We start from the raw sequence: 72,089 nt of genomic DNA on the forward strand, positions 1-72,089 counted from the left end.
AATTACAGAGATCCTTCACTGGATTGATGCTGTAAATAAGTCGTTCACTGGGTCGCCTTTATAACTCCATCTATTTCCTATTTTCCTAAAACACTACGGGGACGCATATGCCTCTATAAAAAAGATCTCTAGTGCCTAGTGAAGTAAGAAAAACGTGAATGCAGATAGTTATCAAGCTTCAGAGTGAGCCAAATTCAGATCTGAAACAGTAATGTACAGCATAAAGGAGATAATACTTTAAAAACTAAACGAGTGCAAACTGTTCTTAGTTAAACCAAGGAAATATGTGCATTAGCAAAAGGGTTGCTTTCTTCTTTGGGGAATTGTTATTTCTACTAGTACAAGTACTACTTATTATTATTTAATATTTGCTCCGGATGTTTGTGGTGACAGCAAAGACATGCTAAAACCATTTTAAGCAATTAGGAATATCGGCTATGGTGATCAGACCTTTGGTTAAACTGATGTCAACAGGCAAGAATGAAATAACGAGATAAAGGCGACGAGAGCAGCCTGTCGGAGAGGTAAGGGCACTGCACACGTCTCCGGTGCAACAGAGCCATTGATTGTATCAGGAGTCACATCTACAGCTTCAAAGAGGCAACACAGCGGACCTTGCACAGCGCTAACACGATTTCTTTCTGTACTTATCGATTGATTTTTTTTTTGACGAGCAAGCACGCTTAGCAACTAACTGTAGTTAGTTCTGGATAACTGTAACGTTTTTTTCTGTCGGGTATTATTATTATACCTGGGCACCTGTCACACATCAAAGCGCAAATAGTTTGTACTGCTGATTGTGAAGTCACGGGCTTCGTGAGAGTTGGGGGTCTTGCGCTTCATTTGTAAAAGAAAACTAGACATTCTTCGAGTTTGACATCAATATGGACTTCAAGTACAGCCTACGTGACATATTTATTTGTATATTATCATTTTAATTATACATACGATTTGAGTGCACAGTGATCGGTACTTCCCCGTCTGTTTAATGGATCCGAAGTATTTACCAAACCTACTTTGACAATAACAACGAAGAAAAAAAATCTGCACGAAGCAACGCTCTTCAGTTTTATAATGCGCCTTTTAAAAACTCCATAATTGAACAGCGGAATTTACATTTCATATACATTTTACACTTTTATGAAAGAATATTCTGTATTTCCACCAAAGAATATGGGAGGGGATATCCCAGGTCTGAACATAAGCTCGGATTCTGCTTCATCAGGAGATTCTGCTAAAATCAACGGGACTGACGCCGCTTTCTCCGGGTATATCATGGTGATACTGGCTGTGCTGATGGTCACCCTTGTGGTTGTAACGGTGCTGGGAAACGCACTGGTGATCCTTGCTTTTATTGTGGACAAAAGCCTGAGAAATCAAAGTAACTATTTCTTCCTAAACCTGGCGATATCAGATTTCCTAGTTGGTAAGTGTCAGAAATCTGAGTGGTTGTCTGCGCTTTATTCTTGTTTTGCGTCATTAACGTCGTCAAAAATGTGCAGGTACAGTATGTCATGATGTTACAAAAACTGTTCATTTCACAGGAGCAATAACTGTGTCAAAGTTCAAAAGATAGTCACCTGGGGCAATTACATCCACTTTTGACAATTTCATAACATTTGATATTTTATTTTTCATTGAAGAGCAATTTGTATATATCAAGTATTTCAATGCACAGACATAAGTTAAAGTTACAACATGTAGAGTGCAACAGTTGTTGTACAATAGTGAGATATGCACTATACTGTATATTCACTAAAATGACTCAAAAGCAACATTTTCTGAAACGTTTTCTTTCTTCTTAGCGGCTGAACCGGTGTTGCAGGTATAATTACTTTGCACGGCATAAAGAAACACGTTACTGAAAAACGCTTTATTTCCTGACATGTTAGCAAATGAAATTTGAATTTTTTGTTCTCGTCTTGTTGACTTTACTACAGTACTGTAGGTCGGAGTTAGAGGCGGACAGGCAATTACACCTGCACACAATTTGTTAAGAAGAGCAAAACCACATTCATTTACCTGAAAAAAAATGTCGGACTTCTCGAATCCAAATGCAACGGATAACTTATTTTTCCGCTATTTTACGAAATACTTTTCATACCAAAACTGCGATCGGAGTCGCACACGTATCGTCACAGGATTCTCCCAGAGTGTGTTGGAGCTAGTGGTTAACAATTCGACCGTTTTCTTGTCACGTCATGATTTCAGTCAGGCTACGGATCTGGGATTTTATTAGATGAGAGCATCAGTATAAAGAATATAGTTAATCCTTCAAAAGTAAATACTGTAGGTTTAAACCGGTAAGCATTTTTTGGCTTACAATGTTAAAAAAAACACGCCCTTCGTCCAAAAATCACCCTCCTGAGAGAAATGCACAACGCTTCATAACTGATATTAATAAAATTATATTAAGATATTTAACTTTTACTATACTGTACACTGAATGTATTGCTTGTTAAATCCCTTCAAGTTATTACTATAGGCACGACTTGAAATATTGATAATCAATGACCAATTTGAATTGGCACAAGACACACCATGGCTTCGCCGCCGGTGTTGGTCTGTTTTTGTTTGAGACAGATCTGTACGGCACTAGCCTTGCTTGCTTGTCAGATCAAAGAGAGCAAATTAAGTCCACGTATTGCATCTCCTCTCCTTTGCTCGTAACAGTCATTTCTGAAGTAAAAAGTAAACATAACTAAAATAGATGTTTTACTCAGTTGAAGACCTTATACTATGCTTCACCGACACGACTTGCACTTATTTGATTCAAATATTGTACGAAAGTACAGTATAAGCAAGCTTTGAAATGAATATGGTTCTGATAATCGTACTGTTAATTATATTTTGACAGTTGAGGGAGGCTGCCGATCAAACATGGTGAATCTTTCTGTACATGCAGAGTAATATTAAAGCAAACAAATTACTAGAAGAACAAATATTTTGTGATAGAGATTTCATTTTTTATTTGTCTTGCTTGTCTGATTTTTCTTCCTACTTAAGAATTCTTCAAGTTGAGTTTGATCCTTCAGGTGTAGTAGTCTGCTATTATTATTCTCCATATTTAGAATGAGAGGAGGATATTGAAAAGTACATTGAATATTGTCAGACGAAACTGCTAAACTTAGCTTTAATGTTTTTGGGGGTTTCTTTGGTTAAAAATAAAAAAAATATTCACCTTGAAAATATGCATAATTAATATACAATTGTAGAATCAATCAGTGAAGCTCTTTATTTTACCACGTAGTTAAAATCTCATTGAATTTTAATTTATTGTATAGGGCAAATCAGTTTACATACAGTAACCACACCTGCAGTAATGTGGTAATTTTCCATTTGCATCTATATTTGAAAAGCAGTATAATGCCATAAAGTGTAGATGAATGGTACCCTCAATTAATTTATCTGAGTTGTAGTGGAAAGGAGAGTCTAGATTACAAGTTTATAATTACCATGCATACTTTGAGATGTAAGCTCTCTGTGGTTGAAAATGTATTGATTTTACCATTTTGTGTTTTACCTCATAATTCATGTCTCCATAAGCCAATTGAGCCAAATGCACTTGACACAGAAAGCTGCCATGAGCAAGGGGAGGTGTATTCTGCTGTTTTATTTTTCCGTTAGTAATCCTTAGTTTCGGAACTCTACTACACTTCAGTCATTTACAAGCCATTTCATTCAGATTTCATCTCAAATGTCACCCTTTTTATTCTGTGCACATCATGCCTAGACAGGTGCAAGTCAGGTACAGAAGTCACATCAGGCAGTTGAGTTTGATCCCAATGGTTGTGTTAGTTACTGTAGCTTAATGCAGCTGAATGTTGGTGTGTCTGTGTAACAGGGTGCATGCTCTCAGCCAGTTACAGAAGTCTCTGAAGTCTGAAAGACAATGGTGAACTCTGCTGAAGAGTTGGCTTTCTGTTATTAATAACGTCTCATTTCCCAGGACAGGAACTGGGAGATGGAGTAGTGCAAGTCTGCTAGGTCTCTGTAGCGGAGCAGAGGGATCAGGATGGTATAAATGGGCTGAGCCACCAGAGGGCGGCAGTGCAGCAGTCAGAGAAATGCAGTCTTTGCCTTCTCACAGTGGAATCAGTGAACCTGCGGCACCTGGGGTTCCCAGCTCCCTATATAAGCACTGGCTGAAGAACCAGAGTTGGTCTAGTGAGACGCTCCTGGTTACTTGGAGTAGACAGCTTTAAACATCTTAGGGAGAGATAATTTAGGAGAGTTCTATTACCTAACGTAATACTTAATTGCAACAAGGTTATGACTTGACATCTTGTGTAGAAATCTTGATCGTTTTCCGTCGGGATGCCCGTCAACAGGCAGATGGTTAAAGAGCAAACAGAATCAAACTGGTGAGGGATTTTCCACTGCTATTGGTTAGAGATCGTATTAGAACATACAGTGAATTAGGACTGTAAGGACGAGAAGCAAGCATAACACTGAGCTGGTTCCCTAGGCTTTTTATTTTCACCTGATTTGGTTTGGATTTCATGAGCCGAACCCTGTGCTCCGCTACCATCTGGGGGGATCTGTCACAGACTCCTTCCAACCTATCATGGCTGGCCAATACAACAGCAACTTTAAGTGTAGATTTGTCACGTCCATCCTCAACAACTCCCAGGACAACAGAGGACAGCTTACAGCAGACAAGAGATATTGTAGGAATCCCAGTCTCTGGCTGTACAGGAAGAGACCATGAAGACACCATAAAGACACCATGCTTATCAGAGTTTTTTGAGACTGGTTGATTACATCTTGAAGGCCCGGCCTGCGTAGATGCTGCCATTTGAGGGACCAAAGCCAAACATGCGGAAGATCCAGGTACAGGGCATCCTGTTAGTTGATACCAGGGGTAACTAACCAGGAGACAGACCAGAACAGGAACCATGTCTCTCAGAGAACCAGAGCAAATAGTGGACTGCCGATATCATAGAGACAAATATGAGTCGATCATCTTCATGATCACTGGGTAGAGGCACAGTTTTCTGAATGTCAATGTCATGCTTGAAGGGCACTTGAATGTTCTTGTGTGCATGAGTTCACAGCAGGCGACCTGGTGGGTGTGTGAGCTGAGGTAATATTGTACAGTAGGTACCTTTACGTCTATGGACACACACCTGTTACCTGTTCAGTCTGAAGTAGCTGGCACTAGATAAGAATGAAGATCCTCAACATCTTCTGGTAGGTATTGAGCTTCCCGAGATCCAAGAATAGGTGGAAAGAAACATCCTTATTGTGAACCAGAAAATAAATGGAATAGAAACCCCTTTCAATGTCTACAGCATCTACTGGGAGAATCATTCTGCTCTTCATTCAGGATGCCAGTGTGGTGAAACAAGGCAAGATGCCAACAGGATGCCCAAGAACCAGGATGATCAACTGTAGAACTGCAGTTGATAGCCCTCTGTCATAGTGTGCAGGACCTAAGGATCATGATCAGTCATCACCTGACTGACTTAAATGTTCTAGCTAGAAGGGATGTTGGCTCAGCAGTCTTGTTCAGTCAGGTATGAGTGTGGGCAGGACTGGGATGGGAAGCATATTTAATTCCTTTGTCTTCTCTGAGGATACTTTGCATCCCGTTCTGTCATGAGAGCTGCAGTGGAGGTAAGTTTCACTGTAGAAGAAAAGCCACCAACTGCTATGAAAATTATTTTGCTTTGTGAGACCTCTTCAGGAGATGGTTCTGACGTTGGGCACTGCTTGTTGCAACAGACCAATAGCAGAGATGACAGCTGCTGGGACAAGAGCTGCCACAGAGTCTCCCAAGTGAAAACTTTCCCACTGTGTGAGCTGCTTGCATTTCTACCCATCCCCTACAAATATACCCATCAGGCAGCGAGAGTCACTGGGAGGCTCAGTTCCTCCAGGAAGACAGAATCTCTTCCAAGACATCTGGAGAACAGGGAGTAGATTGAGGCCTGCTGAGGCCACCGTGAAGAATAAGCAGTGCTGCTTAAGAAAGTGAATTGGATGTAGTGAAGCAGAGTCACGGCCCTTAGTGGGTGTGGTGTCCCAAGGATTTTCCATGATTAAATCTGTCACTGAGAAGGCAGAAATGCCCTCAAGTGGCCAAAGAAGAATAGGCAATGGTAGTGTAAGATGACCAGAGGAAGGGTCATCCAGGACAGGTATTTCAGGAACGATCTGCTCACTATACTTGACTTAGACCTGACCAAGATGGCCGCTAAGAGAAATCAGCTGACCCGCAGATGGATAGGGCTTAGTCCGAAAAACAACGAGACACAGGTGTGTCTCAGCAGGAAACAAAATATATATGCCCTGGAAACAGTGAACCAGGGTGAAAGCCAGTAGGTGAATGCGTTTGGAGGAGAGAGTGGAAGTCGGTTGATATTGGGACAGATTTAAGGATAACGGATTTACGGAAGAAATAAAGGTTTATGGTTTTCGGTTTGTGATTTGAATACGGCGCGGATTGGTGGAACTTTACGGACCTTGGAACTCGGACTGAATAAGGATTGAGAGAACGGATTGCGGACTGGCTTGGAAATAGAGAAAAACTCCATGAAAATTAAAGAAGAGAGTGTGGTGTGAGTACTTTTGTCACTATTACATAAACCTTTCCCCCAGAGGCACCACAGTAGGTTGAATGGGTCTACGTCCTGCAAGTGAAAGGTACCCAGGAGCTTTGAAATTACTGTGAGGGAGGCTATAGGATCATTTTCCCACACAAAGGACATTTTCCCAGGGATGACATTTTGCTCCTAACACCCTATCCAGAACCTTTCAAATAAAAATAAAGAGATAATAGCAAATAGCAAATATTGTTGCTCTAAAGGCCCCTTTAAGAAGTGACTCTATTAAGTAGGTAACAGTTCAATATCATTTTAAAAAGTGGACATTTGCTTGAGGTGGCATATACAGTACTGTTAATGAATTTTAATGCTTATGTGCATTACCCTCAATATGGTTGTTATTGCTTGATTTTAGAAAAAACTGTACTATTCTGTAATGACATTTCAAGCTGCCTTTTATTTAATAACTTCTATCTGTGCATTTCAGGTGCTTTTTGCATTCCTATCTACATCCCTTACATCCTGACAGGAAGATGGATGCTTGGGAGAGGCTTATGTAAGCTCTGGCTAATCATAGATTACCTGCTGTGTACTGCTTCCGTCTTCAATATTGTCCTGATAAGTTACGATCGCTTCCTCTCTGTAACCAGAGCTGTAAGTATTTTTGCCCTTTTTATTCTCCACCTTCACTTTAAGCATGTTTGTTATATTTCAATTACCTTGCTGAGAAGATAATTCAAATATTTGAGATTGTAATTCACAGGCAAGTCGCTGATTATGGCCCTAATGATTTTTACTATGGAGAAATATAATTTATATTCTAAACCAGTTTTTGAATCAAACTGTGACACTGCCAGATACTAATGGTTGCACATTCATTAGAACAATGTGAAAAAACACCATGTTTGTTTGTGAGTGCAAGGTACTGTAGATGGTGAAGGAGAATTTTGAACAAAAGTTTGTAGCTTGACTGTATGTGAGCTGTTGAAAAAGAAGGTGCTTGTAATTTGTTTCACAAAATTAGGCGTGTATAACAAATATGCTAAAGAAAAGTAGCTTTAAAGTACTGTACAAGTCAACATGACTTTGTAAAAACAAAACTAATCTAATTTCAGATCTGAGCTGCTTTTTACTTGTACTTTGTCCTGCTAGACTAAAGTTGCATAACTGCAATTCAACTATCAGTCTAAAGCCATTAATGTATACAATTTTGTTTGTTTTTCCTGAAAAAAAAAATCTGAGCTGTGGAACTATGGAGCAATCTTCAGGTATTAGGGCAACATCTACAAAACTTATTTTCCCTTATTTTTATTTTTCAGTGAGGAATTAATCTCTGCTTGTTCCTTTGCAGCTGAAAAGATGTTGAAGTTCTCCATTCTGTCCCCTGCATCATTGCTTAATTAATTTATAAAAAAGAATATCACTAGATATCTAGGTAATTCCGACATACAGCATTGACAGGTTATAAATATGCATCATTAATATGGAATTATAGAGCATATAATCACAACTTTTTCTAAGAAAATGGGCACTTAACTTTCATAATGGCATTTAACCCACACCTTGTAAAGAAACAATTTATTGTATATGTGTGACAGGCTCTCCCCTCCACCAGGGAGAAGTGAGGGTCACTCATGATGGTTGAGAGTAAAAGTCCAGGTGGATATCTTTGCCTTTTTAGGTCACAACAAGAAGCCCCAACTACCACAAGTGCCATACACACACTTTATCTACCACGTACAAAAGTGCTAGAGTAGTCTAATCTAATTTCCCACCTCACACCCAGTGTGGCTATTTGCAAGAATCAGAGGCTTTCATATAGTTGCTTCTGGTGGTAGTTTGGCTGTAAAATCAGCCCCATTTTAAGTCAACCTCCCACATATCATTAAATTAGGATGGGCTGCTGGTGCCTTTCAGTTTCTGCACCTTTTCTTCAGATGACCTGCCACACCACATGCAGTTAATCTAAATAAAACTTCAGGAATCAGGTCTATTTTAATTTATTTTTCCTTATGAAAAACATATTTTCTATACATGTACATGTTTGGTGCAATACATGCAACCTATACTTGTACTCTATCAGTGCAAATGTGCTGGTACAAGATAATGTTACTGTAGTTAAATTTTTTCATTAATTTCCAAACTGAAAAGGCCTGTTTGCCACGCTCTCTCAACATTTTCAATAGATTAATGTGTTGCCTGTGTTTCTAGCTGCTAAAGGGACCCAGACAGACCTTAGCTTGACCAGCTGTTATTTATGAAAGCTTTCTGCAATCTGTGTTTTTCCATATATGTGTGAAAGCATGGCATTAAATTGCCATTTGTGAAGATGACTCACATGTTTACTGTTCAGTGTGATATGAGTCCACTTCCAACAGTATAAAATCTTGTGACTTGTGATGGATCTTTTTGTCAGATTGCTTGGCAGGAACCTTGTTCGGTTATTTATGAGCTGCTGCTATGTTATAACAGATATGACTTGTCTGGGAAACATCAGTAAATGTATTTTAATGCTCGTAAGCCACATATGCTTTAATTTTCTTTAAATATCAGATTCTAGATATGACAGTCTTTTGTAATGGTTTCAACAACATGCTGTCTAGCTTTTCTTAATGTGGTGTTTGGTATTCTGAATGCAGCACATAACATTACAATGGATAGATAGTACAGTACTGTATGCTATACAACTTGAAAACTTGTGTATGTCTGAGCATATATATTTCAGCCTCTTCATGATAAATCACCTGTCTGTCATAGCTAAGCTTTCCCATCAGATGCATGGTTGTGAAACAGACTTCATTGTCCTTCACTGTGGGGAATATTTTATAATAGCCAGTGATTCGAGATGTGTTCATTACTTTAGATCAGATTTATTGTAGTGGCTTTATTGCCAACTTTTGGTTTTAGATTAACAAAACCTTCCGTGTCTGTTATTTAGACTGATCACAAGATTTCATAGGACTTCTTTGAAGAAGTAAATGGGAGGATGAAAATTAGGGAAAAGGGATTAACAATAAACAATGGTAGATTATGCCAAAATCCAGAGTGGCAATGTTGAGGCAACAGTAAAAAAAAACATAGTTCCATTAAGATGTCAAGGGGCGCAGAGAGTGTACATAGAAGGAAATAATAGAGGAGAGAGGTCTGAGATTCAACATATAGAAGTGTAAGATTATGGTGGCTGGAAATACAGGATTGTGGATGAAAATTAAAAGGGAAAAAAAGGTACTCGTATATCTTTGAAGTTCAATCAACTAAGATGGTTCTTTTTATGAAGACATAAGAATTAGAATTAGGTAAGCGGGGGCTTTTGGCAAATTCATAAATATTTTTAATTGAAAAATGGTGCTCTCAAAGCAAAGTTGAACATATTCACAGCCATGGAAGTGAAAATCAAAAGAGGTGATTTGGAAAATAATCTGCAAGAGCAGACATTAATGTATCTAGGGTGTATGTTACAGAACGATGAATGAGCCATTCAGTAATCATGTTTATCATTTCTTGCTAATTTGATGCCAAAAGTAAAATAAAAAATCTCTTTGAGTGTTACTACCACGTTGAATAATTCAGTTTCTTGTAAAGAAATTCCAAAACTGGACATTAAAGTTAGTTCAGTAGATCTCAAAGCTTATTTTTATTCAAATATCTAATAAAAAGCTTTCATGTTTCGTGGTCCTTCTGGAGATCAAAAGTTTTCATTCATCTAATTTAAGAGCTACCTAAATCAAAGAGAGCTGCCCTGCCTTTACCACCCTTTTCCATAAGACCTGTTGTGCTACTCCAAAGACACACAAGAAAAGTGGTTTTGAAATTGATTAAATGTGTTACCAAGGTGTGAAATGCTGTGCCTTGGAAGGAGGATTTCTTTTCCTCTTGCTTCCCTCTTTTTCTTCTTTTGCCCTTAGGGAAAATCTACAATTTGAATGCACCTTTAATGACAATATATAAGATTTATTATAGTACACTATAATATACTGTACATAGGGAAAACATGATTGGATTGATTCACGATGGCGCCGTTCCATGGGGACGTCTCAGGTGCTGGTCTCTCGTTATGTTATTTTCGTGTTACGTGTCGTTTTTTGTGCAAACAATACGCGTGCGACCATCACCTGCGACCCTCCTGGACTTTAGATTTACAGCTTTACAGGGACACGGACGCAGGGGTAAGAGGAGTAGCGTGTCGTGCTTGCAATTGCTGGGCAATAAGATCGACGAACTTCACCGTCGCTTCAACACTCAGCTGGACTTGAGAGACTGCTGTGTTTTCTGTTTCACTGAAACCTGGCTGAAACCCAACCTTCCCGATACCGCTGTGCGACCCGCTGGATTCACGATGTACAGAGGGAACCGCACAGCTGATCCTACCGGCAAGGAGAAAGGAGACGAAGTGTGTTTCATTATTAATAACGTTTGGTGCACTGACATAGAAATTATCTAGAGGTCTTGCTCATCTTACCTGGAATACCTCACTACCTTTTAGCTGCATGCTGTACAGCGTCTTTAGCAAATATGACAACATGCATCCGGAAGTTGTTTCTATCATGGCGGGCACTTTCAACAAGTCTCAGTTCCCATTAGAGGCAATAACACACTGGATCTCTGTTACACCACCATTAATTAAAGGAGCAAACCGCTCTATTTCACGACCACGACTTCGGGAAGTCTGACCACGCCTCCGTGCTCCTTCCTATTTACAAACAGGAAGAAGCTAAAAAGTGCTACCTGCAGTAATGACCGTGCAGCGCTGGTCAGATGCAGACACGCAATTACTAATTGGTGTGATTCAAAGATTCTTCCACTGATCTAAATAATTTTGCAGAAGTGGTCACATCCTACATAAGTTATTGTGTGGACAGATGTGTTCCTACCAGGACAATCCGGATAATATCCCAATCAGAAGCCCTGGATTAGCAAAGACATTCGCTGCAAACTTAAAGTGCAGCCTGCTGCCTTCCAATCAGGTGACAGAGAACTGTATAGAAAACCCTGGAGAAAGCTACTAAACTGGCAAAACAGGAACACAAGGACAAATTAGAAAAACAGCTTGGGGGCAACTCAAGGCACATGTGGCAGAGCTTTCAAGATATCATGAACTATAAAGACAACACGAGCGTTGTTTCCTCCACTGATGCATTTCAATCAGATGAGCTGAAAACCTTTTAGTCCTGCTTTGAAGCTTGGAACACCAAGCCTGCTACCAAGACAAAATCAAGTCAGCAAACTAGGGGACTTTGTGTCTCTCTAAACATGATGTGTGAGGAGCCTTTAAGAGAGTGAGAACCCGTAAAGCAGCCGGCACAGATGGTGTCTCCTTTCATGTCCTTAAAACCTGTGTTATCTCCTGTATACACTGACATTTTAAACCTCTCTCTGTCCCTGTCAGACGTACCAGAGTGCTTCAAGAAACAACAATTTTGCCACTGCCCAAGAAGACAAAGGTAACTTGTCATGAAGTGCCTTGAAAGCATAGTATTGTCATACTGTACAGTATATAAACTGCACTGTCCCAGACTCCCTCGACCTACTTCAGTTTGCTTACTGCTCAAACAAGTCAGTTGTTGATGCCATATCTCTAGCAATACATACAACCTTTGAACATTTAGACAATGTGTAAACTTCCTAGGGTCCTTGTATTCCTTTATACTGCATTTAGATCTAATGCATAATTAGATCTTCAAGGAGCTTTTCTTCTATGCTCAGAATAGAAGATGACGGGGTCCCATCCAGGACCTTCTGCTTCCCTTGAGGACAAATTGACTAAAAGGGAGGCTGTGTAGTGACCCTGCAGCAAAAAACTCTTATGCTGTTATTTGTTATGTTCAGTGTACATGTGTGAGCCTGCATGTGTGAAGTTTTAGAGTTGCTGGCTGTAGGTAGTTGTGTGCCACCAAAAAAGAAAATCAGTCAAACTTCAGCTCTATCCTGTGCCTCCTTGTTCATGATGTAAAGAAAAGGGCCAGGGTTACTATATATTTGGATTATTTAAATAACAAAATAATGCAACGATTTCCTGTAACTCTTTCCTGATGAGTTTTAGGAACTTTGGCTCATTGTTCCTTACAGAACTACTTCAAGAACTCAAAACTGAGGGTTTCCTTGCATTTAACAGTTCACAGTTCACTTATCAGTGGGGTTTAGATCCACACTTTGATTTGACTAATCCAAAATGACGGCAAGCTCTCTGGGTCTTACAACAGCGAAGCTGCCCTGAACCATATTATTCCTACTACCATGTTTGACAGCAGGGATGAGGTTCTTTTGTTGGAATGTTTCCAAAAGGTTGCAGCTTTTCACTTTCCAGAGGATATTCCTTCATTAGTCTTGTGAATCATTCAGGTGCTCTTTGGTAAACTTGAGATAGGGGGAGTGTTTTTTAGAGAGCAATGTTTTCTCCCTGCTTATCCTCCCATGAAAACTATTCCCATTCAGTCTTTTCCTGAGGCACAAGGCATGAACATTGATATTAGCTACAGAGAGAGAAAGAGGCCTGCAGATCCTCAGATGTTACTCTGGTGTTCTTTGTGATTTCCTGGTTGATTTTCTGGGTTGATCTCCTGGAGATCTTGGCATCATGGCCAGTCCTGCATAGAGTCACTGTTGTCTTGAATGTTTTCCTTTTCTTTCTGTCGACAGTTGATCAAGGAGCCACAAATGTTTAAAATGGTTTTACAACCCTCTGCAGATTGATGATGACCAACTACTCTTTTTCTACAGGCTCTTTTGATCATGGCATGACATGTTTCCACAAATGTCTGTGGTGAAGAACTCTCAGTCCATAATTTCAATGATTCCACTTATATCATAATTACACGATAACTCATTAGCTTTGATTTACAGTATGTTCCTAATACTCTTGACACTTACTGTAGGTACATTATAAGCATTAAAGGACATAGTGCTTTAATATTTTCTTTTTCCCTTCGGTTCTCCTTTGCCCCCTGTGTACTTCCCTTGTACTATTTCTTTGGATTCTCCCTGCTTCACTTCTTTTTTAAGTAACTTTCAGCTCCTCCAAGATGACTGGTCCCTAGTCCTTCTCATTAAGAAGTAATCGTCATGTCTGTTTAGACAGCCTTTTCCATATTAAGGTTTCCAGTGACCATGAAAGCTGATTGTTTTTTCAGCATATGGCATCCTGACACAAGTGCTGTATTTCCTGATGAGCATTTTCAGTTGTTCATATTTAAATTGATGTAGACAGAATTCCTGAGAAAACCACTGATGTGTGACTGCTCACACAGTTTGTTTCTAAGGTCTTTGAATTGGTTTCGTATGAGAAGTGTGTTGTTTATGCCAATACCACTTGTCCATAAATGAATGACAATCTTCATTAGCCTTTCCTTGGAACTGTCTACACTTTGCACAATGAGGCCAGATCCAGTGAGACAGCATACTGTTGTTGACCCAGGGTCCTTGACGCATATCTCAATTACAGTGTTTCTGACACTAGTCTCCAGTGACTACCTCTTCTCTTTTGCTTGTGCAGCCAGTGGCACTGGCACTGATTGAGATTATTCTTGCTGTGTCTGGATGTCATTATCTGCTGGTGGTGTCTTGGAAGTGGCTGCCTTGAGCTTCAAAGTCCTGACTTGTTCTGGGTCCTGAAGAGGAGCAACCTTGTTTGACGATGTGCATTTAGATGGCACTGTAGTTGTAAACTGCATATTCCTTTTCCATTGAGAACTGTAGCCGGTTCCTGAGAGTAGCGAGGGAGAAGCATACAGTATGTGTGGGAGTAAGAATAAACACACATTTGACAGATGAAAACAAAACCTTGTGTTTTCTTGGAGAAAATAATTATCTGTAGGATTAGTGATAAGGAAATGAGGAAATACGGGTGATGATTACGAACACACATTTTTACATGAGAAGCAAAATGAAACATTCACACGTGCAGACAGCCCAACTTCTTAATCACATTAAGGCATAGAAACAGCCGAAGAGAGAATGACATCGGAGAGCCTCGTGGGGAGAGCACTCGCAACTACACAAGCAGTCGTGGGAGCTGGTAGCCAGCTGTATAGTCGTATATGTATCTCAGTGTGAGAACAGTATGGGCTGACTATAGTGGTCCCAGAGGAGCTGGGAAACACAGAACATAAGAATATAAGAAAGTCAGGCAGGAGAGGAGCAAACGTGAGCTTTGCTGGGAAGAATCTGAGTCTGATACTTCTCTCAATATAAGCGTACAAGTCTTTGTAGACCATCTGAAACTGGATTTGATTTGAGGAAATTGAGGAAGGGAAACGGTTCACCTGAGTCCTGCTATAAGCGGGTGGTGAAGGGCTAGCGATGCAACAGTTTATAAGGCCATTGTTAGCGAGAGGCAGTTCCCCAATTCCCGATGGGTTAACTAATTTTCCGATCTGCTAATGAAGAAAAATAGTCTGGTTCCTTGGCAGATTGTTGAGAATTCTCAGAGGAGGTGAGTCAGAACATCAATACACATAGAGGAGAGTACTATAGTACAAATGGCAGGATCTCAAAGGTATATTCCCTAAGGTCAGGGGAAGCAGGGTGTCCGGTCCTGACCGGTGCTTTCTCTAGCGGAGGGTTGGTAACTTTAGGTGAAGTCTGCGAAGGGCCGCATAGCAACAGGACCCTCTGAATACAGGACACAGGAATGCCACGGTCCTAAAGCTCATATCATACCTTTGGACGGCACAAAAATCACGGTCTGGTTCAGAGGCAAGCAGGTGCTCCATTAAACTACCTAGGACCAGCTGTTTTCTGTGAGCTTCCTGTAGGTTCTTTGATGAAGAGAGGTGTGTATCTTCACGATGGATTTTAGCTGCGGTGGTTTCGGTGTTGCTTTCCTGTGTGCTGATTTCGTGATGTTGTTTTTACAAAGCCTTATTTGCATTATGTCTATTCTGTTTTTGAGAGTTTTTCATGGACGTTCCCTTTTAGTTTTGGAAAATAAGGTTGTACTAAGGTTGTAATGTTGTACTAAATACATACTGTATCTGTGTGTCAGGACTATCAATCACAGCACACTGACTGTCAGTTTGGCAAAAGAATCCTTTCTCTATTGGTTCTGAAAGTCATATGATGTTCATACATACTGCATGACCCATTATATCCAAGAGCTGTGTAAAATTTTGAAAGCCAAGCTTATACAGTGTGTAAATATTTATATATACGCAATTTCTTTGTGCAGTAGGGATCTTTTTACCATCTCCTGTAGGTGGGGAATTGGGTTACATGTCAATTTGTCACTTCACGGTGGTTCTCTGCACTGAACCCTTGTGAATGTCGAGACCTTACTGTACTTATTTAGAGACATTGTCCATTTTTTGTATAAGCTACCTGGTTTTTGCGTTTGTTTCTTTTGCTTGACACGTGGGGGTTTCAAATTTGATTTTTTGTTCTACTGTAGCCCTTCATCACAAGCACCCTTAAGCAAATTTATACTGCTGTTCCTTTGCATACAAATCTCCCCGAAGAGAGACGTTTGCAAAGTGTGCAGAAAGGGTATAAAAGAACAGTATCCACTGGTGAACTGGTCATCCTTAGACATTGGAACAAGTTAAAGGTTTATTCCATGCTGAAAAGAGAAGGAAGCAAACACAATGTTTCGGCTGTGTAGCCTTCTTCGGGTGTGAAGATGGTGTGGAGCTGTTAGCTGTAAAAAAATCCTTAGCTTCTTTGATGTTGTTGTCAGAAAGGGTAGAAGGGAGAAAATGGTAGAGAGCATTAGTTTCCACGAAAATTGTTGTAGTCTCTGAGTGTTAACGTTGTGTTTCCTTTCTTCTCTATTCACCATGGAATAAATCTTTAACTTGTTCCTTTGCGGACTACGCATGCTGACGCAGCTACCTACTTGAAATCCTTAGACGTTTGCCTGTAAAGTCCGAGACCACATTTTAATTGTATTCAGTAAAGTGAATGAAGTATGCTGAAGTCTTAAACAGCTCCAATTTGACCTTCATTTAATCAATGCTTATGCTTAATTTTTCCATGTTAATGCAATCAACATACTCAAACTCCATATAATGAAAGCAGATCACGTAGGGTGATCAGTTATTTAAGGCGAAAATGTCAGAAATAAAACATAACTTCTAGATTGTTAATATTATAATTTTTAATCCTACAACAAAAGGTCAAGCTATGCACTATCTTCACCTCAATTTGAAGAAAACTGTCCTAGAAACAAGCATAACAGAAAGTACCGTGGTTTTCATTTAGCTGCTGAAATATAGCCTTCAATATTTTATATCTCCATTATGACATTGAATCACAGGCTATAGTAGAGGTCAGCCTGCCAAAATGACATATACTGTATAAAGAATACATACACTATAGTCATTTGGAGAGATTTCTGCTTATTGATTGTGATTCTTTTTTTAATCTAAAAATGACGATTTGTTTTTCCAAATTAGCTTTTTATATCTGAAGATTAAAATGTTTCTGGTACTGTGTGAATATATGTTAAAAAATAATAACTGAAATTTCTATAAACTGTAACAAAATGTAAAATATACAGTAATATAGTTCATGTTGTAACATACTTTTTTGCTGTTTTTAATAATTTAATTTTTAAAGGGGGAGTTCTGTTTTGAAAAAATAATTTGAAAGTAAAAAATTCTAAGTAAACCAGACGGGATTCCAAATATGCACAAATCCAGAGATGTGCAATACACTGCTGGGCCCTATTGATGTAAGGGACCTCAGATGGTCAGTGAGCTCGTATGATTCTTCTGTATATCTGATATGGCTTCAATTACTAAAAAGAAATCAATCACTAAAAAGCAACTGTATCAATAGGGGTTTTATTATTGATAGAGCAGCATTCATTGCAATACAGTTGTACAAATAACTCAGCTATGTACAGCTGACAAAGTTTGCTCTTAGGTACTTTTAATTCTTGGCTTCATTCCTTTTCATACTGCACATGGCACCTTCTGTTGAACAATATCTTTCACTTAGAGAGGGTTTTATCATCTTAGTCATACAGGAGGCAGTTGATGTGGCTTCTAGTTGCTGAAGTACTTTCTTTTTTTAACCTGCTGCAAAATTCACGTCTGTGATATCATTGCAGATTGATAGTGAACAGTATCTATTCATCCTGCAACTTAAAAGGAAAAGATCTTTTGCCTGTTCCCTTCAGTGTGGCAGTAAAATGAAAGACTTTCAAACACCTGAGGTTCTATCTTTATATATCAGGTGCAGGTGGAATTTTCAATGTGTTTTTTTAATTCATTTTTGCATTCTGTTAAAACCAAGAGTTATGCCAATCGCCTTGAGCCATTGGCTCCAAGATTCATGTTTTTCTGGTGCATTTTGCTTTATTACTGAGGCATCATAAATTGAAACTGGTGAGAAACTTACTACATTTTGTGGGATGGCCTGCAGTGCAGAGAAACCTACACTGCTTAATTGTGAGATGCTTTCAAATTAGTCTTGTTATGGAGCACTGTTTTGTATGTATCTGATAATCCCTAGAATTACAGCATTTATCAAAAGTAAGTCCTGTCTGAAAATGTAATACCACAATATGGAACAAGTAAAGATTTATTCCATGCTGAAAAGGAACACAGTGTTTCAGCTGTGGAGCCTGCTAAGGCTGTGGAGTACACATACAGTATGTATCTGAGAAGTGAGAAAGTAGGAGTCCTCAGAGGATGAATGGAAGTCTGTAAGTCTGAAATATAATATGCAGTTTTGTTATATCACAATCAAAGATGCTCCCATCAAAGTGTATAAGAGGGGTGAAATGGCCTGATACTAAACTGTTATTATGATTTCTAATTTCAAAAGGATTAATCATCCTGTCAGCTGCATGATACAGTATGTACAAGAAGAAATTACTGACTTAAGGCTGAAGAAAATCAAAAGATAAAGAGGCTGAAGAGAAACGTAAAGGACTACTGAACAGAGGCTTGCAGTGTTTCATTGTCCACTCGGTTACTGATTTTATCTCTTAATATTTCACTGTTTCCTTAATGCTTCTTGCAGTTGGTATCTGCATAAAATGTAGGTTTTGGGAGGAAATACACTAAAGGTGATGCTTTTTCATTAGTCCAGTGATTCCCAACCGGGGACACTTGTACCCCAGGGGGTATGTGAGCAGTTACCAGGGGCTACTGTACATAGGAAGATTGTGGATTAAATTTAATTTACAAAATAGAAATTACTACTTGACATTTAAAAAAATATGTCAAATACCGTTTCACTGTCAATCAACATAATTATGATTAGGAACAAAATAAAAGTATAAATAGATTAAATCGGTGAGAAGTTGATGTCTAGCCTATTTATCACAATAATCATCCCTGCGTTATTGCACGGCACATGCCTCATCTAGTTTTCCACCTACCTATGTCAGTTGTGACACCACTTCTTATGATTGGGAGAGGCGCGAAAGCTAGCGAGCAAAAGCAGAAAGCTAATGGATAAGTGGTTGAAACATCCGGCTGCTGCCATTCCAAGTGGCAGTAACAGTAGGAATTCAAACTTAGGTGAACCTACCGAAAAAAAGAAAAAATGAGACAAAGCCCACACATCGCCAGTTCCAAGATCAGTATGTTTTGTATGGCTTTACATGTACGGCCGCGGACCACTGCAGCCACTGTGTTTTTTTCCATGGTGAAGTGCTAATGAACAGGCCTATGAAGCCAGCCCATCTACAGCGGCACCTGAGCACCAAACACCCCTCCTGCGTTGGTAAGACTGGTGCATTTTTCCAACATAAATTGTCTGAATTCTTCCTGAGCTACACTGCCTGAGGACCCAGAGTGGGTTGTGCATCTGGGTTATCTTGCTGAAATGTTCACCAAACTGAATGAACTCAACTTATCACTATAGGGTAAAGACACACATCCTGAACATGTATGACAAGGTGAATGGATTCATAAGGAAGATCAAACTGTGGGAGAGGAAATGTGAGAAGGGAGATGTGAGCTGTTTCCCACTGCTTGGTGCCCATCTTACCACCACTGACACAGACAGAGCTGCTGTAGTAAACATTGTGAAAGCACGTGTGTCCAAACTCAACAGCGAGTTGAACTCATACTTCAGTGACATTGAAACCAGGTCTGCTAAACTGGACCGGGTCAGGAACAGTGTCATTGTGACTGAGAGCAGCAGCAGCCTTCCTGCTAGACTGCAGGAACATCTGATGGAGGTGTCCTCAGACCGTGGGCTGAAGATGAAACATGCTGACACTCTCAGTTCTCTGAGTTTTAAATGAACTTCCTCTAAGTTTTGATTTGTGTCCTCTGCTTTCTGATTCACTTTTGATTCTGAAAATGTCCCCTGAGTTGACTTTCTCAATACCTTTGAGGATTTTAAATACTTGAATCAAGTGTGCACCTATGCTCATTAAGTGCAACCAGATACTTTGAGCTTTTAAATCATCTTTGTCAGGAAAAACATTAGTTAACTCAGAAAAATGAATCACCAACACAATGGACCAAACCTCTTTCCAAAAGGAGAAAACATTCAAGCTCCATTTTCCAGCAGTGCTCTTCTTAAAAAAATCCCAAGAAAAACTGTGGTGTCAAGAACGCAGCATCAGAAAAAAAAAGAAATTGACCAAATAGTAACCTTTAAACACAACAAAAGAATTGCATTATACAAAATGACTAAGTGTTTCTACAAGCCTGAAAAATGTTTATGACTCTTGTGCTTTTTGGGCAGAATTTATCCTCATTAGCTGGTCCAACTGGTTTACCTCGAGATGGTTCAGCGATTTGCTCTTGATCTCATTAAACTGAAAGTGTGCTCATAGTCTGCACTAGATGCATGGAAAGTGCCGCAAAAGTCCATTAGTTTTGCCAGTTTCAGTCAGCTATTCGACTCTTCTTAAAATATTATAGTTTATATTCTTTTATATATCTATAGTGAAAAGAATATTGATGAGGCATCATGTTTGATAACTGCTGAAAATAAGCAACTGTATATTTAATAGCTGTATGAACACTCAATTAATACACCATTTATAACTACAGCAAAGCTACCTCATTTGTGATCTCTCTTAGCTAGTATTTTTAAATGCTGAATGTCCTCACTATTTTTAACATCAAGTTGGCAAACCATGTTGCCAGTGCTTTAGGTTTTACAAAAGGTTTTCACGAGGAATGACAGCAGCCGAAAGCTTGAGAGAAATTAGAATCGTTTATTGTGATGTGGAGATTTGGCGTAACCCGCTTGGCTGAGGGCCAACCTCCCGGCCGTTGGACGGGGAGGATAGGACCCCCATGCGACCAATGGGGTAGCTGCAAAGGTGGAGAGGGGGTGGAGGAGGGATGCAGAAAACTAACGAGGAAGAGGAGAGAGAGTGACGTTTGATATTTATGGAGACCGGTTGCTTACGTCAGGATTAGTGAGAATTGCGGCAGCTGTGTCGAATGAGCGCGGCTGCCTTCATTCCTCCCAAACTTTCATTAAAAACTCCATTTCACGAGGAATGACAGCAGCCGAAAGCTTGGGAGAAATTAGAATTGTTTATTGTGATGTGGAGATTTGGCGTAACCCACTTGGCTGAGGGCCAACCTCCCGGCCGTTGGACGGGGAGGATAGGACCCCCCAAAAGAACCAAGCGGGACCCCCAGTCACCAGTGCAGAAAAACAAAAACAAAAGATTATTGGGCCAATTCAGCTGAGGAGAGAAAGTGCCTGCTTGAGGATACCGGGGTTAGTTTTAATGTATGCATGGTAAGCCTCAGAGGATCAACGGCCGAGTTGCTTGATGAGATACTCGGGTATGCCTTAGCGAGCGGCGGAGGATGCAGCCCCTGATCCGGAGAATTGTTTAGGAGGGTATCATGATACGGCCCGTCTCATTTGCGAACAGAGGGACAGTAGGCGAAGCTCCGGCAGAGGTGCGAAGATGTGCGTAATGGGATAGAGGCTCGTAAGGGCTTATGTAGGAACAGAGTTTGAAATAATAAATGAGAGTGGCAGATCTGAGTTGGTTGGTTTTGCTTTTCTTGAGATAGAAAGTCAGTGTCTCGGAAGATAAGATGGAGATGTTGGATAAGCAGGGTTGAGAAGAAGGATCGAAGGATGTGGAATTAACGGTAATTTCAGAGCACCTTAGGAAGATAAAGAAGGGTAACAAGAATAAAGATTCGAGAGGGCAGTCGACCCAGGGTGAGTAGTAACCTGACCTGACAACGTAGATGCAGGATTCAAGGATGTCTGAGGTAAGTGGTGCGCGTAGGTTCGGAAGTGGTTTTTCAAGCCAGTGAAAGCCTTTAAGGAGAGTAATTTGAGGGTGGATAAGGGATGGACAGATTGTGCCGAAAAGGAGTGGATGCCGCCCAGGTATACTTTGGTGGTGGATGCTCGTACCTTGAGTGAGTTTCTACTATAGCAAACGAAGGATGAAACGGTGAGAATGTCGAAAGAACGGAATTTAATGTTCGCGGAGAGGTGGAAGGATTGGAAGCCCTTCCAGGCAGTGCAGTAAGAATTGAGAGTTCGAGGGGCGATCCCTAGGAGGATAGTTTGCTGGGCCAGCTGGAGATTGCGATGGAAAGGATGATTCAGAGGAACGCGAGTTCCGAATAGGGAGGTACTGTGCACGGGTTCGGTCTTGCATCTGGTGCCAAGTTCCTGAATTGGAAGCAAGAGGGAGAGTTAGCTATCTCATTAAGGAGGCCTGGAATGGGAGCAGCTGCGCGGATGAATTGATGTGTGAGAGAAATCCATTTAAGGCGGCAGAGAAATTTCATGATGGATTGGGATGAAGACCTTCCTTTGTTGATTATATGAACTACTGCATGGATGGCCGAATGGATGAGGACGGTTTTTGTTTCCAATTGTGGCCCCAAAGAGAAGCAGCGACGACAATTGGAAATATTTCTAGCAAGGCCGATGACTGGTTGGCGAGAGGGATTGGAGAGAAATCAGGAGGCCAAGGGGCCGCAAACCCTTGGCCTTTGTAATAGCCTCCGAAACCGACTGAGGGGGCTGCGTCTGTGAAAAGCTGGATATCCTCAGTGTCAGAGAGGAGGTCATCGTAGAAGAGAGATATGCCATTCCAGTTGGCCAAGAGAAGCTGCCCAAGCCTGAGCTCAGATTTACAGTTGGCTGAAGGGCTTACGTGGTGGTAAAGAGAGGGCACGGAAGAGGCGAGGTCGAGAAGGTAGACCGTCCTTGAGGAATGATGTGCATGGCGTAATTGAGGTGGCCGAGCGGAGAGAGAAGTTCCCTCTTTGTGCGAAATTTGGCGGAAGAATAGATAGAGATATACATCTGGATCCTGTCGATTTTGTCGCGAGGCAGGGAAGCGGAGAAATTGATGGAATTGAGGGTGATCCTGAGGAATTGGATTATATGAGAGGGGCCAGTTGTTTTGTCCATGGCAAGGGGTACCCCTAGTTTCCTAAAAACGGAAATAAGTGTGGAGGAGGCTCTTGCAGGTGGGGTGTGAGGAAAGTCTATGGTAAGGAAATCGTTGAGGAGGTGGACGAGAAAAGGAAGCTTATAGTTATTCGACGGGATCCAGCCGAGAGCGTCGGCTAAGGTACCGAAAATGTTTTGGGCTACTCCTACGTCCGAAGGTAAGGCGGACTGCGAAGAACTTGTTCCGCCAATGAACTCCGAAGAGGTGCCAGAGGTCTGGGTCAGGAGGTATAACTTTAACGGCACTGGAGATGTTGGCCTTAGCGAGCCAGGCGCCCAGACGGACCGCTATACCAATGCGATTGATGTGGTATGCAGGGAATGGGGAAGAATCAAGTGGGCCGATCATGAAACCATTCTCGACTTTGGATGCTAGCAAGGAATCAATGGACTGGGGATCGGCGGTGGCAGATTGCAAATTTTTGCAAAAGACGAAGGAAGAAGGAAGTGTGCACGGGCCTGGTGAGAATCCGAAGGAAAGGCCGTCGAGTAAGATGTGGGTGGAAAAGGGGTCGGGGTGACGGAGCAGGCCGAAAGCAAGAGTGGGGATGTCGATTGGGGTAGACGGAAAAGCCAGTAGTCTTTTGGGAATGCTGAAGGTGGAGCGAGCATGGAAGGGCCGGCGGGGGCAGGCAGAGTGAGCATGAGCTTTGCCGCGGAAGCTGCAAAAGTGAAGGAAGCGACAAAGGGGAGAGGTACGTGTAGAGGAATTGAAGATGTTGGAAATTTGTTGGCCTCTGATCATCACGATGGGGCGACCGCGAACGTCTTTGGACCGGGAAGGTTTGAAGAAGACCTGGCGGGAGAATAGATGCTGTGGGGGAGAAGGGGCGGAGTTGGGGTTGGGCTTGCGGACGGTATCTGGGCAAAGATTTGATGAATGTGTCCAAGAGGAACATAAGTCGCAGGAAAGAGCTTGGACACCGGTGAAAGTGCGGCAGTAAAGCTCAATGTCGAGGGCTCCCCAGTAGGTGCGCTGGTTCCGTTGGAGTAGGCGGGCAGCGGCCTCGGCCAAGAACTGCTTATGGTAATCGTAGAACAGGGAGCCCTCGAAAAGGACAGATAGATCGGGGATGCTGTGCGTGTAATCGTCGAGTTCCTGACAACGTTGGGGAAAGGCGGAGCACGTGATGTCGCGGAAAATGCTGAAAGCCAAGCAGAAGTCGAAAATTCGAAGGACTGAAGCAGAGTGAGGGTCAGAAGATTTGAGAGTAACGGAAATCGAGCCGCAGTCGACTGTTCTAGAATCGGAGTTGTAAGTGGAGGAATAGAGAAGGTGAGCTAGATTGACGTCCGCCTCAGAATTTGCTGCCGGAGTGAAAAGGGAATGGGAGGAGGACTAAACTTTAGTGCGTTAGGAGGAGCTGGGAGAGGAACGGCTGTTCGGAGAGGAAAGTCCTTAGTAAAGGGGAGATTGGAATCCAGGGCCGAAGGCATGGGATGACGGATGCCGTGTTGGACACCGGGGAAGGGAGAAAATGAGGAGGGAAGAAGAGCGGAAATCAGATTGTGGTAGGAGGGGTTTGACGGATCTGGGGCCTGAAGCTCGGTGGCTTGGGATATGGAAGCCGAAGACTGTTGAGGAAATGAAGCAGGGGCGAAGGCTGCGTTAAGGACTGAGGAGGCTGCCGAGTCGTCTTGGACGCCAGGGGGTGGGGGAGGGTAAGGGCTGCCTGCTGGCTGAGCTGGGGGTCGTTTACTAGCTGGCCTTCGGGCCGTGGAGACAGCAGCGGGGGCCGAAAGAAAAGAAACCGGGGCCGAAGGCACCAAGCTGGCGGAGCTTGAGCTGTGTTGGACGCCGGAGGTAGAGACGGAGGACAGTGCAGAAATTAGATTAAGCGGAGAAGGGGGGGGGGGAGGGGCGTGAGCCTGGGGCCTTAGACTCGGCAGTAAGGAGATTAGGGCAGGAGGCTGGGTGGAAGAGGCTAGGTGCAGTTGTTCAGCAGAGGAATGGATTGCTTGGGGGAAGAGACAGACACGGATATATCAGGACAAGACAAGACAGAAGATGCGACAGGCAGAGGCGCATGCGGCCTCGGGGTCCTCATGTTGGGATGAGTGGCGGCAGCGCGGGTGATGTCATCAGAGGGCGCCGGGGGAAGCTGGGGAGTTGATGTTTCCTTGTGTAGACTGCGGTTAAGTACAGGGAAAACAAGCTTTTTTTTTTTGGAAGCGTTTCTTTTAAAATGGACGCCATGTTTTCGAAGTATCCTCTGGAGGCTTGCTACGGTCCGGTTGGAAGTCGCGAGGGATGATCCAGGAGAAGGGGGAGCCGATGTGCGTGAAGCGCGGCGGCAGGAACATCCTCGAGAGAAGCGGGGGTTATTTGGAGATTTTGCCGTGGAGGAACGGGGAGGCTGGGTTTGTAATGAGAGAGGGACTACGACGGCGGAACGCAGTCTTCGGCGAGGAGTTGGATTTTGTGAGGACTGGCTGGGAGATGAGCGGCGCTGATGTGGCACGGCGGCTGAAGGAGGCGATGAGACGGAGGTGAGGGGAGCTGTGGGGGGTGGACTGGACGAGAAGGGTAGGAGAGTCTCCTGCGCTGCAAAAAAGGTCTTCATCGGAGCGGCGGATTTGTAGATCCATGAGAAGGGAGCACGGATTCGAGCTAGGCGAAAACAAACCATGCAGAAAACGAACGAGGAAGAGGAGAGAGTGACGTTTGATATTTATGGAGACCGGTTGCTTACGTCAGGATTAGTGAGAATTGCGGCAGCTGTGTCGAATGAGCGCGGCTGCCTTCATTCCTCCCGAACTTTCATTAAAAACTCAATTTAAAAGCAACAAAAACAATGTTTAATATAAATCCAAAAAAACTAAGTATTTCCCTTGGCTGTAAAATGTGAAGTGCTGGAAGGAATCGGAAAAAGATGGGTAGTCAAAAGACAATTGCATTGCCTTAGGTGCACTGTTTGATGGTTTTAGAGTTGTTACATACAGTATTTTGTCTTGTTAACTGCTGAACTAAGTCAATTAAGTTAATTATCATAAACATGGAATCATGTTTTTATTTTGTTAATTCAGTACTCTTAAGGTGGTATCTAAGTGTAATATTAGGGGATTTTTTTAGACCTTATGAATGGATTGTAAGCTTTTAATTATTTTTTATACTTTTATGTGAAGTAATCCAAATTTAATTTTCATTATGTAAAATTTTGGATTAGTCTTTGAGAAATGAATTACATGCATTATACATTATTTACATGTCAAACCAATGGATGGGTTTAAATGTTTATGAATTGGTAAACAGCGGGACAGAAATACACCATTTATTTGCAAGATATCAGCAATATTAAAACAGAAACAAATTTACTTCTACAACTATGGCTATTGCTCTTTGGCAATGTCTGCCTCTTAAATCAAGCATGTCAGTCTTCCATTTTTATTAAGAAATCTAAACGTCTCCACTTCTCTTGAACCAAACAGGTTAGTTTTATTTTCTTTTTCTTTTGTTTTAACATAATTACAAGGAGCTTATGTACGTAAATCTTTTTGACAAATGAAAAACAGTTTACAGTACAGTTTTCGTGAGTTTGGAGGACGTGTGTACAGGTCTTGTGGTGTTACACTAGATCTGTGATGTCATGAAACTGGGGTAGTGCAGTGGGATAGAGGTGAAGCAGCACAGGGAATGCCATGCGTGTGAGACTGATACCCTAACGTCACCAAGGATGCCTGCTTCATGTGGGAGCTATTCAGGCTCAGACAAGGCATACTTCTGCAATAGCCACTCGTACAGGTAGTATAAGCAGTGGAATGTGAGTTAACATTTTCATGACTTCTGTTAAGTTATGAAGGCACATTTTCTAATACTGATAGATTATGATAAGTCATTGCTGAGATCATTGAACTGTAATTTAACTTATTAGTAATTATAGCCTTGCTTTCCCTCCAATGAGCCTTTTAAGTTAAAGATTTTTCTTAATATTTTGAAAAAAGTAACTCTATCTGTTATTAAAAACTCTATTTTAATGGAATGTAAAAGTATCTTCATTTCTGAGGAATGCATGAATCAAAGTATTTTTGTCTTCATTTAAGAACAAACCTTACATTGTTTCAGTCATAACACACTGTGTGTTTTACATCACTGAACACAAATTATCATAATTTACCCTTTTCTTTTACTCTAGAAGTTAGGACTTGTAGGCTTGTTTAAGATAACACCAGGGATTCTTTCTAAACAAAGAGTCTTTGATCTTCTAAGTCCCTCTCTTGTGACTAGAATATTGTGTATGATAATGATCGTTTCATCAAAGGCAACTCATCAGAATTTGTAAAATCATGTTCGCTTGAAAGCATTTTTTCAGGTATCTGTCCAAATAGACAAAGAACAATGACATCAAAGGTAGTTCATTTCCTTTCTAAAGAGACTTTTGTATGGATTCAAATATTCAAGGACAGATTTATTTTCTTAAAGGTTACATATATTTCAGTGCTAATAATCTATAAAAAATGTTCTGAGAGTTCTGAGGTCTGCCTGAGAGTTGGAGATTTTAGTTTGTTCAATATTGTTGTAATACCTCAGTTATATACTTCAAATATGATAAATCATATGCTAAATGTCAGTCATTGTTTCTCCTGACTTCGGAAATGTTTGATTCTAGCAATTCAGATAAAATTCCTTTTCAGACTAGTATGAACTCTTATTTACAGTATATGTAAAATAATTTAAATCTTGAAAGAGAATAATTTTCTGCAAATATATTACCATAAACTTTGAGCTCCGTGAAGTTTTCCCCCCTACAGACAGCACAAACGATGAAACCCACCTCTTTTGTTAGTGCTGCGTTTGTGCCGGTTTGTGCCGTTGAAAGTATTGTTTGTGCTGCTTTCGTTCTGGAAATACAGCGCCTTCTTTTTTGGGTGATCACATGACCATGCATGGCGACCTTGACCCTGTCTGCTGAGTTCAAGCTCTCTGTTACCGGTGCAAGAGTAACAATTCTGCAATTGTGTTTCTCTGTTTGTCTGGGTGGGGGGGCAGCGGTTGGTTTTGCATTTTATACCAGCATCTTCTATGTGTTTGTGTGAACAGGAAAATTAAATATCACTAATATCATACCCTTATCAGAGGAGTTGCAGATGTAGCCTTAAAAGGCGAGCATTAGCAAACACCTGCATGTTCTTACAAAGAGGCTTTAACTAGCATGTCTCAATATTTCGTAGTGTGTCCTTTTTTAAAAATCTGAAAAAATAATCGGTTTCTCATTGTGTCCTTTTTAAATTAATATGTAAATCAAGGGTCATTTAAAGATTCGACCCATCTTTCGAGCCATTTAAAAATTTAAGCCATTTTTTATTTAAAAAAAGTATTTAAAAAAGTTAGGATTAGCACTGCCTGTATCACAAGACCATTGTTTTTATATATTTCTTATGCAAAAAGAATCATAAATGTGAAACAGTGAAAGGGGGCAATATGCACTAAGTTGACCCAGGTAGTCCATAGGTCAACTGTAAAACAACATTGGAAACTCTACTGTCTCACTGCAACATGCAGTTGCTTGGTAATGTTCGTCTTTTAAGACTACATCCACAGCTTTTCTTATTAGGGTATGATATTGGTAAAATTTAATTTTTCTGTTCACACAAACACACAGAAGATGCTGGTATTAAATGCAAAATACACCGCTGCACCCCACCCGGGCAAACAGAAAAACACAATTGTAAAATTGTTACTCTTGCACCAGTAACAGAGCGCTTGAACTCAGCAGACGGGGTCACTGGAGGTCAAGGTGAGCGTGCATGGTCACGTGATCACACGAAAAATAAGGCGCTATATTTCGGGAATGAAAGCAGCACAAACACTACTTTCAATGGCACAAACGTCTGGCGTCTGTAGGGGCGCCAACTTCACAGATCTTAAACTTTGTAGCTCCATGCCAGAAAAATCAATCAAAAGACAAATCTTTTTCAGAGATGAAGTACTGTAGCTGTGTTGCTGTTTTCAAAACAATGTACTTTTTCCACAGTGGATATTATCCTATGCCTCTGTCAGTCTACACTGTTAAGTCATCCCACAAGTTCACCAGAGAGTAGAACGTACACTGGAATTTCAGCTGTGAACATATACAATTCCACTTCTTTTTAAATTGTTTTCTCATTATAAAAGAGTAAATACTCTTACAAAACTCTACTGTAATATTTTTTCTGGCAATTGTAAACATCTTTCTTCAGTCACCACCCTTTGTGTGGTTTCATGAAGCTTCTATAACATAATGTCTTATGTAAAGTGTTAAAGGTGTCTTTACGGTCTTCCGAAGTGTGAATTCTGTGAAAGGTGTGTTCCACTGTGTTGTTGGGTGGCGTAGAGGGCCCAACGCTTGTTTGTGCTGTACTAAGTGGGTGAAGAGCTGAGGAGGTTGCCTGAAACATCTGTTCACATCTGATGTTAAACCACGTCTTGCTTTTTAGTATGGTGTTCTGGGTTTATATCAGGTTTTGCTATGAGAACACAAGTCTATTAAAACTCTACTGAATATACTGCTCTGTGACAATACTGTGATACGCTGTGGTGACCCTCTATATGATTAATAGTGGACTATCTCTGCACATATACTTTGTCAGCGGCTTTGTTTTATAAATTAACCCTACACAAGGTGCCTGCGGTCTAGTGTGTGCCACCAGCTTAATCTTACAGCCATGCCCTAAAAAACACAAGGAGTGATGAAATATCTGACCACTTGTATATTTTCATAAGTACAACTCTAACACCACGCTAATGTATTCCTGGCTCTCAGAAGGCTGGCAGACTGTTTTCTTTTCAGTAAAGCCCTGAAGTTCTATGTTAACAGCAATATTGGGACTTTGGATTCCTGCTTAGAAAATCCTGCTTTGATCTGCCCCCTCCACCTACTGGAGAATAAACACTGATGGTATAAATATATAATACTGATGATACACAGGCTTACCATGAATACTCAGACCATTCTAGAAATCATGCTTATTTGCTAAAACATCCACAGAACAATAATGTCCCAATGTTTAGTCTTGCATAATGATTGGGCTTTTAGCAAAATGACTCGAATTAACTGAAAGACAAATGTGAGGAATAGGATTCTTAGCTGTATTTAATACAGAAAAGTGCTTTATCATATACTATGAATTACTATGAATACTATGAATTATTCTTGATGTCTTTAGTTATGGAAACTAAAGTGTAACCTGAGATGCACTCCTACATAGACCTGTAACTCTCGTAACTCTCTAACACAATCACTCTAAGCTGTGCACCTCATTCTTGTACATTTAAGTACACTTGGGTTCTTCTGAAAACATACTATTAATAACAATTTTCATTATTTCATTCTTATCACCTAGTTGACTGTTTCACACTGTCATTTTTCCATTATGTGTTGATTTTTTCATAATTCTTTGTTCATCCTTTTCATCTCAATGCTCATTAGTCTAAATAAAACACATTTTCCTTTTCTTTATCTTTTACTGTTGCAGCATTATTTCCTACCACCACTCCTCCAGCTCCTCTGCTCCAAAAAGCTTTGTAATTTATTTTTTTAAAAGGGCATGTATCTCCCATCTTTATTTGTGTATTTTAGACTGCAAGTCACAGAATGTGCTGTTAATAACTGATGTTCTTTGACACCATTCCTTTTTCATTTAACTTTTGTTCCCAACTGATAAGGTCTTGCAGATCTTAACTCCTGTATGGCATCATACAATTTCCTCCTGCTTTTAGAACCTGCGTCAAACTACCGATCCTATCTTCAGGGGGTTTTATGATTTTAGCCTTTACTTTGCCATTTTTCTGTAATAACTAATCTGTAATCTGCTTTTCAAAATTCTAGTTATTTTGGTAGATTTGTTCATATTTGTTTTAGTCTATCCTCAGATTATTTGACCCTTTACTTGCTGTTTTTATGTTATACTGTATTTCGTGATCTATTTGTTATTAGCAGCCAGAAAATGTGAAAATGACATGTTTGTCTTGAGTAACATCACCCAGACACGGGTTAACACCTCCCTCTTATTCCCTTTCATATTTGCCTATTTCAACCTTAGACAAGTCTTGTGTTGGGTCTGATCTCAGTGGGTCTTCTACTAAATTTACAGCCTGTCTACTGATATCCTATGTCTTGTGCTTGTACATTTAACCCTGAGATCCCAGCCTCTCCTAACCACATGGGCACCAAAAAATGAAACCATGAAGCATACTCAGCCTCTGTCTGATGTTTCATGGGATCCTCCTTCAGCGGATCCTCTGTCTGACTCCAAACTGCTGTGGGAAAACATCACTCAGAGAGACACAGAAATCCTTAGGAGAAAGGCTTTATTTACATGCATGCAGGAGAAGGCAGCTATTAAGAGAAATTCTTGAAGACAGACTCAACAGACAATAACTACATCAAGATTGCTGAGCAGTCCTAAACACTCGCTTTAACCATATATGGCAGTTACTTTTAGTGTACATTTTCACAGTGACCCTTTATTTTACCTGGTAACACGGCGATATGGGTACTGTTGCCTTGGCAACCTCGCCTCCTGCTTCCCATTATTCAAGAGCTGTGCAAACGTAGATAATTTCTAAGAACATTTGTTAAATAAACAACTTGAAATACTGATATGCACAGCTAGTGTATAACAAAAGGTGAAACTCAACTCACCATCTTTGTTTGCAGAAAATATTAATCCCAGTCAAACACACATAAAACTCTATAGAAAAATAAATATTTACAACTTGAGATGCATAGTCCTGAACTTCTTCCTCTTCTTTCCTACAGTAGCTCTTCAGAATGCTCTTTATTCACTAATGCTGTAATCTTTGCCATTGCTCTTTGTTAACTTTGTTTCTATGATTTCAAGTATATCATAACTGAGTACTTATGCAATTGCTTCTATTTCATGCATATTGTCACCATACGCCTTACATTTAGGTACTGCATAAGCACTTAAGTATATTTTCCTGAGAAATTTGTTTTTCCCCGTGAGTCTTCCTTTTGACTTTAGTCTCTGTGTTCCTCTGTTGTAGTTTTTCTCTGAATTCTCCCCCTTCCATTTTGGTTTAAGCGTTATTTTGGGATTTCTCCTGTAGACCCTTGCCCCAAGACAGTGTTACCACTGTGGACACCCCCCCCCCCACACACACACACACATTCTCACCCCCTCCCTTCCCTCTCTAAAACACATGGAGACTGACGAGTTCCTTGTATAGTGCTAGTAAATGCTATGTTTCAAAACAACCTCAGTGAGTAGTAATTTCTGCATGGATTAAGGGCAATAAAACTCTCTTTCATTAGAAACCTGCCTCCTTAGGTTTAGGTTTAGATCTAAACTTAGATCTGGTTAATCCAAACTGCAGTTTTTCCTTCTTCTTCAGCCATTCTATTGTAGATCTGTTGTAGATCTGCTTGTATATTTAGGATCATTGACTTGCTGCTGTTGTGGCCCATTTCTGGCTGAGCAGCAGCTCATGAATGAACGGCCTGACACTCTCCTCCTGAAGTTCCTGACACAACGCCAGATTCATGGTTCCCTCAGTGACGGCAAGCAAAGCAGCCCCAAACCATGATACCCCCCACCCCGTTGATCTTGGTAGGAAGACTGATCCTGGGTAGAGCCATCGTGGTCTCGAATAATTTTGTTTTGTTAATTTTCTGTCTGACAGTGCATGGCTAGAGCCCCAAATGTTTAAATATAGTCTGTTACCCTCTCTAAATAAAAAAAGTAAGATCATAAACCTCTCTTCTGTTTATTTGTACAGTTTATTGTCAGGTGTGGTGTGTAGCTGTTTGCTTCCAGTGAAACAGCTGCTTTTAAAAAAAACATATTTTATTTATCTCTAGACTCTCCCTGTAGAGTTCCTCTGAAAACTGTTTTGGTCATGATGTGACATGTTCTTACTAACCTTTATGGTGAAGACCAAATTTAACAAAATTTATATGGAACAGGGCTAGCCAAACACAGTCCTTGTTTATGAAATTGTTTTACTAGCTGATTCTAATTACCTCATTAATTGTAAAGCATGTGTTGACTTTAGTATTTCACATACATTTATTCTTAATTATTCATTTTTTTCTACTTTAAAGACCATTGAGTTTCAAAAAATGTACACATCATTTTGGTTATTTTAGAAAAAAAATCATTTAAACAAGGGTGTCATGGTAAAACATTGTTATTCCTATAATGATATTGGCCATTCAAATAATTTTCTCTATGCACTGTATTGTGGGGCACAGATGCTGGTGACACGGAAATTTTACAAGATGCTCTTTCTGAGAAATCAAGGGAAACAAAATTCATAATTCTTTGCTGATTATATTTTCTGATTTTATCAAAATTACTTTCAAAATAACACAGACAAAAGAAATGCTGATCTTTTTTTTGGGGGTTCATTTTTCTTTTTTAACTTTCAGGTTTCTTACAGAGCCCAGCAAAACATGACCAAGCACGCCATTGGCAAGATGATTGCAGTGTGGGTACTGGCATTCCTTTTGTATGGCCCAGCCATCATCTTCTGGGAGTTTGTGGTGGGGAACAGCATCGTTCCCGATGACGAGTGCTTTGCAGAGTTCTATTACACCTGGTATTTTCTACTCTGTGCTTCAACTTTCGAGTTCTTTTCTCCATTTATCTCTGTGGCCTATTTCAACTTGAGCATCTACCTAAATATACAAAAACGGAACAGGAGCAGAATCAACCAGATGAAGGAAAGGAACAGTCATCTGCCTGCCAGGAGAGCCGAAGAGCAGTTGACTTCGGTGTTCTTTGTGAAAACCCGCAAAACGTCTTCAGGTGATCGAGCGGTCAGGACGGAGGTGATCGAAGACGATGCATCACCTTCCTCCAGCTGCCCAAGCAATGCTTCCCTTGTGTTAAAAAAAAAGGCGACAACCAGCAACCTGACATGCATGAATGTCAATCCCTCCTCATCTGAGAGGAGACTGGACAACAAAATCACTCAGCATTCCCGGCTCTCCAGAGATAAGAAAATTGCCAAGTCACTGGCTATCATCGTGTGCATTTTTGGGATCTGCTGGGCGCCTTATACGCTGTTGATGATCATCAGAGCAGCCTGCAGTGGCAGCTGTGTTGAGCACCACTGGTATGAAATCACATTTTGGCTCCTGTGGTTAAATTCTGCTATTAACCCATTTTTGTATCCTCTCTGCCACAGCAGTTTTAGAAGAGCCTTTGCTAGGATACTGTGCCCAAAAAGAATGTCAATACAGCCTGAGACTGAGACTAATTCTTGCCAGTGATGGTAAACCATGTGGGATATCAAAGCAGTCTGGTAACAAAATGCTTGTCAAATATAGAAAATCTTTTTTCTATGGATGTTCCAAGTGAGAAATGTAGCTGATTTGGACCTTGGACCAACAGCATTGCATTTTTAGGAACTGAAGCAGAGAAAAAGATACTAGGTGAAAGGTTATTTATAGTTTTTTCACAGTTTGCATATGGCTTTGCAGTGCGTCTATATGTATTAAAATAATTGTACTGTATGTTGTCTGGTGTGTTTGGAAAATAAATGCTTTATCTTTTATCTAAAGGTTTACATAGAAAAGCTGTTGACTTTGGTGGAATCACTTGAAACAATGGCAGTATTTGTTTAAGTTTTCTTATCTTTTTGACCACATTGTATTTCAATGTACTGTATTTCAGATAAAAATGAAAGAAGAAAATACAGTGACTTTTATTATATTTGCATGCTTGATTGTGAAATGATGTAAATATACTGTATTTAATGTTTTTATGCATTGGTTTATTTTTTATTTGCATTTTATAAGAACAGTTAGCATGCAAGATAATAAGAACATTTAATCTGGATAACTTCATTTGCCGTGTTCTGTTTTTGTTTGTTTTTTAAATAACCACGTATGGTAAATAAATCTGCCTCTGTTCTCAGAGAAGGGTGTCTCAACTCACACAGCAGGAAGGCAACAGAAATGCAACTCATCCTGAAACTAAGTTCACACCTTCCCCCTTCTCTCAATGACAGACATGTTTTCGTGTAATCTTCTCTATTCTCGTGCAGGTTTTAACTTCACACCTTTCTCCACCTCTCTCCACTTTGCACTTCCTGAGTGGCCTCTGCCCTCTCCCCTCTCCCCTCCTCCTCCACTTTTCCAACTTCTCCTGTGCTATATAATCTTTGCTGTCTGCCCTGTCTTTCTCACACCCGAAGAAGGTTCTCTCTTCTCTTTTCATCATGGAATAAACCTATTACTTGTTCTTTTGCAGAGTACGTATGCTGATGCAGCTACCCACCTGAACCACTGCTAACTAAAGTGTACAACTTTAAATAAATCTGGGTCTGCAGGCAAAAGTGGCCTTCCCTTATGATAAACTGAGTACAAAGGTGTACAGAATAATAATAACCATCACAGTAATTTAGGAAAATGTGAAACAGCCAAAGTACAGAGTTAAAGGGTCAAGAGTGTGATCAATCAGCTTCATCTAGATACAGTACATTGCAGGCAGTGTAACTGTACATGTTAAACTGTGCCTCCCAAGTAGTGCCAGAGAGACAGTATCTGTAGCTCATGAGTTTGGACAATTAACGAAAACATATCTGGAAAAACCCTGCTTTAGTTACCACAATTGCAGTGTTCAATATGAACAATTACGCTATGGTTAATTTCATATTTCATACAAAGTATACAGGGAGCTTAGGTTGTGGGGTCACAGGGTTAGAGAAGATCTCATCTTGTTTGTTGCATTACATTTATGTTTAAATTTGCTGAAGTTTATTTTTTATTTCCCCTGCACCTGGAGAAGACAATCTTAGACTTAAAGCTCTCAGTTCTTGAAGGCTTTAGAGACATCTTTCAGTTACCACCTGATGAAGACCAGGACAAAAAAACTGATATGCTTCTTATTCATTTAATTCTTTCACAGTTAAAGGTCTAAGGTGGAATGAAAGCCAAAAAAAGAGCACCTGAGGACCAGAGTTGCCTAACCCTGCCTTACACTTAAACAAACAGTTCTATCTGAGTAATGAACAAGACCAGTAGGCATTAGCGCTCTTCGAGTGTCACATTACTTTCTGGTTTTCATTAATGACTTAATTGAGCCACTTAGGTGAATAAGAAGCCTATTCAGTTGCTTTCCAGGTCTCAGTCAGGTGCTGATTGAAAAGTTCCTCAATGCAGGACCCCAGCACTCAAGGTGCTGTCTAGCCCTGATCTGGACGGTTGTACTCAACCCCAGTCTTGGAGAGCAGCAGTGCCTGGCTGTTAATGACCTAACTGATCTAATCATTAGCCTAACTGGAACCGTGCAACTGTCTTCAAAGGTCTTTGGCTGTTCAGGAATTAAAGAATGGGTCTCAAACTCGGTCTCTCCTGGGCCTTGTGTTATTTTCTAAATTGAACATACAGTATAGAGGATTTTTCTTAAGACCCTTACAATTGATTGCGCAATACGTTCACTTCATTAAAAGAACATTTTCCTACACATTACCTTGGTATCTGATTAGAAGTATTATAATTATACAGCTTATTAAATAATTAGACCATGAATGTAACTGGCAACATGGCTGGAACAACAACGAGTAGACTGAGTTCCCTGATTTTAAGAGACCCAGAAACCTGCTGGCTGAACCTGCTGAACCTCTGTCAGGCTAGGGCTGGGGTTGTGCACCTACAGTATGATCTAATATGAGCCTGGTTAAGCAACAAAAGACACCATGGAGCCCTGATATAGGAAGCTCTATGCTGGATAAAAAAGCAAATACTCTGTAATTGTTATTAAACCTGGTGCCCATCATAGTGTTAGTGATTGAACAACATCTCAGTTCTTTACTTGTTTAAAAATTGCAGTGGGGTTATGGACGGCTACTGTAATGTGTATGTTTTTATTGTTAATGTATTTATTTTAACTCTAATTTACTATGTAAGTATTGTGATGTGTCCATCTCATACCGTGTAATATTACTCTGTAAAGCAATTCGAAAGCCTATCATGCAGAGGAATTACATTCAATAAATCTGATGATAGAATAACTGTAATTTTTAAATCTTGCTAGTGGTTCTTTTCAATAGCAAGTGCAAGATCTACACTTACATCAGATCAGTAAACCAGATCCACATGCATCCAAAGGTAAGAAGGAAGTTGCCGAAGGTCTTCTTTTTGCTGACTGCACAGAAGAAAGATTTTATATCTTCATTCATGAAGATTTCAGTTTGTGTCACTAGCTGAAAATAAGGCAATTCATAGCTATACACACGGAACAATGCCCATGAAAAATAGATAAGATTTTGAGATCAATAGTTTGGTACAGGGAGATCCATTAATTCCATTTATGTCACCAATTTATTTTTGTAGTTATGTTTAATTTCAAGGCCAATAAGTTTATTTTATTCTCTTTACTGCATGGATACTTAATAATTGAAAAGTCTACTTCCTGCAAACATTTAAATTGAGTATTTTCAGATTGAATAAAATTATCTCTTTTCATGAAAATAATTCTCAGGGGAACTGTTTTGAATCATCAACGATAAAGTGCAAAAGAAGTGTTAAAAAATTAAAACCCACTCTGAGAGGTGTTTAACAAAACAAAATCCAATTTACAGTACATCTGAATTTTCACAGGCTGCTTACACATCGTACAAGTACCAGGAATTGCATATTTTTTTAGGAAGAAAATACTCTCAAGAAAAGACTAAAGATTATTTTTATTGAAGCATACTATAACTAAAAAAAAGAATAGCTTTTTTTTGGTCTAATGTCCCATGATATGGAATTGCAAACTGTGAAATTTCTGAGAGCTGCAGAGTCAGGCTGTCCCTCTCCAGAGCAGGGGCAGGACACAGCCATAGGTGTAGGTAGGTGGCTCTTTGAATGAGCCAGAGATACCCTGGCCAGTTTCATCTAACTCATCTGTAAAATTAATATTTTTACTCTAAGGCAGTTTTCACCCATAAAGCATCTGCTTCATTTTGTTATCTCAAAATGAGTCGATACAGTGTTTGCTTCTTGCAGACATTGTGAAGCTTTTCCTTGTGACTATTTTAAGTCTGTAAGAGTTTTAACAGTTTACATGTTGTAATTAGAGAAATTTAACAATTTAAATTGATTCTTCATTTTTATTAACACAGTGATGGATATCACCCTTCAGTGGAATACAGTATATTGACATACTCTAGATCATTTCTAGGAAATGACATAGTTACTATAATTTAACTAGCATATGAAGGTTCTTTCAGGTGAGACAGTTGTTTGTGAAGATTTCGCTAGGTTTTCTTTGCAACTTATTTCTCTAGGAAGATTGCTCAGCATAACACCTCATCCCAATGTAAATTACTTTCACTATTAATGAGCTAATGCTCAAATAAAGGGAAGCTCTTTTGATATTACTTCCAACGTAATTCACATAGCTTCAAAGACAATCAACATTTTTAGATCTTACACATATTTTAAAGAAATCAGAACTATCTGGCACTATGGATTAAAGTATGAGAGGGTAAGAAAATATCAATGGTCAGAATTGTCAAAGAACTAAACATCATCTAACATTCAAATCAGCTGTTTTTCCCTAGCAATCACTTAACGAAAAGAAAGAAAGAAGACTGCTTAAATTAAATCTGATTTGCAAATCACAACATTTAGCCTTGAATTAAATAGTTTTCATTTTTTGTTATAATTACCCATAATTCATAATTTGGTCATAATTTTGTGACTCGGTTGAGAAACGTTGCTGCACTTTGATTTTTGTTTTTAATGTTCATAATGTAGTTAAGCAGTTCAAAAGGAAAGCTTATCTGCGGCGATCCAAAACATACTGACATTTAAAAGCCCCATGGAGAGAAGAAATTTTCTTAATTAGTATATAAGAAACAGCATGAACGTTAACAACAGAGCTTCGTTTCTACTGTTCAAAATTATTGGAATATTATTATTTCTCTTTTCAAAGTATTAGAACATTTTCAGCTTTACTTTTTTTTATAAATCTCCATTTACTGTATAATAATAATGGGAAGCTGGAGTAAGTATAAAAAGGAATAATTTCTCAACCAGTTCCATTTGAACCATACAGGAGTGATGGTTCATTACTCTGTATAAATAATCAATCTCTTCCCTGTGCTGAAAAAATACAACAGATATAAATATTAAAAGTTTAAAATATGGAAAAACAACTAAATTTCTTTGCATGCAGATGACAATCGACATTCTGTGATAGACCTTTCTACTTCATTAAAAGCTCTCCATTGTCTTATACAGAACTTTATTTAATTACGAAAACAAATTACAGTATTATTCTGAAGAAAATTTGGTATAAGAATAAAAACAATAAAACAATAGCAGAATACAAAACTGCTTCAACTGCAATATACTGTACACACACACATCCATAGAATGTACACCAAGCATATGCAATATTACTCTAACACAATAATTTAATGGCTCAACAGACGAATTTAAGTTTCATAAAATTCTATTGGGAAACAAATTACGGAAATCAGTTCAAGTCGTTGTCTAACAGGGAAGTTTAAAACACAGACCAAGTAAGGAAATACACTGGGGAAATCTGAAGGCCATAATCAAAAACAAAAGCAGGTTCAAAAAGAGATTCTTTGAGAGCACAAAAGAAACAGAGTCTTGAGACTCTGAGACACAGAGACTGTTTTTCTCTCTCTGGGGCCTGGATGGTGCGGTGCACAGCGTGGTAATTGTATTCCAAAACTGAGTTGGTTGAATCAAAAGTTGTAACCAAACGTTATTGAATCTCACTCACTTGCAAGAGCTTTGATCAACAGTCTTGATTGTTTCAAATTCATAGTTTTTGGTTTGGGGAACATGTCAAAATCTGAGAGGTTCAGATATAAATAGTGGAAATGCTCAGTTGAGTAGGGTTAGGGTTAGCATTCACACACTACTTAGACAATTTTTAAGCTCAGGGTTGGATTTTGGGGCCCAAGTCAGGTTTAGAATGAGTTGTTTCTTGAGACTATCTGAACATTTTTTTTCCGAAACTCTCTGGGGCCTGGGTGGCATGGTGCACCATGTGATAGTTGTACCCCGAAACTGAGTCCATGGGATCAAAATTTATCACCAAGCATTATTGAATCTCATTTAATTGCAAGAGATTTGTTCAGAGGTCTTGATTGTTTCCCTCTCCTATCTTTAGGTTTGGTGAACATGTTAAAATCCCATGCACAGGGAGGGTTAGTATTCATGCACTACTTAGACAATTTCTAAGCTCAGCACTGGATTTTGGGATCCAAGTCAGGTTAAGGACCAGTGTTTTTTTGATCCTATCTGAATGTTTTTTAAACAAATTCTCTCTCTCACTCCTGCCCTCCTGCCCCACACAGGCTCTGAATCAGGCCCACTGGTATTTGACAGGCAAACTGAGAGGAAAAAGAATCACGTGACTCTGATCATCTCTGTCCAACCAGCCACCGAACCATTTTAGCCTCAAGTAGCTGCCAGATTGAGTGAGACTACTGTATATAAACCAGAAGTCTGCCCAAGATGTCCTCTGCAACACAAGACGTTTTGTATGAGCTCCCTGATTAATGAAACAATACAGCTAGACTTCTGTTGACACCGCTGATATCAACAGATATTCAGCATAGCATCTACAGTACAACCATGGGTGTGCAGACTTCCAATTCTCCACCCATATAAGTACCAATCTTCAACTGTACCAGAGTTTTGAGACTCCTTGCATGTTCACTGAAAAGTGAAATTGAATTGTTTACAGAACATTTTTGGCATTGAGCCAGCTGACAAGTTTGTTTGGACAAGGTTGCAAACAGATACAGCATTCCACAATTCGTCTTATTGTCCGGCATCCACACACTCAATGTTCAGATTGTAACAGTTGAGAATTTAGCCATTATTCCAAATTAGTGTGTTTAATAAAGATTAATGTATGTAAAATGTAAAATGACAGAAATTAAATCTTTTAAAAAATTAATAAAATATGACCTGTTATATGAGAGTTATAGTCTATGCATGTTTATCCTGTTGTCCTATCTATATTATTATAATTATATATTCACCTTTTATTGGTTTATTTTGCACTTCTGTTATTGTATTAATAAAAATTGTGCAATGTGCAAACTGTACATGACAATGTATTTCTATTTGTTCTGATTGATTAGTAAACAATTTCTGTTACAGTAAATAAAAACCTTCATTATTATACCCATATAAAGGATCTACTTAAATCTACTTAAAGAATGCTTCTTTATAAGTATAGCATTTACACCACACCTAATGAATTGTATGCAATAATTGCCTTAGTATTGTAATATTAAATGTGTATCCTTTTGTCATCGGGTTATTTAAAAAAATAGTTTGACAGCAATAGCTCATCTTGTGAACAACTTCTTATTCAATTTTATTCCATTCATTAATGAATTTGCATTTTCTAAGTGCGCTTAGAAAGAATCCCTAAACACTTTGCATATACAGTAGGAGGGGCCCACTTCATCGACCACTAATGTGCATCATCCACCTGGGTGATATGTGACAATTACAACAGCCCCAGAACACAAAAGGTCAGGTACCTTTAGAGAATTCAGAAATTACTTTACCTATAGAATTAAGTGGAAAGCTAAGGGAGGTGAGATTGTTCAAGCTATATTGATATTTAACCAGGACATAAAAAAAGCCCATAGTGCAAAAGGATCTTCATTAACCAACTAGTCAAGATCTTGGACTAACATCTCTCCAAAGGACAGTACCTTCTTCAGCACAGTGTCCCTAGTCTCTGTACTAAGACATTGATTTACAATTGCTGGTCCAAAGGAAAGACTGATTATTAGTCCATCAACACCACTTACGGCAGCAATTAGGTCTCCCATTCCAGTACATGCCGGGCCCAGACTTGTTTAGCTTCTGAAATCTCATGAGATCAGGCTCATCCTGTATATTACCTGACATCACATAAATCTGAACACATTTAGCATTTAAAATATACCATTTTTATTTTAGTGCCAATTTCACTTTTATATAGTTTTTATTCACACAATGGCACCAGATCAAATATCATTACCTTTAGAGAGACCCTGGAGTTTTTGTTCCAATAAGCTCTAGTAATTCTGGTAATATGGTGATTCATTTCCTCAGATGTTCAGGAATTCAAGCACCATGGTTAATATAATATAAATCCAATCTTGTGCAATCACAAATGAGGATTTCTATATAATTTCCTTTGCAATAACAGTGTTTCTCTTTTTCAATAGTAGTTGCTCCAAATAGGATTGCAATATCGTATCTAGAAAGAAGATAACAGAAACAATGTTGCTAGGTTACCCAAAGCTTGAAAGTATTGTAATATCAATGCATAACAAACAGCACGCATTTTGCACAAATCATTTTTAAAGATTAAACAACAGAAGAAAAAGTATATTTCACTGAGACAATAGGTGGACTGCAGTTGTAGTGACAGCATAGCTTCTTTGGAAGAATAATATAAACAACAGAGCTGAATCCTGACTCTTTGGCATAATTATTTGCTTTAATAATAATAATAATAATAATAATAATAATAATAATACATTTCAGATGTTTGCCCTAGCCAGCAGCTATATCACCCTGCAGCTCTCAGCTAGCCCAGGCAGGGTTGAGCCTGGTCAGTAACTGGATGGGAGACCTCCTGGAAAGCTATGGCTGCTACTGGAAGTGGTGTTAGTGGGACCAGCAGGGGGCGCTCACCCTGCAGTCTGTGTGGGTCATAATGCCCTAGTACAGTGGCATTAACACTATACTGTTGTGGGCGCCATCTTTTGGAAGAGACATTAAACCGAGGTCCTGACTGTCAGTGGTCATTAAATATCCCCGGGCATTTCTCGATAAGACTAGGGAGTTATCCTGGTGTCTGGGACAAATTTCCCCCCTCGGCCTTTACCATGGCCTCCAAATTGTCCCCATGTATGATGGCTTACACTTGCCCTATGATGGACTGGCGCCTGCCTTGCGCTCGTTGCTTGCTGGATAGGCTCCAGCTTCCCGTGACACCGTGTGGTTTGGCAAATGACATGACATGATATTTCCTCCAATTCCTCTGACATTTCATAAGGATAAAAATGATCCTACAACATTTTATTTTAAAAGATTTAGAATGCATCTCACTTATTTCATTTCTTTTTGGATTATCCTAACAGGGAAATACATTCATTTTCAAGTTATATATAGATTAGTTATAAATATATATTTTAAACTAGTCCATAAATATACTGATGGAAAAAAAATGCAACATTTTCTGGTATGAGAATACTATAGTTATAGTATATGTACTTTCACAAAAAGTTGTCAATTTATTTAAAGCCCTCTGACCAGCAATACAGCTTGTGCAGTGAGACATTGCAACTTGCCCTTCACATGAAAGCTCGTGAGGTGCACTTTTACCCAACAAGGTCCAGGTGGAACAATGCCTGATCAGGTCACTTTTAAAAAGGCCTTAATTCAAAACTTAGGTCACTGCAAGAAGAAGACCACACTTTTCTGTGCATTCCTTAATGCTTCGAATGTCACCAGAAGCAAGGGAGAGGGCCATTGGCATGCTGCAGGCAGGCATGTCCTGTGCCTGAGGCTCCATGCTGCTGGCCTTAGAGCAAGGCGACCTGTCAGAGGCCCTCTGCTCACACCCGACTGGCTTGGGCCAGACAGAGGCTGTGATGGACTTGTCAGCAGTGGCATCAGGTCCTCTTCACGGATGAGTCACTCTTCAGCCTGTTCCACCCAGACAGGAGGGCCAGAGTGTGGAGGAAGGGGTGTTGTGGTTTTTTTTCCATCAGTATATTTAGAACAATTCTACTATATACAGTATTGTTTACATTAGACAAAAAAATGTAATTATATTTAATTTACATAATCATTGTCTGTTTTTGTTTTACTTTTTGTTTTGCCTGTGTGATACACACTTAAAAAATTCAGCTTTTAAAATATATTATGTTATAGTAGTTCAGGTGGGTAGCTGCGTCAGCATGCGTAGGCTGCAAAGGAACAAGTAATAGGTTTATTCCATGCTGAAAAAAAGAAGAAAGAGAACACAACGTTTCGGCCGTGGAGCCTTCTTCAGGTGTGAGAGAGACAGGGCAGTAGGCAAAGGTAAAGTAGCGGGAGAACAAAGGTTGGGAGGGAGGAGGAGTGAGAGGCGGGAGCAGGGGACAGAAAGAGAGGCCAATCAAGAGGTGTGAAGTCAGAATGGGTGCAGAGAGGTGTGAAATGAAACTTCCAATGAATGGAGAAAATTTAAAAGAACAGTAGTCTGTCGTTAAGGGAAGGGAGAAGGTGTGATCCTAGCTGCAGAATAATTTTAGTTTCGGTGGTCTTTCTGATGTATGAGTTTGGAAAACCGTCTTTGAGAACACAGACGGAGAGATTAGAGTGGTCGTGGCCGTCAGAGGTGAAATGAGAAACAATGGGCTTGGAGAGATCTTTAATCTTTACAGCCCTGACGTGTTCTCTGAAACGGTCTCCGAGTCTCCTTCCTGTTTCTCCAATGTAGATGGCTGGGCATTTACTGCAAGAGATACAGTAAACAAGGTTGCTGGAGGTACAAGATGCTGTCTGGGTGATCCGGAATTGTCCTGAGGGGCCTTGAATGAGTGTGGTGGTGGCTGTGTATTTGCAGGTGATACAGCGAGCTCTGTTGCAAGGGAAAGTGCCTGGTGTGGATGGTTGTTGAGGGCGGTCAAGGGAGCTGTGAACAAGGAGGTTACGCAGATTAGGTGGTCGGCGATATGAGATAATAGGGCGATCAGAAAAGAGGGCCCCAATGGAGGGATCATCCTGTAGGATGGAAAAGTTGTGGTTAATGGTCCTGGGGATAGGAAGTGTGTTAGGGTGGTAAGGAAGCACCAGAGGAATGCGGTTGTTACGGCGGGAGTTCCTGATCGGGTTGATGGTCCGGGGGGTGTTTTTGGCTCGGGCAAGGGCCCTGTCAATCACACTGCTGGGGTATCCTCTGTTGATGAAAAATGAGTACATTTCGAGGGCTTGGTTCTCGAAGTCGATGTCGTCGCTGCATAATCGTCGTAACCTAAGGAACTGTGAAAAAGGAAGAGAGTTTTTAGTGTGGTTGGGGTGAAATGAGCTGTACAGGAGGTAGCTGTGTGAATCCGTGGGTTTGTAATAAACCCACGGATTCACACAGCTACCTCCTGTACAGCTCATTTCACCCTCCTGTACAGCTCATTTCACCCCAACCACACTAAAAACTCTCTTCCTTTTTCACAGTTCCTTAGGTTACGACGATTATGCAGCGACGACATCGACTTCGAGAACCAAGCCCTCGAAATGTACTCATTTTTCATCAACAGAGGATACCCCAGCAGTGTGATTGACAGGGCCCTTGCCCGAGCCAAAAACACCCCCCGGACCATCAACCCGATCAGGAACTCCCGCCGTAACAACCGCATTCCTCTGGTGCTTCCTTACCACCCTAACACACTTCCTATCCCCAGGACCATTAACCACAACTTTTCCATCCTACAGGATGATCCCTCCATTGGGGCCCTCTTTTCTGATCGCCCTATTATCTCATATCGCCGACCACCTAATCTGCGTAACCTCCTTGTTCACAGCTCCCTTGACCGCCCTCAACAACCATCCACACCAGGCACTTTCCCTTGCAACAGAGCTCGCTGTATCACCTGCAAATACACAGCCACCACCACACTCATTCAAGGCCCCTCAGGACAATTCCGGATCACCCAGACAGCATCTTGTACCTCCAGCAACCTTGTTTACTGTATCTCTTGCAGTAAATGCCCAGCCATCTACATTGGAGAAACAGGAAGGAGACTCGGAGACCGTTTCAGAGAACACGTCAGGGCTGTAAAGATTAAAGATCTCTCCAAGCCCATTGTTTCTCATTTCACCTCTGACGGCCACGACCACTCTAATCTCTCCGTCTGTGTTCTCAAAGACGGTTTTCCAAACTCATACATCAGAAAGACCACCGAAACTAAAATTATTCTGCAGCTAGGATCACACCTTCTCCCTTCCCTTAACGACAGACTACTGTTCTTTTAAATTTTCTCCATTCATTGGAAGTTTCATTTCACACCTCTCTGCACCCATTCTGACTTCACACCTCTTGATTGGCCTCTCTTTCTGTCCCCTGCTCCCGCCTCTCACTCCTCCTCCCTCCCAACCTTTGTTCTCCCGCTACTTTACCTTTGCCTACTGCCCTGTCTCTCTCACACCTGAAGAAGGCTCCACGGCCGAAACGTTGTGTTCTCTTTCTTCTTTTTTTCAGCATGGAATAAACCTATTACTTGTTCCTATATTATGTTATGTCTCCATTCATCTCTTCAATATTTCTCCAGTAAAGTGACTGCTGTTATGGTTATCTGCCAGCAGGTGGCGAACTTAGTGCTGCTTTTCACCCAGGAGCTTAAGTATCAATTAGGAAAAAGACATGATGGTACAGTAAATGCTGTGGGCAGCACAGTGACACAGTGCTTAGCATTGCCACCTTGAAGCACCGGGGCCCTGACTTCAGTTCCAGACATGGTCTCCTTGTGTTCGGGTGGGTTTCCCCTGGGTGTTCAGGATTCCTCCCATTGTCTAAAGACATACTGGTAGGTGAATTGGCTTCTGGGTGAATTGTACCTGGGGAGAGTGTACTGTACTGTATGTGCATGTCTGTGTCTGTGATGGACTGGAGTCCTGTCCAGGGTGTCTCCTACACTACACAATTCTTTACTGGATACAGCTAAAAGAGCATAATAAAGATAAAGTTAAAAAATGGATGGACCCCCAAATCACTTAGGAAAAAGACATAAAAGTTCTATTGTGGTGAAGTATATCAGTGTACAGTAAGTAAAGAAAATCTTTGCACATTTACAGAAACCTAAATAAGTTGCAATTCTTTCAATGAGTCCAGCATTTGTACATGAAAATCTTTATGTCTTTCTATTTATCAATCCATAGTGATTATTTTGTACTCTTACTTTGTAGGACCTGTAGGACTGTGTTATAGACAAAAGTCTCAAACCAAGCAGAAGAAAGTTAAAACAGCCCTGCAGCCTGAGCACCAATACCTTGCTTAACTGTACTCACAGCTTAATTTAGATAAGTCCCCTCCTGATTTTAAACTCAGTTGCCATAGCAATGTTTTAAAAAACAAAGAAATAAGTGTTCAAGGGGAGTATCTACAGAGTTTAAGCATTTCATTAAAAACTCCTTGACCAGTTGTGGGTGTACAATGACTATTTATTGTCCAAAGAAATAAAATTATACAGTACATGAATCAAAGCAGCAATTTTGAGAATTATTCATGAAAATCTATTTAATCCCTTCCTCGATTTTAAATTACTTGCTCTACCCTCTACATACAGTATTATTATTCATATACAGAACTTGTACCATTCAAGTTTTTTTTTATTTACTGTACATTAAATTAACAATCTGACAAATTCCTTTGTGTTTCTTCCCCTTTTTCTGGTTTTAACGTCATTGCCCGTTCTTTATATCCACATCGCGATACATACTTCATAAGCTTACAGTATGTGTAAGGTGGGCAGGAAATGGAAAAAGGAGGTTGAACTTAAATATGAACGCTAAATGGAAGAAACGAAGAGACAAGCTCCCACTGAGGACACAGTACTTTTTGACACAGCCTTGGTAAGCAGCACAATATCCACAGGGTATGACTGAGAGTGATAGGGAGTCTGGGAGGAAGCAATGTGTGGGCACTGCGGGGAGGTGACCGGATTCAACAGTTTCACTGTCTCCAGCTTACAAGACATCCATGGGACAGGCTGCTCATACAGAGCGGCACAGTTCCATGGCTATAAAGGACTGTCATAGATGGTCTCTGGGTAATGCAGCACTCCTCGAAAGTATTTTGACACCATCCTCTTCTGGCAGTTCTAAGTCCAAATGAGCATGTCGCAGGGCTGGGCTATCTTCGTGGTCCTCAGTCTGTTTTTACTGCATGGATGAAGGTTCTCAAACCAGGCTACAGCAGTGAATGTCAGAAGAGATTCAATAAAATTTCTGTAGAATAAAGTATTTAGAGTCTTTAGAGTGTTCTTGTCACAAAACAAGATACTGTATCTGCCACAAAACTTCCTGCACTGCATAGTTATCACCATCATGTGCTTAGATTCATGGAGTCCCTTGTTTAAGGGACCTCTTTCACAGAATACGATTTAATTAAAAGATGGATAAATTAATATTTTTTCAGTGCGCAAGGGACGTGTGCTCATATTATCTGCTTTTGAAACTAACTGCAGCCCTTAGACAGGCCTGCACTGGCTGCTCTGACTGCCCATGAAGCCCCAGTAGTAGATTTAGTGAGTGACTCTAATTTGGTGCACAATTCCTACATCACTGTCAGTGGGGGAGTTCATGTATGCACGGGTGCAGCTTTTCAGTTGGGCTGCTGTCATGACTCTGGTCATTCTGTTCGGGAATCATGTTTGGTTTTTCTTTTCACTCAATAAAAGGGTGTGATTATTTTTAACACCATTTGACTCATTTTTATCAGAAAATCTGACTCTACTAGGGGCATTTGCCTTGTGAGACTGTCCTTTGAGGAACAGCTTTGTCACACTCACCCTTTCTTTGTTGAACATTGTTACCACAAAGTTTTTTTTCCAGTGGTTTGGATCGTTTTTGATCATTTGTGGTGAATTACAATTGATCGATTCTTAGTTGTAATCTGAGTTAGTTACAACACTAAGTTGTTGATTAATTGTTTTTGTCTCTTTTGATACTCTTTTTTACTTCTTTGTCTGTTTATAAGTATTCCTGTTGTGCTTTTGCTTTCGCTGCTCTGGTGCAACTGCTGTTGAGACTCTGTTTAGCTTGCTTTCTAGGATTTTTATTCACCTTTTTTGATTTGATTTTGATTTGATTTTGGAGTGATTCACCTGAGCTGGGAGGGATAATGACAAACAAAGCAATTTTATGCGGTTCTTCCAAATCAGCGTCATTACTGATGTTAGGTATATATGTATCATGCAAACACCTCTTTTTCACTTTTTGTCTCACTCGTCTATCTTCCATCCCAAATCCTCTCCTTGGTTAACAGCACCCTGTGACATGGGACCTCAATTAATCTGATTCCTTGATGTAATTATTCCTTATGAAATACAGTACTGGGCAAAATGTAACTGTGAAGAGCTAGGCAGCAACATAATTTGAAAACCACAAAACCTCTGACAAACAACAAGAACATACAGTACAGTATGGTGAGTGCACAACCAGTTCAGACAAAATGGCCACTCTGTCTGGACCACATTTCCCAGAAGCCTTTGCAGAATGAGCCTCTTCTGCCCTCAGCCACCTGATTAGTCAATAATAGGTGATAGGTCAGGTGAACATTTAAAAAGAAGGAAGGCTGAGGCTTTCCGAGTTAGTTGAATCTGCTAGCTGGAGGCCAGAAGGTAGATGCCTTGTTTGGACAAACAGAACAGAGGACAAAGAAACTGTGAGTGCCCAATTTTTAGATATCTTTGTGGCTTAAAAGTTTTGTTTTGAAGCCTGTAAGCAGCTTAGTTACCTGGCCTGTTAGTTGGGTACATGAACTACCTGTAATTAGCTCAAAGAAGAGCTAGGGTAGGGATTGATTTTGTTTCTCCTCACTTGAATAAAGAGCTCTGGTTTTTTAACCTTTTAGCTGTATGGTGGCATCTGTCTTTGACCTGCCTATTTTAAGAGCCCTCTTGTGAAATGTCCCATGGGTCATCACAATATCCTAAAAGCCAAACTCCCTGTCCCAAAAAGACACTCAAAAATTGTTACAGCTAATTGCTCCAGTGAAAGTATGTTCAGTACAGTGCTTTCTTAGATACTGGTGTAAAATTCAGTTTAAAGGAAGGATTGAAATGCACATTCATATCTGATGAAGTAAATCTCTTCCAGAGAATCAAAATGCCTGTTGTCTGTTGGCATTCAATAGTTTGTATTTAGCATTGAAACTGAAAATGAATGCAGTATCTAAGTTAGATTTTCATTGGTATTAAGGCTTTTAGACATTTCTGAACAAAACTAAGGATTATGAATGATGTTGAAAACTGTCTATATGTTATATGACCAGTGCAAAGTGTGTATTACCAGCCATTTTTACATTTGGAAGATTTTGAAAGTGAAGCACTGTGGTTAGTATTGTCTTGCAGTGCTGTGGTCCTGGGTTTAATTCTGGACCTGGGGTTCTCTCTGCATTTCTCATTCATGAGAGTTTCATGTGATTTCTGTGTTAAGTCTTCAAGTGAAACGGCTGCCATTGTATGTTCAAAACTGGTGCTATTAGTATATATCTAGAAGCTGTTCTTGCACAAGTGGGAAGAGGTTAACAGCATCTCATTGTATTTGCATCTTAACTGTTGAACTTGGCAAAGAGAAACTGTTCAGTATTAGATGAGCACTGCCTCTCAGTGAGTTGACCTTTGCTGGAGGGTCATAGATTTAAGGTTGTGATGGATCAATCTTAGTACGGGCCTTTAACAACCTACACTCAATTGCTTTTTGATTGCTTCTCATGTCAATAACAATCTTGCTATGTAGGTTCAGTGACTCACTAAATTTTGATTTGCCATCAATGAAAGCACAGGCTATTCCCCTGTAGAACTGACATTTAGCTACACATTAAAAGTCCATCAGAATGACTTGTACACAAGCCACCTAATCCAGATTAGGAAGTGCATACAGTAATAGAGCATTAGCAATGGTTGCCAAGTAAATAAAGTTGGGAAAGCAAGCTCGGGACAAAACTAGAGGGTAATACCAGAAATGGTATATGTAGCTGATAAAGTATGGATTCATAATTGTTCATTATCTAATGCTGCTAACAGATTTAACCTGTCATTAAAGAGGACAGTGAATTACAAAACCTGTTCACCAAATGTATTGTAACGCAACGGGGGCTCAGGCGGGCGCCCTTGCCGCATCAGGTCGGCCCCACACCGTCCGGGGCTCGAACCCGGGACTTCCGCGTCTCTCTGCAGCGACCTAGCCCCGTGAGCTAAACTCTTAGCTCATGGGGCTAGGTCGCTGCAGAGAGACGCGGAAGTCCCGGGTTCGAGCCCCGGACGGTGTGGGGCCGACCTGATGTGGCAAGGGCGCCCGCCTGAGCCCCCGTTGCGTTACATTGGTGTCAGAAGCGGGGTGGGATAGCCCTTCGCCGGGGACGGCGATTTAAGCGGGGGAGAGTGTAACGCTTATGGCCGACAGGTACTGTGTAAGAGCCGGCGTACCAGAGCAGGTGACGTCACCGCCCTTCCCTGTGATAGCAGGACTACAGCTACTGGGCTGTAGAGAGATCTCTCTTTAGCTCACGGGGCTAGGTCGCTGCAGAGAGACGTGGAAGTCCCGGGTTCGAGCCCCGGACAGTGTGGGGCCGACCTGATGCGGCAAGGGCGCCCGCCTGAGCCCCCGTTGCGTTACAGTATTATATTCTATATAGATAAATGCACATTGCTTGTACTTTTTCTCAGTGACTAGTTTTTGACTCGCACAGCCACAGCTTGGACTGACACAACATGCTCAGACAAGCTGCTGTTCCATTACAAAGACATATGAAGTTTTTTAGACACTGTAAAGTATCCATTTGTTTGGTCTTTTCATTCTTATTTTTAATGCAGTTAAGTAATATATAATAATGTTACTGATTCCGTATCCAGTAATGCATTCTGTAATTGTTTATGTGTGAACAATGGAATGTAAATCTTGTAATGGGCAAAAGCTTCTGGATCTGAACTCTGCTTACAAGATATAATAATAATAATTAATAATTGCTTACACTTATATAGCGCTTTTCTGGACACTCCACTCAAAGCGCTTTACAGGTAATGACAGGGACTCCCCTCCACCACCACCAATGTACAGCATCCACCTGGATGATGCGATGGCAGCCATAGTGCACCAGAACGCTCACCACACATCAGCTCTCAGTGGGGAGGAGAGCAGAGTAATGAAGCCAATTCATAGATGGGGATTATTAGGAGGCCATGATTGGTAAGGGCCAATGGGAAATTTGGCCAGGACGCCGGAGTTACACCCCTACTCTTTTTCAGAAACGCCCTGGGATTTTTAATGACCACAGAGAGTCAGGACCTCGGTTTTACGTCTCATCCGAAGGACGGCGCCAGTTTACGGTATAGGTCCCCATCACTATACTGGGGCATTAGGACCCACATGGACCGCAGGGTAAGTGCCCCCTGCTGGTATGTCAAAATTTGTTTTTAAATTAAACTAAACAAACTCTAAAGTTCTTTTAAGAAAGCAAACGTGAGTGTTCCACAGGGGGTTTCTGCTCATATTCAAAAGCTGTGTTTTAATTTCTCTCGTGTTGACTCATTTACCTCTCTATCTTAGTACACACTTAAAATGGACTACAGTGTTAAAGGGAATATGCAAACAATTCAAATAATTATCACATTAAAAATGGTTACTTTTTTTTACTATGGATCACAAAGATCTACAAGAGGACACTTTATGCCTTTTGAAAATCTTATACTAGTGAAATTTGCAAGGAACAGCTATTCCTCCTTCTAGTCCACTGTAAACGGGATTTTAGGACAGTACTAAAACAATTCGGTATTTCAGTCAATAAGTTATATTTAAGCTATAAAGTAAAAATTCCAATCAAATGCCTTGACAGATAACATTACACAGGTCATTTTTAAATCCGCATTGCTGAGGTGTGCCAGCGGACAAAGACGAGAAGAAAAGGGTTCATTTTGTTGCCCTAGATGCTGTGGACACAATTTATTCCTTGGGCAAAAAGGGAGACTAAAGGTCACGATAGTTATGTCAAGATGATACAGTAGTTGTATGGTGCCTGTCAACAGTCAGCCTCTGTCAGAAATACATTGGAACATGAGTCTCTGTGTGAGACAAAGACTCCCTGTGGACCTTAAAACAATCACAAGGGCATAATGAAAGCACTCAGTATATAAGTAGGTAAGAAATGTCTTCACAGCCAGTAAAGCACAGTGTAGGTAGATGGAAGAAATTAGGGTACTGCAGTTGAGGGAGAAACAGAGTAAGTTGTCACCAAGCAGGAAATTGAAAATTTTATGGGATATACCTTAAATTCTTTATTTAAAGGATGTAACATTTAAGGCAAACTATGCAGAAAAAAAGTCTTTATCTCCTTGACTGAAAAGAAAAGGAGTCGCTTCCCAGGACCAGTTCCTAAGGAGCAGTTGCCTCATTATCTCAGGCAACAGTCCCTGGCTAATCCACATCTGTGGAGAAGTGCTGTTCATGGTGCAGCTGCAGTCCAGGTCTTGAAGCTTAGACTTGAAGTTTGAACTAGTGAACAGGAAACTCTGGATTTGGTGTGTCAAGCTTAATGCTTAATGTTTGCACAACAACTATACAGTATCTGTTAAATCCAGGCACACCACCCCCCAGAGACGGTGTTGCGGACCCAGAGGGAGTGGCTGGCTCATTGCCCCTCGGGCACTCGACAGGCCGGCACAAAACCAGCCTGTGGCGAAACTGTCCAGGGAAATCTGTGGCCAGGCTCCAGGACCAGGGGCCAGCTAGGGCACTGGACTCCACGGGAGCCGTCCAGATTCCTAGCAGCTGTAAGGTGGCTCAGGAGTGAAGTGCTGTACACGTCCATGCCGGATCGCCAAAGGAGAGACTGAACAGGGTTTAAATCCCCCAGATCACTTGCTGCCTTCACCTGTGTGGCTTCTCACGGCAGTATCTGTTCTGCGTATCCCGTCTCCTCAGAGATCAGGGCGGAGAGGGGGCGTGGCCACTGGCCACTGTGGCTGGGGTGAGCGTAACACTATTCCTACACTTTTATTAAAGTGTTTTACTTTAGCTTCTGTAGCCTGAACAAATACCAAATGCAACAAACCATTCCATTGCTTATTGAGCTTGAAACTTTCCTCTCTATGTGAAGACATTGTAGACCTAGTCCTGACCTTATCACATGCCCTACCCAACAACCTCATGGCTTTCACCTTCTGAGAAAAGAGTGTTCCACTCAAAACCACTTCAGGACTGGTCATGGTCCTTGTCTTGCCAGCCTCGATAGATGGGGTTTACTGCAGCCCTCTGTGTTTCTGTAGGATAGAGGAAACTATACAGCGCATTCTTGGCTGCCAGCCCACTCCACAGATACAACATGACCTCCAGGCAGCTGGACAGTATTACACCATGGAAAACCAGGGACTGAGGTGGACAGATTTCACAGATGTCTGGTCTTTATTGTGCATAACTGACACAGAACAGCAAAAACCCGCCAAGGCACCTAAGTGCTGTAAACGGTAACCCCCAAACCAACAACAGCACAACAAATACAAATAGTTTTTAGTACTATATGGGTTTTGCTAGTTCTTTTCTGACGGAGTCCATGGTGTGTTATCTCGATATCCATTGTGGTCATTTTCAAACTCCAGTGTCCAGTGTCTGACAAGATGCAATCTGTTTGAAAGGTATACATATACTGTATATTGTCATAGAAGGAGGATTTTATGAAAACAGCCTTTCTGGATCTAGCACTTACATTACATACTGTTTGACACTGTGAAAAGTTTCTTTTTGGTAATCTGCAAAAAGAAAAAACAAAAACTGCGAGCACACAAACTTGTTTACTTAAGTATGTGTTTTATTGGATGTACTCAAGCGATTACCTGAACCAAAAGATTTCCAAGCACAAGGTAAAATTTAAGGGGAGTTTTGGAGCTGTACCCCTAACTTATAACTTAATCTCTGCTTTTAATTGTTATTAGCTGCTATTTAGAAACGGCAATGCAGCCCACTGAATGTTCAGGACAACCTGTATGTGATGGCAATAGAATATACTAGTCACTGATCACCACATTGATGATTCTGGACTATGTTCATAGATCTTGTAGAACATGATGAACTCTAACCGATGTCATTGTGCAGGACATTAAAAGTGACAACAAAAACTCTGAAAATACTTATTGGGTTATTTTGGTGCACAAGGATGAAAGCCAAGAGGAACAGCGGTTGCTTAATGGTGCCAGATTAATTCCATGCAGCTCATCTGAATACAAATGAGGATTTAGTCAGATGAGCCATTACACTATTGCATGCAACACTTCTGATTTAAGTAGTATCTGCTTTATTATTTCTGAAATTCCACGGACCATGCCTAGAAAGGTTTGCTTAACAAATTCAAAGAATTCTTCATAGAATTCCAAAGAACAAATGAAAGCAGGAATTAAGAGTATAAATTAATGACATTTAGAATATTGGAAAGCTTTTGATAAAAGACAGCCATACTTCACAAATAAAATCAATAAAGTTCTCATTAAAGAGTCAGGTGTGCAGGTGATAAAAACTAGGAGAATGAGCAAGCCCTATGCAAGCAGTAAGACATTGACCTAGCAGATGATACTGTATAGAATGTAGACAAGTGCTGGGTGTTCCATGCTCTAGCAAATCCATATACTTCAGGTATGAAATGGGGGGAAATTAAGTTTGTAGAGGCAACTTACAGTATGAAAAACCATAGTTTTTTTTATGCTGACACATTTCCATCTTCTAGATGCTGTGGAGAAGCAGTAAAAAGGCAAATAAAATGTTAAAGATACACATTTTGAACTGGAGAATTCAAAGTGAGAGATGTCATGGTAATAATGCGCAATACACTACTAAGATATCATTTGGAAAAGTGTGACTGATTTTCGTCACCAAGATACTGCTGCACCGGAATCGGTACGGAGCTGAGTAATGAGATGAAAGAAATATTAGGCTAAAAAAATAACTTTTGTTAACAGGACTAATTGAAGCTGATACCCTGGCTTCTTTAAAGAAAAGGTTGGATGAGTAGTTAAGTTACTGAGATGGTCTGAATGACCCCCCTCTGATCTGTAACAGTTCTTATGTTTTAGAATGGGATCAAACCAAACATCTCTACTTGCAGTCTCTCAGCCGCTGACACACAAATGATAGAGACAAACCCGAGGGAGACACTTTGAAAACACCCGTGGCACTGAGGTCCTGATACACTTTCAGTGAGTTAGTATAGTGTTTCTCCGATGATGCACCATGCCACAGTCACACGCCTTCAGACATCAAGAGGTGTGCCATGGAATTTTGGAAAGGTCGCATGTGAGAAAAATGATAAATGAAAAAAAAGATTTATATTTATTTTAGTATTGGGAGGCATGATGGAGCAGTGGTTAGCATTCATGCCTTGCAGGGCTGGGGCCTGGGCTCAGTCCCGGACCTGGGATTCTGTCTGTGTAGTTTGCGTGTCCCGTGTTCATGTGGGTTTCCTCTGGCTGCTGTAGTTTCCTCTCACGGTACAGGGACATGCTGGAGTGCAAAAAGTTTTTTCAAGTTTGACAAAATAATCTGAGAACATCCAAGAGTGGTGAAGAGCTCCATGTTTCACTGGCATCAGTTCCAGACAGGTTAAGTCACCGTGCGCACAGAGGATACTTCAGGTTTAACAGTAAAGTAAGTTTTTTATCATTTGTTAATAATATAATTATATTAATAATGTATTTGAACCTGCAATGCATATATGTGTATGGGGAGGCGATGTGCAGCATTTTTTAATTTATGTAAGTGTGCAGTGAGAGGGAAAAGGTTGAAAAATATTGAGTGAATTTAATGTACAGCATTTTTGTACATTTGCATTCAGTTTAAAATGCAGTTTTGACAATGTGCATATTAGTGTATAATGGAAATGGCATTGAAATGGGTATTTTAGATTTTATATAAACAACTATAAGTATAGTGTCATGAAAACTATATTAATAATACAATTTTGTTGATGAGTGCAGCTATAATACGTCAATTCCCCATTGTCTGAATTTGTACAATTAGCCCTTTCAAATGGACTGAGAGCACATTATAGCACTCACTTCTAAAAACAGCACTGTGCCACAGATTTGACTTTTAAATAATTATTGCTAATGATGAATTTACTAATTAATGTTGCAAATACTTAAGTTTCGTTAAAACTTTACTGAGCTTTTATACTGTTTACTATACTGTCCTTATTCAACAGCAAATCCTCCACTATGTAGACATTTAACAGCCTACAGAAAAAAAGACACTGGAAGCCTAGCATCAAACCAAACAACCCCTTGCAGAATGAAGTGGGATAAAAATGTAATGCATTGCATATACAGATGCAGGCAAAATACATAAAATGGTGTTAGACCAAAATGAAATGTTTACACATTGTAACTGTCCTAGAGGAGAGGGATAGAAAGAGATCTTAGGATGCTGTGAGGCAGAATTGTTGCTATAGTAAGACAATTCAGACTTGAATGAAATTGCTCATCTTCTCGCCTCTAAGGTGTTTTGGTAACAGGCACTTTCCTCTTGGTCAGATCCAGGTTTTAATAGGTTGCATGAACCCTTTCTTTAAAAAAGTGCAGATAAAGCCAGCGAACTTTGAACTCCATTGATTTTATTCCTGCCACGGATATCCAGTTCAATACCAGTGGAGACACTTGGTACGTAAACAATAAAAACTAAAAGCTTAATTTTCAAAGCTTTTCTTAGCAACACACTGAAAATGACATTTGAAACAGTGGAAACACAGCTGGTTGTGGCTAAAATAATAAAAACCTATCCTAACTTCTAAGGTTTCTAAATATTGATTTTTGTTGGTACATGAGATAGTGTGCTGTTTAAAAAGATCTCTCTCTCTCTTTATCCAGCCTCTTATCCTAGAATTGCACATCTCTGGAAGTGATGCACATGCATCCTGATCCAGAAAAGAAGCCTTTTACTGCACTGTGGGGAAATTGTCTGTCCTGTTCCTCAGGTTGCAACAGAAGATCACATACCAGACTGCCAGCTCTACTGAGTTTACTCTGCCATTCTCCAGTAGGATTGGAAGATATTCCGATTCTGGCAGGTTTGGGAATTCTGGGGTTTGATTTATTTTAGGCAAGAATGATTGTCTATTCCCAGAGTATTTCTCACACTTATTGCTGCGCTGTATCTTTGTTTCTGCTTGTCCCTGCTGGCAGTGGGTGTCACGCCCGACATCCCTCCCTAGAGGGCGCTCCACTGCTCCCATTATTGTCCTTGTGATTATGTTCCCCAGGTGTACCCTCTTAGCTTCATTATTTATAGACTAGCTCCTCCAGTCCTCAGGGCAGGATGTCGCGAGGCCCACCTAGCACCAGGAAACCCTACGTCCGTCTCCTGAGGGCATAAGCCTCATCCCCGACACCTCCCGCTTCCTGAGCCCGGGGTCTGGAGGATCTCGCCCCGTCACCCTTGGACCTCCATGTTTTGTCTTTCCGTGTGTTCCCCTCTCCCGGGGATTTTAACCTTGTCGCGTCCCAGGATGGATTTCTCGCTGATGGACTCTTGGACTGTGCCCTGACCTGCCTTTGGACCCATTTGGATTTGGATGCCGTTCTGTCTTCCCCGTTCACTGTCTCACGGATTGTCACTATTATTTTGTGCACTATTAAACCCCTGTGTGTTCCCTTTTACCATGCCTCCTGTTTTCTCCAGCTCTTACCGCATCGCATAGGGTCTTCTACAAGATCTGACATGAATTTCAGTCCTTGTTCGTAACAGTGGGAAAACAGCTTGTCCTCTCTGGACTGCCAGGTCTGCCTGTGTCGCCCAGTTTCTATGGCCAGATTGAGGTCACTGAGCCTGTACTTCATCAGAGTCTATTTCTCTTACTGGTCTATTGCTGTTTCTTACTGTGGTCAGACACTCAACCAATCTGTATTGTCTTTTTAGCGTCATATACTGTAGGTTGCATTGTGTTTGTGTGTGTTTTCAGCTTTTGCTGTGATTTGCAGACTTTGATTTGTGTTTTAGCAATGCTGTGCAGGGTCTTATGGTGGTAAGAGTTATGGTCACTGTTTTTTAGGTGTAACCAATTTATTGCTGTCTACAGTGTGTAGAGCCCTTTGGTGTTTTTCTCTGCACATGAGGAATGATTTTATAGAGCTCTGATTAGGACTTCTATGGGGTGTTTGTCCAATTTAGCGTAATCCTGAACCCCAAACTTCACTGTCATAAAGGGCATCGGGTTGGATCAAACTTTCACTTTCAAAAAGCCGTATGCAGTAAGTCAAAATTCACAGATTTACTGATTGTCAGATGAAGGTATGTGTAGCTTGGTGCGTGTTCCAACAAATTGTTGCTCAGTTTGAGGAGGTACCTGTTTGCCTGAGGTCTGACCAGTCCAGTAGTAGCGGGTGGTTTCCTAGGTGGTCTCCAGCAATCTGCTGCTTGGAAGCAGATTTTTACCTGCATGACACACTGAAGGGAAAGAGTGAGCAAAGGAGAGAGAGGACTGGACTGAGTTGAATGTACATGTATTTTATATTCTGAAGCCAATAAGCAGTTTAGCTGTCTGGATCTACTGCAAATAATTTTATGTATAAGTTTATGTATTTATTTGAAAATGAACAAGTAATAGGTTTATTCCATACTAAAAAAGAGAAGAGAGAAAACACATTTTTGCTATGAAGCCTTCTTCAGGTGTGAGAAAGACAGGGTAGAGAGCAAAGATTAAATAGCACAGAAGCTGGGAGAGGGGAGGAGGCAGGAGGGGCAGAGAGGCCACTCAGAAAGTGCAGAAGGGTGAAGAAAGGTGTGAAGTCAAAACCTGCGTGAGAATAGAGAAGATTACACGAAGTCGGTCATTGAGAGAAGGGGGAAGCTGTGAATCTAGTTCCAGGATAAGTTCCGTTTCTGTTTTCCTGCAATGGGAGTTGAGAAAATTATTTTAAAATGAGCTCAGAGCTAAGTTTTTGCTTCATGTTTTATTCCTATGCAATATATGAAGTCAGTTTTTGACTGTTTTGCTGCTTTTGTGCTTCTGTTTTTTTTTTGATGCCCTGCCTGCTTTAAAAGATCCCTGACTCCATGTCACACAGTGTCTTCTAAAAGCACTCAACCCAGTCTTGCTATATGATGAGTTGACTGAGCCCTCTAGTGTCAGATATCTGCCATTCTTCTACAGATTGCCCTGGGAAAAATAAAATACAATGTTCACCCCGAAGAGGACAATTGAATGAAAACTGTCAAGATTAACTGCATTAATTAAACCAACCCTGTAATTTAGCAATCTTGAATTCATGTTGATATAAATTTTCAACTCTTATCAATCAAAAGCTTGACAAGATAAGCTACTATATACATAAGTATATATTACCGAGTGTAGTTGATCCATCACATTTTATCAATCACATGTTCATGCAATAATTAATGGATATTTCAATATTTGACAAAAACTGTAGTGCAGGCACAATCCAATAACAGGTGCTTACCATGCAGTATGTGTGGGTCCTTATGCCTCTGTAAAGTTACGGGGAGACTATACTCTAAAATGGCCTTGTCCTTTGAATGAGACATAAAACTGAGGTCCTGAATCCCTGTGGTAATTATAAATCCCAGGAATTTTCTTGAAAAGAATAGGGGTGTAACCCTGGTGTCCTGGCCAAATTTCCCCCTGAATTTTACCAGTCATGGCCTCCTTATTATCCCCATCTCTGAGCTGGCTTCATCACTGCTGTCCTCTCCACTGATAGCTGGTGTGTGGGGAGTGTACTGGTGCTTTATGGCTGCCGTTGCATCATTGAGGTAGGGCTGCACACTGGTGGTGTTAGTGGGATTCCCCATTACCTGTAAAGTGCTTTGAGTGGAGTTTCCAGAAAAGGGCTGAATAAATGTAAGAATGATAATATTATAATAAGTTCTCATGACCCATTCAATGTTATTGTTTCATTATATGTTTGTCAAGGGTGTTATTTACTGTGAATAAAACAATAGCATATCATCTTTGAAAGTAAATATGTGAGTGGTGTCAGAACTCCATATGGAATTTACACTCCTTACATAAGCAATACAACACCCCCTGCCCCCACACAAAAAAACAAACAAGATTTTAAAAACAACACAAAAAATCATTCTGTTGAAAATGACATGACCTGGGAATGTAGTATTACAACAGGCTAAATATATAAATTTGCCAAGACCTGGAGGTATGTAACATTTTGTACAAGTAAATTATATTCCATCATTTGTCCATTTTCTAACTGCTTTATCCAACACAGATTCACAGGGGAGCTGGAGCCTCCCAAGCAAGCAACAGGCACAAGGGAGGGTACTCCCTGGACAGGACACCAGTCCATCGCATGACACGCAAACACACAAACTCACACCAGGGCTACTCTTCCTGGAAGCTGATGCACCTACCAGTATGTGTTTGGACTGTGGGAGGAAACTCACACAAACCAGGGAGAACATACACACTCCTCACAGACAGTACCCCACATCTGGAATTGAACCCAGGGCCCCAGCACTGCAAGGCAGCAGTGCCAACCACTATACCACCATAAAACCCACACTTATTTTGTATGTATTTTACTATGTATGTATTTTTAACTAATGATAGCTTTTACATTTTGTCTCCACCAGATGACACTGTTGGTCTTTGTAAGTTTATCCTTTTTTGTTTTGAAGACCCCAATAACACTACAGTGATTCTCCAGCATCATCTAACAATTTGTAAAGAGGTCATCTGATTCTGTAAATACTGTCAACTTGACAAAAGCATAGCAATGAATAACACAGAGGTTTCATATAGTGTAATTTTACAATGTAAAAAATTCTTTTTACAGAACATATCGTGCTAAGGAATATTACAGTTGTGCCTGGCTGATTTAGGTTTTGCTGATGAGTTTACAATAACGATTAGATTAAGTAAAGAATAAGTTATAGGACACATAATATTCCTTCCCTTCCTTTTTGATAACCAATTAATCCAGAGCAGGGTTCTGCTGAATCGGTTCCTAAAACGGCAGACAATGGGTGGAACAAAGGAGAAGGGAATAGGATACCATTCACTCTGCATCACAGGTCGCACATGGTGACATCTTTAAGACATCTGTCAAAGTTATGTTTTGGACTGTGGGAGAAAAACTGAGCACCCAGACAAAAACCCATATGGTCACAGAGAGAACATGCACACCTCACACAGACTGGACTTGAACAGGGGCAGAAAGGACACCTCCTTGCCACCAGCAGGAACACAATGTTGTACGTTGTGAATGTACGTTGTATATTATATCATGAACAATTGTTGTTGCTGGTTATTCCTCACGTGTCAAGTTCAAGTTTGCCATTATACTCCTACACAGCCATATGGTATAATGAAATGCTATTTAGCTAGCTCTCAGACGGTAAGTAGTGCAAACAATACAATTGTGCACGAAAAGAAAGACCGAGACAACCGGCAATGTGCAAAACAACAATAGTTGTGCAAAATCATGTCAACAGAATGAAATAAAGGATACAAAATTATGGAGGGTAAACATCTTGACATGTGAGGTAGAGGTAGATTTCAATGTGTGTTTGAGTTTTGATAAAGAGAGAAGGCACTGTGAGTGTTCAGATCGTAGGTGAGAGAGGCAAGGAGTTTAATAGTGCGGGGGTAAAAACTGTCTCTGAGTCTGGTAGTCCAGACCCAAATGCTACCAAATGATACTGTTTTCCAGATGGTAGATGGTCAAACAGTCTGTAGCTGGGATGTTTGGGGTCTTTGATGATGCTTAGAGCTTTCCTTAAGCACCGTCTGTCATAAATGTCCTGAATGGATGGGAGAGCAACCCCAGTGATGGGCTGGGCAGTTTTCACCACCCGCTGTAGGGCTTTGCGGTCAGCAATACTGAAGTTGCCATACCACACTGTGATGCAACCTGTCGGTATGCTTTCTGTAGTGTATCTGTAAACGTTAGCGAGGATCTGGGGAGATATCTTAGCCTTCTTCAACCACCTTAGGAAGTACTGTACAGGCGCTGTTGCGCTTTCTTAATCAGATAAGTGGTGTTGAGAGACCAAGTGAGGTCCTCGGTGATATGGACACTAAGGAATTTGAAATTACTGACCCTTTCCACTTCAGTCCCGTTGATGTGGATAGGAGTATGACCATTTTGCAGTTTTCTGCAAAATGAGCTCCTTGGTTTTTCTGATGTTGAGGGTGAGGTTGTTGTCCTCACACCACGTTGTAAAGAGATTGACCTCCCTGTAGGCCTTCTCATCATTTTCTGTGATCAGACCTACAACTGTGGTGTCATCTGCAAACTTGTTGATGGAGTTGGTGTTATGTTTGGCCTTGCAGTCGTGGGAGTAGAGCATTGGACTAACCACACAACCCTAGGGGACCCCATTGTTCAGAGTTAGTGTGCCAGAAGTATGGTTTCCAAGCCTTTTTGATGGTCTTGTGACTACACAGCTAGAGAACATATTCTCTTTTTCTTTTTGATATTAAGTGCTGATAAATAAACCATTAGTTGTGGAAGTACAGTATATGTGTGTTTTGAGTTGTTTAAATATAGCATGGATATTTTTATTTTAAATCTTTAATTTTAGCATGAATAAGAATTTTAATCTGAAAAGCTGTTTCTCTTCTAGTTTTTCATTGTGGAATTAACTTTTACTTGTTCTTTTGCAGCCAGTGCATGCTGATGCAGCTACCTACTTTATTCTTATGCTTTCAGTAGCTAATTGTATCCACTAACCAACATTTCTATTTTCCTCCATTCCCATTTCGCTCAATGTGTTCCTTAATCTCATCTCATGACTATATCAGTTGGACAGAAATTAATCATTAGCTAAATCCTTCAACACCATTACATATATGTGGCTATGATACTAAAGGATCCATATAGTTTGAAGACCACTTTTAGCCATTCCAAAAACAATTGTTTTAATTTAATTGTTGTTATAGTCATATGTAGTTAATAATTACTTACACTTGTACAGAACTTTTCTGCACACTCCACTCAAAGCTCTTTACAGGTAATGGGGATCCCCTCCACCACTGTCAGTGTGTATCTCCACCTGGATGATGCGACAGCAGCCAGAGTGCGCCAGTACGCTCCCCACACACCAGCTCTCAGCTGAGATTTTTAGTGACCATGGAGAGTCAGGACCTTGGCTTTACATCTCATCTGAAGGACGGTGCCTTCTGTTCGCAATATAATATTCCCATTACTATACTAGAGCATTAGGAACCACACAGACCATAGGGTGAGCACCCCGTATTGGTCCCACTAACACCTCTTCCACCAGCAGCCTTAGCTTTCCCAGGAGGTCTCCCATCTAGGTACTGGCCAGGCTCACACCTGCTGAGCTTCAGTGGGCTGTCAGTTGTGAGTTGCAGGGTGATATAGCTGCTTGTGTATGTGTCTAAACCACAATTCTTATGTACCTTAATTATTTTCCCTTATTTGCAAATGCTCTGCATGTTTCTGTCCACAAACTTCACGTTCTGCCGTGTTAAATGACTCTGCTATGGTCACAATGCTGTATGGGCAAAATTATTCTGTATATCTGTGCAATGTTTTAATCAAAAGTAAAGCCCTGCAACGTAGAACCATAAATGTGTTTACATTCTATAAAATGAAATTTTATTTCAAGAATAGGCACTTGCAGTAGCTGTATTATACTAAAGAAAAAATATTTTCATCACATAAAAATAACGTTAAAAATTACACATTATACCTTTGACTTATACAAATTAATTTAGCGCATAACTAAAATGTAAACATCAACTTATTTCAAAACTGAGGTTTTGCTCGACACATTAATAATGGTAATTACAGGTTAACATTTATAATGTAAGCTGTGGATTTTCCAGGTGGAATACAGTAATGTGAAGGTAATAATCATAAGAATGAATCTATCCAGAGTGCAGACTGTATAAACAAATATGACAAAGCTGTCTAGCCTTAGTCCCTGACCATACAATGAATTTCCTGAACATTGATGTATTCATGAAGTTCAGTAAATAAGAAGCTAGCTCAATTACATAATTAACTTCTGCAGTACATATGATACAGTACCTAGCTGATGTTTCATATATCTTCAAAATAGCAAAATATAGTTTTAAAATATCACCAGATTGCGTATTATCTACACATCCTTAGGCCATGATTCCTAAATCATGAAATTGTATGTACTTTGAACTAGTCACATGTTTGTCAAACACTCAGATACAAAAGTTTTTTTTTTCCTCCTATATTGCAAGAGGCAATATACTGTATAGTTCAATCACAGTCTGCAAGATGTCTGTGTCAGAAAGCCCCCATCTCGGCTCACAATGCAGGCAGGGTGGTGGGGTTTTGAGTCAGGATGGCTGTTGATGGGGTGAACCTGGAGCTGATGCGAATGAGTAATTAGCACTTGGATGAAGTGAAATTACACATGAGGGAAAGGCGTTGGTAGGATAAGCTATCATGCATTTGACTCACAAACTGGGCAAGAAAACATTGACCCATGTCTACTAGTTCATGTCTGTGTGGGGAAAGTTGAAGTCGTGCATGAAATCCACAGAACTTCTAATTTTGCACATTTTCTTAATTTTATTGTGCAGTGTTGAATTATTAACCATTTCTGCCATTGGGGGTCTAAAGCAAACTCTTAACATGATACCTTTGAAATTATTTCAATGAGTCAGACCAATTAATAGATTCATAGACTTTTGATTCCTCTTGCCTTTGTTGCTGCGCCCGAATACTATTTTTAATATACTGCATAGTGCTAAACATCCCCCTTCACGTCTCTCTGGAACAATGTGCATCCACTAATATTATATTATCTTCATCATTTTCAGTTAGCTTTGTTTCTGTGAATCCAATAACTTCATAATTGCCTACTAATGTGGTAGCCTATATTTAATTTAATTTGTTTCTAATATTCCTACAATTTAGGTATAAATGCTAGGAATTTAATTACCTGATTCTAAGTTCCCTCTCTGGGTTTTCACTCCCCATGTACAGTAAATTCCTTTTTGAGTTTTTTTTGGTTTCTTGCTCATTCCACACTAGTGTAAATGTTTCTGAACTTCCTTGTAGCCTTTCATACTAAGAGGACCAGTACCCATCTTATTGACTGTAGGTGTAGCCCTTCACATCTGTATAGTTTTCCAGCTGGAAAGAAAAAAAAAGGTTTCTTTTGCACACCACGTGCTCATCCATGAGTTGTTTACAGGCTAACATTTGAAGTTGTTTGACTTTGCTTTGTGCAAAGGATTCCTAAAAAAGGTTTTTACTCCCATTCATCAGTTTTATGCCAAAATGTTATTTGTTCTGGCTGGAAAGTGTACTGTTTATTTCTATTTCATGTATGACCATGCCCTCATGGACAGAAACAACTGGGTAGTTGCCCACACTAGCTAGCAGTCGGTTCAACTCTGCGGTCAATATCGTTCATCTTGGCTTCATTGCAACAGCAATCTATTGTTGTCTCACGGTTTCACTTGATGTGCTCTGGAGAATGGAGTCTCCAACACCCACCACTTCTATTTTTGGATTCTTAGTTGAGACCAGTGACTGAGATTTCTGGTCGGCACTGGAAGTGTCCTGGCCTTGAGCTCCCACATCTGGTTCCAGGTTCTGGAGTGGGCCCAGTTTATTTAGTGACGTGATGTGGGGTGGTATTGTTTGGGTGTGGTGGTGAAATGTATTTCCTTCTACAACCTGGTACTGTCTTCTGACAATGCATTTCTACATGTTATTTCTCTGACAATCTCCTTTCTAAATATCCTAATGAATACACCTCCTTGAATATTGGTTTTGCCAATTTCTCAATCTCTGTAAGCCCTTTGGATTTCCTGGTGTTCCTTATTCTGTGCATTGACCTTTACATTTGTGGTGTGGATTTTTACCACAGATGAAGTTTTGTTCTTGGAGATCTTCTCGGGTTTTTCACATCACACAAACTGCACATCACTTGTTTAAACATCATATTTTGACAGATTAAAATTGGCCCAGGTCTCCTGGTGACAAACAGATCCTAAGAGCATCTGAAACGGACACAAATGCAGTGTACGACAGGTGAGATGCTCACAGTATGTTTGGGACAAAACAGATCTCTAAACCAATGCTCATCCAGAGGGAGCATTTCTCCCTATATTAAATAAATGTATAAAAATATAATAAAGAAACAAAAAGTGGTTTCTATTGTAGGTGGAAACAACAAAGAGAAAATGTTTCTAAAAATGTGAAAATGCACGCACTTTTCTAAGTTTAAAGGATGTCTCTTTTGATCTCAGTTTTTTGTAAGGTTTGATCTGTCAGGGAGGGAGGCCTAAAGTGCTGAAAGCCTGGTCTGTAAAAGAAGGCAGCCACTCACAGAGATGCTGCTTTTGTCATTGGAGGTGGGGAACGTGTGTGAGATGGCCCGTGATATACAGAGTGGACCTCTTATGCTAGCTGATCAACTCTTAACTAATGTATTCATTAGGGTGTTTAGAAATCTTTTACACAGGTCTCGGCCTGTTCACACCTTCTGCTCAACAGTGTTTGGTTTGAGTTCAGGCATTGGCAACCCGCATAAAATGTCTTTCTTGGATATGGTGGCTTCTGTCACATGCCTGCAATACATCTCATCTTTTCTCAGTAAAGGCTTCGTTCTTGCCACACATCCATACAGGCAGTTTTGTGTAAGGACCAGGATACTATCGATGTAGAGTATGACTACTACCTGAGACAAGGAACTCTGCCAATCCTTCACAGACGGCACAGTTGAGTCCCCAGAAGGCACCCTAATCAGTTCCCCATCTGCCTGGCGGGGTAGTAGCATTGGAGTGGTTTGATGGATGTACTCAAAGGGATAAGGAAATCTTCTTATCTGTAAGGACTTCTTATCTGTGCCTTGCTACCCACCACATTATCCCTGCTTTGTTTCAAGACATCCTAGGACCAAGAGCATCATGGGTGATTTGTTGCATCACCAGGGAGTTGCCTTGAAATTAGTACCTATCTGAGAGGCCTTAATGAGACTTATTAATTATTTATTCTTACCTTTTTGTATCTGAGCTGATTTTACTGTACTAATAGTTTGGTATACAGTACCCCATGAATGCAAAATATAAAGAAATTGGAACTATATTGTAGTGTCATGATTGCAGACTCAAACAGCAACAAAGAGGGGAAACTTGGTAGTGATTAATCTTGCCAAGGCATTGTAGGTATCCTTAATACCCATGTAGCACACAACATTATTTTAAATTGTGTGTTAGTGACATATCTATCCTGTACTCAGAGAGTAATAAATAGGTTTTTCTACAATGGGATATGGTGGCTCAATGAGTGCTAACTGCCTTTAAAGGGTATGATGTCATTGTAAAATAAATAATGGAAAAGCAGAATACCATTTATTAGGGCTAATTTATATTGTAGTTTGTGTAATATTTTTGACTCTGTGTAACTAAGAGTTACTGTAGGTATGCACTAACTAGTTAAGTAGTCAACAAATATCTACCTTTGTAACCTATGTCCACACACAATGTTGCATTTTTGTATTACTTTTGGATTGTGAAATGTTCTGTTTTTGACTTTTTGCTGAGTATTTTGACTTTTATTACAGCTCATATTCTTCTTGTTCTTTAACTGGCGCCATCCATCCACTGAACTTGTGCAGTAACTCCCGATTGTGTTTTTGGGTCTGGGGCTCACAGCATTGCTGCCTGTACCCGCACTGCAGCCCTTTATCTTTCCTGCCTGTGCTGTGCTCCGCTGGAGGTTTCATGCGGATGAGAAGAGTGGCGCTCGTCTCAGAGCTGTCACCGCAAGCCAGCAGATTCCAGGGGAAGCTGCACCCGTGGCCGTTCTGCCAGGATCCGGGAGAGTCTTCTCCAACTACTCTCAAAACTTTTTGTTCAAATCCAAGTTTATCCCAAAAGTTTTCAATGCGTACCGCATTGGACAACATGGCGGCTGCGGCTCTCTGATGCCCGGATGGTTCGGATTCTGCCTGCACAGTGCAGCTCCAGCAGTACTGGTTGAGGAAGTGAGAATCCACTGTTCTTACAGCCTAGTGATCTACACGAACACGCGGCACATCCTTCACACATGATATAGGTTCAGGTTATTTTTAGAAACAGGATAACCTTCACGGAGAGATCAGATCTTCTTTCCCTATTACACTATTTTAAAAAACTATGGCTTTCATGCATTTTTTTCTAAGGTAATTGGTTTGCAATTTTCTCTGTCAGGTGCTGTTTGAAGATTAAGGTTTTGGGTGCTGTCAACCTGAAGTCAGATGTTAGATGTTTCAGATACTGTATGTTGCTTCAGAGTAGCTAATGTTAGTAGAAGCTTTTGCTCCTCTGAGGAGCTGCCAGATTTCCTATTTTTTCTGTTTGGTCCCAGGTTGTTACAGCTGGCCCACATACTCTTTTAACACTTGCATGATGTCTAGGGATCATTCGGCTGTCTTTCTGAACTGTATAAATGCTGCAAGCAACATGGTCTTTTGCTTCTGACATGTTTGGTGGAAAAACGGTTTACTCTTCTAAATCTTCCTTTTCAATCAATCAATCATCCAGTTGGAGAAGAAAAGAGAAGTTGTAAAACATGGAACATAACTACATCTTAGCCGAAAGAATCACACAATTTTAGAAGTACATTATATAACATTTTTTTAAATGTTTTAATATAAATGATAATTTATCATTACTAATACTTGAACAATGGAGATTCAGTATTAAGAAGACCGGCTCACAGTGTTTTATTTTTTCTGTTCTGTTATTGTTTTCTTAAATTTTGAGCATTTCAACGTACAAACTAACTTTTGGAGAATTTGTTTTTCATTTTACTTCATTGCCTAAACAGCCAAACAATCTTATTTCTTCTGAAGTATTGAAGTATTTTTTTACAAACATCACCACTCAAACTAAATTCAAGACCATATTCTTTCACATTGTTTCTGTCAGTTTGTAGTTGACCATGAACAAAGAATGTTGTAAGGTGTCAGCTATGTAATAATACAGACAGTAAATTGTTTATGGACCATGAGAGGTCAGTAATTCCTTTTGGATGATTTAGGAGCTGGGAGGATTCATCCTTGTTGTTCAGTCAAAAAGCACTGCCTCTGAATAGGCAGTAAAAAAAGCCTGCGAAGCAAAAGGAAGAAAACATTATTGACTCAACAAATTTTGAATTTGATCAAGAGTGGTCTGGTTATACCAAATTCAAATAAATAAACTTTTAAGAAACTGTAAAGGTTGGTTGTGTATCAAAGTCCTTACCTTTTAATTGAATGTTAGTAGTCATTAGTTCACCCTGTTATCCTGACATATTTACTGATTTTCTCCAGCCTGTTTAAAGCAGGACAGTATTATAAGAAAAAGGAATTGGGAGACAAATAGCAAAAATGATTTCAACATGTTCCGATAATGGTCTTATTTTCCAGCTTTTACATTTTTTCCTTTTTAGTCTCTACATTTTGAGTCAGTTGGATTTTAATCAATTTTGTTACAATTCTCACCGGATGGATTCCCAGCACTTGGCAATTAAACAATTAAATTTAATCAGCAAGGGCAACTCAGCAAGTCACCCTCATTTTACACATTGATTAAAAACAATTCATTAGTGGCTTACAGGTGCTTTTAGAAATCTTGCTTATAAAAGTTCATCTGATACGAAGGTCAGAGGTTGCAGTAAAACACCAAACTGTAAAAAAATTAGAAGTTAAGGGTTTTGGACAGGTTAATTGAACATAGTAAAAATATTAAGGATGAAAGATTGTTACTAAACAAAAGATATACTATATATGGAGTTCTCAATCCACTGCCTCCTCCACAGTAAAAGTTACTTATTGTACTTTGTACAATGCTCAGCCCCTGATATGGATATGTAATTTTCAAAGAGACCGGGTGATTTTAAAACCACGTCTTTTTAATCACACAGCACAAACTAGTTTTTTTTCTTGAACAAAAAAGTTTTTTTAGAAGAGAAAGTTCCTTTTGTGCAGCAGTAATATCAATATAATAGAATAATACTGATTTTGTTTGCTCCCACCACAAGGTAGGTATTTACTTGGGTATCTAAATTCACTTTAAGATCAGAACAACATTTGTGCTTTGCCTTTTCTTACAAGTCTGAAAATATACTTACTGAGGTGTTCATACTGTATGTTAGCAGTAAAATTGGAATAGAGTCTGGAGTGGGAGAACAAATTGCATTACCACGTGCAATTAAAATGCTAAAATGCAAATCATTAGGACATGCAAATAACCACTTAATCAATGCCTAATAAATGAAACAAGTGTGAATCAAATCATACATTAACTTACAATAAGAAATTTGACATAAACGTAACTTCAAATGTTATTGAAAAGACCCTTTAACAGTAATTATGTACAGTATATTGGATTGAGTAAACTAATTATAACTGGTCATTTAAGTGGTCATTTACAACGTTTTGTTCTTTACATTTTTAGTTTTTAGCTTCAGGAGTATATTGACAAATTTATATAGGCTTGATAACTATATATTAATTTGATCCAGAATTTATAGTTTTCACTTCTGTGCTGGCAAATATGAATTGTCAGCTTTTATTAAGCTGACCGTATTGCTTAAATCTTATGTTGAAGAGTTTGGGGATGACAGTTTTAAATTAAATTTTATGTCCAATGCCCTTTTCAACACTTTCCAAACAGAACCCATTTCTGTGACATGAAAAACCAAACAGCAATGCAGAATGAATTTTCAATAGACAAAAACAGTGAAAATCAAAAATCCAGAAAACACTTTTAGTTTTTTGCAAAATTCAATATATTTTGTTTCAATGGGGAAGTTTAATCACCGTGTGAAATTGTGAGAGTTGAAATGATTGTCATTTTGAAGATGGTGGAAATATAACCCGCTGGGGAAAAAAAACACTTCAGAAAATATAGTACTGGTATAAGCCCTGCAAGTAAAAATGTTCTCGATGTATGCATGATGTTAAATTAGATTTTGTCTTAATAATGCAATCCTGAACTTAATCCCAACCTCTTTGAAAAATAGGTTTTCTTCCTTATTAGTAAAAGTAAATGAAAATTCTCTCAATTGAATTGTTAAAAAAGCACAAAAAACAAACAAACAAATAGATAGATAGACCAATAGATAAATGGTCTTTTTACCATTTTATTGCAATAGGCCAGTCAACTGAGAACAAACTCTCACGTGTGATGTTGACCAGGAGATCGAATTTCTGTATAGTGTATCAGGATAGCTTCTGGAGCAATTTGGAAGTACCTTGCTCAAGCACACAACATCAGTGTCCCATCAGGAGTTTGAACTCATGACCCTCCAGTATTGAGTTCAGAGATCATACTTATAAATGTTTGTGACACAAAGTTTGCAGGATCATACTATAGTCTGTAGCTCTGGCAAAAATCCAGTAAATGCCATGAATTTTCAGATACAAACATATAAAGAGACTGAGCATTCAGCTAAAATGAACTTGTATTGTTATATATTGTAGACTGGTTCTTTAAATGTTATTCTGTCAGATAGTTTCAGGATATTGAAATGGAACTTATTTCATAATT

At 40.0% G+C, this 72,089-nt stretch overlaps 1 protein-coding gene across 1 annotated transcript; it reads left to right on the plus strand.

Moving 5' to 3' along the window:
• Positions 1–1,140: 1,140 nt before the first annotated feature.
• LOC148831666 (histamine H3 receptor) lies at positions 1,141–34,120 on the plus strand. The gene is made up of 3 exons (XM_088919283.1): positions 1,141–1,426; positions 7,036–7,202; positions 33,275–34,120. Exons 1-3 carry the CDS (start codon positions 1,141–1,143, stop codon positions 34,118–34,120), a joined length of 1,299 nt encoding a protein of 432 aa, XP_088775409.1.
• The last annotated feature ends 37,969 nt before the right edge of the window (positions 34,121–72,089 follow it).

The sequence above is a fragment of the Atractosteus spatula genome, chromosome 6 (genome assembly GCF_055471065.1).
Source record: "Atractosteus spatula isolate fAtrSpa1 chromosome 6, fAtrSpa1.hap1, whole genome shotgun sequence".
Classification (NCBI taxonomy): domain Eukaryota; kingdom Metazoa; phylum Chordata; class Actinopteri; order Semionotiformes; family Lepisosteidae; genus Atractosteus; species Atractosteus spatula.

Bases quoted from the DNA above. Each gene is read 5' to 3' on its own strand.
- LOC148831666 (XM_088919283.1), top strand. From the start codon at position 1,141: ATGAAAGAATATTCTGTATTTCCACCAAAGAATATGGGAGGGGATATC. The intron at 1,427-7,035 runs GTAAGTGTCAGA...TGTGCATTTCAG, and splicing joins GATATCAGATTTCCTAGTTG to GTGCTTTTTGCATTCCTATC. The intron at 7,203-33,274 runs GTAAGTATTTTT...TTTAACTTTCAG, and splicing joins TCCTCTCTGTAACCAGAGCT to GTTTCTTACAGAGCCCAGCA.